The sequence below is a fragment of the Pleurodeles waltl genome, chromosome 1_1 (genome assembly GCF_031143425.1).
Source record: "Pleurodeles waltl isolate 20211129_DDA chromosome 1_1, aPleWal1.hap1.20221129, whole genome shotgun sequence".
In the NCBI taxonomy this organism is placed as follows: domain Eukaryota; kingdom Metazoa; phylum Chordata; class Amphibia; order Caudata; family Salamandridae; genus Pleurodeles; species Pleurodeles waltl.
Window position 1 is genome coordinate 496,212,554 of NC_090436.1, and position 72,089 is coordinate 496,284,642.

Sequence of the window (72,089 nt, forward strand, 5' to 3'; positions counted from 1 at the left end):
AAGCACCGCTCCGCTGGGCCCTTCAACTCCCACAGGCCCAGGACTCCAGCACAGGAGGGCCCTGAAAGCGGAAGGTCGGATGGCGACTGAGCGGAAATTATTGGCCAGATCTGGTTCCCTAGGAACACAAGACAAGCACAGCTGAACAGGGCCCTGCCAAGACAAGCACCGCTGAACAGGGCCCCGCCAAGACAAGCACTGCTGAACAGGGTCCCGCCGTGAGAAGCACCGCTGAACAGGGCCCCGCCAAGACAAGCACCGCTGAACAGGGCCCCGCCGTGAGAAGCACCGCTGAACAGGGCCCCGCCAAGACAAGCACCGCTGAACAGGGCCCCGCCAAGACAAGCACCGCTGAACAAGGCCCCGCCAAGACAAGCACCGCTGAACAGGGCCCCGCTGTGAGAAGCACCGCTGAACAGGGCCCCGCCGTGAGAAGCACCGCTGAACAGGGCCCCGCCAAGACAAGCACCGCTGAACAGGGCCCTGCCGTGAGAAGCACCGCTGAACAGGGCCCCGCCTTGAGAAGCACCGCTGAACAGGGCCCGCCGTGAGAAGCACCGCTAAACAGGGCCCCCCCAAGACAAGCACCGCCGAACAGGGCCCCGCTGTGGGAAGCACCGCTGAACAGGACCCCGCCGTGAGAAGCACCGCTGAACAGGGCCCAGCAAAGACAAGCACCGCTGAACAGGGCCCTTCATCTCAAGCACTGCTCCGCTGGGCACCGCCATCTCAGAACCGCTCCGCTGGGCCCTTCATCTCAAGCACCGCTCCGCTGGGCCCTTCCTGTCAAGCACCGCTCCGCTGGGCCCTTCAACTCAAGCACCGCTCCGATGGGCCCTTCCTGTCACGCACCGCTCCGCTGGGCCCTTCCTGTCAAGCACCGCTCCGCTGGGCCCTTCAACTCAAGCACCGCTCCGCTGGGCCCTTCCTGTCACGCACCGCTCCGCTGGGCCCTTCCTGTCAAGCACCGCTCCGCTGGGCCCTTCAACTCAAGCACCGCTCCGCTGGGCCCTTCATCTCAAGCACCGCTCCGCTGGGCCCTTCCTGTCAAGCACCGCTCCGCTGGGCCCTTCATCTCAAGCACCACTCCGCTGGGCCCTTCATCTCAAGCACCGTTCCGCTGGGCCCTTCTTGTCAAGCACCGCTCCGCTGGGCCCTTCATCTCAAGCACCGCTCCGCTGGGCCCTTCCTGTCAAGCACCGCTCTGATTGGCCCTTCCTGTCAAGCACCGCTCCGCTGGGCATCGCCGTCTCTGAACTGCTCCGCTGGGCCCTTCATCTCAAGCACCGCTGGCCCATTGGCAGGGCCGGATCTGTGTCGGGCAGGGATTCACGAAGCACTCTGGCCAACATGCCTCCTCCATAACCAGTGGAGTCTGTAATCCACCTGATGGACTGTGGCTTTGCACTCCCCAGGATGGTACAGTGGGCAATCCACCCACTGTAGAGACTTGAGAGACTGTGGCTTTGCACTGCCCAGGATGGTACAGTGGGCATGGAGGCCCCTCGTGGATCTGGCGTCGTGGACTCATGTGGCTGAGGTGCCCCCCCTTCCCTTCCCCCTGAGGTGCCTGTCGTTTTATTATCTGATGCCCCAGCAGTGTTCTCTCCAATGGAATCGGGTCTCGTGTATGGGCTTTGCCCATGTGTTTATGCACATTGGCCCACGAACAATGGAATGTTGCCAATATGTGCCGGACTTTTGGACTATGTATATATTGTTAATGTTGTAATATATTTATTTTATAGATTTCATATTTCACTTAAGTTCACATATACTATAATATACTTCAATTTTAATGATCTTTTTATTTTGTCTTTGCATTATTCCGGGGGGTTTGGGGGTGTCACTCTGACTTGTTGCTCTGCATTGGTGTGTAGGAATTTGGGGGGGGGGGTGTCGCGTATGTGTGTGCCCGTAACCTTTTCTCCTCCCCCCTCCCCTGTGTCGTAGGTGCAGTACTCACCGTTGTCTCCTGCGGCGGCGTTCGTGCTCCTGGTAGAGGAGCAGGTAGACAATAGCTGGTAGGATGTTTAATTCAGGTTCCATGCTGTCCAGATTCCTCGTGGAGTGTATAGAGGTGAGCGTTTTCCCGTTCGTGCTCTGTTTCCGCCGTGTTTTTATCGGCTGGGCTCCCGCCCTGGAAAAGGTGGTGGATTGGTGGGTCGTGATAGGGTGGGCGGTACATTGTCTGCCGCCTGTCTGTTGGCGGTGACCGCCGCGCTGTTTGTTTGTCCCGCCGTGGCGGTCGGAGTGTTAAAGTGGCGGGCTCTGTTGGCGGTTCCCGCCAGGGTCAGAATTCCATTTTTTTTACCGCCTGCCTGTTGGCGGGTTGGCCGCCGCTTTAACACCGACCGCCAGGGTTGGAATAACCCCCATAGTCATTCATTTATCAAAGGCACCAGGTATTAGGAATAACTTATGGAGTGTAACGCTCAAAAAGAGAATGCACATGAAAGAGCATTAGAACAAATGATGACATTACAATCCAATTGTAACTAAATTAAAAAAGTAGAGCATTCCTTCAAATGCTTTGTTGAAAATTCAACTGAATGACCATCTAGAGGTCTTTTCATAGTCTGTTGTCACTTTGCATGCTGAGGTCAGCAAAGTTCATACAATCTTAGTAATGAATCAAATGATATTTCAGTGATCCCATGTTCATGTGCCCACAAAGAACAATGAACGTTTGGTTTGGAGCTCAGAGATTTCAATTGTTTTTGATTCTGTTATTGAGGACAATGGGTACTTATGTCTGAAGTGTAATAATCCACCTAAATTAATTATTATCATAATATTTGAAGGACTTGGTATCTCATTAAGGTTATTGTGTTGTTCCCGTTAATGAAATATAAAATTAAAGATGACTTTTCATTCTTATTCCTAATGCTACATTTATTATCATGGAGCCACATTTTGATGTTGTGTTCATTTGTTCATATATATGAGATTTCCATTTCAGGCTGTATATGCAGTTATCTTTGTCCCATTTCGTGCAGTTTCTGATCTTTGACTTTTTTCCATTCACGGGGTATTTTGCTTCATCTCCTTTGATGGTACTGCTGCAAAGGTAGCAGTTTGAGCATTTTGTGACACTTTTCGATTGGGGTCAGGTGATATGTTGATTTTTGCATTTTATTTTCTTGTGTGTAATGTCCTCCAGTTTTACTTTTTACTTATTTGGTGCACGCACAGTTGCGGGGAAACAATTATGATTTTGAAGACATTTACCTCGCTATGAAGGACACGCACAGGTTGAAAATCATATAGGATCATGTTAAAGACGTGACTTAGAACCGAAGCTTTTTTTCACTGAGAAAAAGTAACTATATTGACCGCATACTAAGTGTGAACGAAGATATGGGATTTCTACAAAACATTTCACATTGACTGAAAACATCAATCATTTGAACTGATTGAAAAGTACACCGTACTTATTTTTGATGTGTATAATGTAACACAGAGCAAATATTTGTACTGTGACTCTAATTTGGACACTCCAGAAAAATTTCAACCAGAGATTTTGGGTAGTACATCACGACGTGAACCTAGCAGCAAATACACAGGAAACCAAACGGCTTCGAATTATGTGTGCTTTCAAAAGACTATTTAAGGTTGAATGCATTCTTCCTATGCGTGTTGCACCATTATCACTTACAAGGGCATGTCCCATGCATGGGCAGCCATAAGCATGATGTCTCTTTTTCACAACTATCTGGTTCTTTGGACACTGAGGGTAACATGTCGACCTGACCTACAAAGCATCTCAACATAACGGCTTGTGGCTGTACTGAAAACACTAAGGGCCAGATTTATAAGAAACTGGCACAACATGGTGCTGTGCCAAAAAGGTGTCCCTTCCTGCACATAAACAATCATCAATGGCATTTTGCTTATTCTATGTGTGCTGCAGAATGCTACGCTGTGAATATGTTGTATTTATCATACACGGCACCATGCCGCACAGACCATAGATGCGTCAACAGTGTGACGCAAAGTAGTTGCTCACAGCGCAATATGCTGTAATTCAGCTACTACTTACGACACCAAAAGTCTATCTGTGTTGCATAAAACACTTTTACGAGCCACAAATCATTGTGTAACGCAGAAGTGTTTTGCATCATTTGAACACTAGTAAAGAGACAACAGTGCCACAAAAGGTCCTAAAATCTGATGCAGGAAGCCTCCTACATCACTTTTAAAATCCGATTAAGGGCAACTCAATCTTTGATAAATATGATCCCAAGTTTTACAGAGTGTAGCAACATTTTTGCTGCTTGAAAAACCATTCTGCTTCCTCTTTCCTCCACAACTCTCCACACACCATCCCTGCTCCCTCAACACCCATCCCATGCACCAGCCCCGCAAAAGTTTTCTGCTTGCTCAAAGGGGGTGTCAAATGTATGTGGAAAAATACCCTGAAATTGTGAATTCCGCGTGTTGTTATGGCTGGAAAAATCATCCCTACACAGAGATTTCCCATCTCATGGGGTTTGCCTCATAACTGCAGAGTACTGGGGTGATATTACTACTATATTGCATGCAATTTCATTATGCGGTAAAATCACCTTAGTGCGTCCAATTCTTAATTAGAGATTAACTGACAAAGTGGCTTTTCTTTTAAAACTATCAAATTCTATATTGGGTGCCTATTATGTGTGTGAGGTTCTGTAGGCTTAGGAGTGGGTGAATATGAATATGACTAAAAGTGGATATATGGATGGATAAGTGGTGCATGGATGAATGAATAAGCAAGAACCTGGATGCGTAGATGGATAATTGAGTGCCTGTCTGCGTGAGGGCATTCATGGACCAATAGGTCAGTAAACACATGCTCAGATGACTAAATGAAACGATGAGTGCTTGAACTTAAGCATACGTGAGTGGGTGCATGGATGTAAAAAGTGAAAAATCTGTAAGTGCATAGATAAATGTATGGCAAGATGATGCGTGAATGCATATATCGCTGAGGTCAGGATAATGGACGTGGCAACTATCCTTTTGGATGCAAAACGCAGCACTGTTCTCGTCTGCTTCTCACTGTTTAATCCATGCACTCACTTGCTCTTTGAGCCATGCACAATTACAGATCTATTAATCACTCGTGCATTGTTACTCATCTATTTACCCATCTATCCATCAATTCATCCAACCATCACCATATCCTCCCAATTACTCATTTTTGCATTCACCCTTCCAAACAATCACAAAACTCACTAATACACGAAGAAGTATTTTCAGATAGAAAAAAGTCAATTTGAGTGGCATTTTGCTACTGAGAATCTGTTCAATTACAATGCAAGGCCCGTTGTGTGAGCTCTAGTAATCTGTATTCTTTGTATACATGTTCATGCTGGTTAGACCACGAATATTTCTGCATCATTTTTGAAGTATCACTAGCGCCGTTTTGATCATTTCTATGCTAAATTCTTGTACAAATAGCCCAAAATCATCTACTCTGTGCTCTTTTCCTGTCTACTTAGGCTCAGTTTCTTTGTGGAGTGATGTCTAAAGAAAAGAACATGTAAGAGTGGTGCTATAATTTCTGAACTTTTTTGTTTTATTCATCCTAAAGTTCAGGGCCAGATTTACAAAGATTTTGTGTTTGGTTTGTGTCACAAAAGTGGCACAAACTGACACAAAATATTTATTTGAAGTTTATTTTTCAGTGCAAAACTTGTTTTGCACTGGAAAGCAGCCTATAAGTAATACTAAGGTGCACCTAGCACTGCTTTGCATTACTTAGCATCAACAGGGAGCGTCATGGGTGTTCCCATGCGATCGCTCATGGTTATTGACACAAAACCCTATCTAATAGAAAAAGGAGACCAGCTTTGGCATTGAAAATAATGTTACTTCAACTTTGGCATTTGTGAGAGCAAATACTTCTATTACTCTTACCTTTTCCTGCTTTGCATGTGTGCTGCATTGTACATCACAGACACAAGGCAGGAAAAGTTTAGATGTCAGTCTAAGTAGGGTGTTTTGTTCTGGAAGGTTACTCTTCCAGTACAAAACCTATGCTAGATATTGCACACACTATCTAGTGTAAAAAAATGTGAGAGTGGCTCTGGCAGCCTGTTTGCATGCCAGCGCTGGTGGGAGAGCAAGACAACATCACATCTCTGTATTGATGGCACTTTCCTGCTCTCTCCTTCTTATGAAACACAACAACTTTGGTAACTGTACTGTGTTGTGATACATTTCAGAAAAAAAAACTCAGAATACCTAGAAACAGTGTTTGCAAACAATAGTCCACCTATTTTGCACAATGCTGTGAATAATTAACAATATCTAGTGCATTTTTTATGTGTTCAGGATTGTCTGTAGTCCAATTTGCAGCACTGTGGTAAATGACTCTGAGCTCTCACAAAGGTAACGTAAAAAAGCTCTACTTATTTTCCTGCCTGCTACTTTACTGATGCTCCTCATAGAAAGAACAACTTCTATAAGACTCTGACTCATCCTACTGTTAAAGGACCTATATCCAAAACACTTACCCCCTACACATAAAGCAGAATTTATGCAACAAAAAATATACATACATGACTATCCTGTATAACTAATAAGAGACAATGCTTCTAGATTTAGAAGACAACATACCTGCTCATTAGTAGTAATCTAATATTCAAAGTGCATGATATTTAGTTGAAAGATTGTTCTACTGCCCTTAGAGCAGGTAGCAGATGATTATCACTGTAATGTCTCTTAAACAGAGAACCTAATCTTTTTAATGGATATGCCATACTGATTGATGAAACATTTATAATATTTCCTGCGTGAGTGCTCTATTAATATTACATAGAAGTAGGGCTCTTCTGAATAGTTTCAGAAATCTTTAAGTAGTCAACCTTTGATCATCAGAAATTATTTTAAACAAAGACAACTTACAATGAGATTGCGTTGTTTAGATAAACATGATAGGGTGGATGTTTGCTGATAAAATAAACATTTAAACAAGCTTTGGCATAACATATAGGCCTCACTTTTTTAAATATACAATTACAGAGCAACTTATTCTACCGTTTTTCGACAATGTGAATGGTATTAGTTGGGCGGCACTTTCGGGTGACTGAGTGTCTGTTGCTCTCAACTGACCTAGAAATAAAATACCACAGAACAATACAACAAATACAATATTATAGATGATGGGAGGGTGGCTTCCTTGTTTAACAGGATGCATTTAGAGCATTGAGCTGTACCAATGTGGCAAATGGGAGTAAATCCACCTTTTCTTATTTTTCTGCCGTTTCTAGACACTAATTTGCTGGTTGTAGTTGTGCCCTCTTACACTGGTACTTATTTCCAGAGTGCTAGGGGTCTGGCCTAAAATGCGACAGACAAAATTGGTTTCGCCAAACAGGTCTATTTAACATTCCTGTACGGTCATGAAAATGGTGCAGAAAATACACAAATGGCACCTGGAGGAACCACTAGGCCCTGGCTAGGCCACATTTTAAAGCCACTGCAGCAACACATACTAATTAAAAGTGCTTATGCAATATAGAAAAGCATTTTTTACATGTTAACTTCACCCCTAAAGTGTGCCTTGGAAGCCCACAAACGAGAGTGCCCAAATCTAACAACGTGGCACACAGTGCATTTAAAATTGGTTCCCTCAATGTGACTGAAGACCTGAAAACTATTTTCACTGTGTTTGTTCATCTACAAATTCCATAAGACAGGTCGAGGTATGAATAAAGTATTAATCTTGGAGCGCTGCAAAGTTATTTTCCAACTAATTTTCTAAACTTACTTTTATCTGCCCGACCCAGAAGTGGCTTAAAACTGGTTCTGCCCTCATCACTCCTCCTGAGACCAGTTCTCATTCCTGGCTGTAGCTGATAGTTCTGCCTGCCAGAAGACCATTCCCTGGCATCTAGACAGAGGATGCAGATGTGTGTCACCAACTGGCCACCTAGCAGGCATTAACCATCTGTTGGGGATACAAGACTTCTGGGAAAGAAAAAGTAATTCTTAATACTTCATTCAACTTTCTGATCCCAGTTGGGGCTGACAATATATGCCCCCCTTCCTCCTAGTTCATTTGGTGCGAGCCCCAAGATGAGGGAGACCCAGTTCTGACCCAACCAGGTGGGTGAAGAGCAGGACTTTTGGGAATTTTTACAGTGAAGATAAAGTCGTGCAGAAGAAATTGAGCACAGGGTTAGAAACTAGCAATGACTTGATAGAGTAAATTATTTTATCACTGGCAAGTATACAGGAGAAGACTGACACCACTACCTCACCAGGACATTCCTGAGAAGATTTCAACTGAAGAAGAAGGCATTGATAGAAATATTAAAGACACTTGATGCAGAAAATGACTCAAGGACTCCTAACCACTGTTGAAGAAAAGAACTCAAACATTTCAGACTCCTGTTGGAAGAAGGCTCAACGATTCCTGCCTTTCGTTGGCACCAAGGGACTGATGCTGTTCTCCATGGTCCATGTGGGAGGCTTCCTGTTTGATTGCTTCTGGGGCAAAGAAATGGAGAATGACTGCTAATGCAAGAGAGTCTATCTGAGCATAGACCACTGGGCTCCACAGAAGCCCAATATTGAGTGAGTTCTAATACATAGAAGCCTGTCTTGAGGACTAAGCAGAAAAAACATTGCAAGCAGTTGAAGAAAAGTTAGACTAAGCGGATCATTATGACTTTGGCGGACAGTTTACACCATCCGCCAAAGTCCCAATGGGAAGGTTGCCGCCAGTGCGGCGGCTACCCGGTGGGCCCCATAACAAGTTTCCCACTTGGTCAGTGGATGGAAACAGAGTTTCTGACCACTGGCCCAGCAGGAAATGCACTACAGCATTGTCACCGGCTCGTAATCAAGCAGGTGGCAATGCTGTAGTGCATAGGGTGCTCCAGCACCCGTTGAGATGTTCACTGTCTGCAAACCAGAAAATGAACATTGCGATCGGGTTGACCAGGGAGGCCCCTGCACAGCCCATGCCAAGTGCATATCAAGTGCATGGGCAGTGCAGGGGCCCTCTGAGGCACCCTGCACCCCGTCTCCACCAGCCTTTACATGTAAAGGTCGGTGGAGAGGGGGGTCGTAATCCCCAGGGCAGAGCTACCCTCACGGATTAGGACTGTTAGCATGTCTGACCTTAACAAGTAAACTTACAAGGGGACACGAATAGGTCGATGAACCTTTTGACTCGCAATTAAGATGTTCTTACCATAGCTCCAGAACATAATCAATAATCAATACACAATAATTAATAATCAACATCAATAAATAACATCAATAATCAATAGAGTCAGTAATTGTCAGGCACCATGACCTTTCAGTCATGAATAACCACACCTTTAGTAAAAGTTAGAATATTTATTTCCCTATAGTAACCATGCTAAGTTCATGTAGGTTAATCTCAATATCAAATGAAACACATACAGGAACAATACTGGCTGTCCAAAGCGGCAGAAGAAACGTAATCTAATCAAAGCTTGAACTACAACACATTCTAAAGTTATGGTGCAAATCAATAACAAAGTCAACTGCGTCAAAGTAATTACATATATTAAGTTCAGCAGAGAAATTCATCAAGCATTAATCCCTATTAACATGATTTCATCAGTGAGGATCCTTAACTAACACCAGATTAGCATCAGCATGTTGGGCTTCATGCAAAACAATTAAGTAACACAAATTTAGAAAAACAACTAACTATGGCTCTATCAAAACAGTGCAGTTGGTACCTAGAATGGAAAAGAAAATGCATAATAATCAACAGCCTGGATCATAATACCTATCCTCATGGTGGATCAGCAAGCAGAGCCAGTCTTCGTCCTCAGGACATCAGTCGATCAGAAAGGCATCAGGAGTCAGCATCAAAGTTCAGAAAACACAAAGGCCCTCATTATGACATTGGCGGTAAATCCCACTTACCGCCATGCCGCCTACCACCAACATAACACAGCCGAGGCGGATAACCGCCAACCATGTTACGACACAGACATACCAATCCGTCTCTATACAGCCACAAACACAAGTCCGCCAGCCCAAAGGTCAGTGGTAAACTGGCAGTATCCAAACCCACACCGTTACGCCAACAGAACAACATCCACAACATTATGACCCATGAATCACCACGGCGGACATTCAATGGCGGTAAACCATTGGCGGCACGTACCGTTGCACTCAAAATACACACAACCTAACAAAACAACACTACATTGGTCAATTCAAACAACACACACCTGACACCTGTACACACACCACACCCACACACCAACACCACTATAAAACACCCACCCACACTACCCACAACCATTTACGACTACATACCATTGCCAACAGAGAGAGAGACAGCAAGAGCACCCACACAACTAGAGCCACATACCACCATCACATATACACCACCCACTCACCTCTCAACACACACCCGAACACATCACCCTACACACCCTCACCCACACCACTTACACCACACTCATGGCACCACAAGCACACCCCAGGTTCTCTGAGGAGGAGCTAAGGGTCATGGTGGAGGAAATCATTCGGTTAGAGCCTCAGCTAATTGGATCACAGGTGCAGCAGATATCCATTGCTAGGAAGATGGAGATATGGCGGAGGATCGTGGGCAGGGTCAATGCCGTGGGACAGCACCCCAGAACAAGGGGTGACATCAGGAAGAGGTGGAACGGCCTACGGGGAAAGGTGCGTTCCATTGCAGCAAGACACCAACTAGCTATACAGAGGATTGGGGGTGGACCCCCACCTCCTCCCCCACAACTAACAACATGGGAAGAGCAAGTCTTGGCAATCATGCATCCTGAGGGCCTGGCTAGGGTAGGAGGAGGACTAGACTCTAGTAAGTCAATTCTCTATTGCTGTCATCCCCCCTACCTGCATGCCATCACATACCCCACCCTCACCCTCACTCCCATCACTCCACCACCTCCCACACACCCCACCATCACAACCCACTCATCCCAATGCCAAGCCCTGCATGCAACACCAATATATGGACACATATCACCACAGCATGCACACTAGAGAGAATCACCTAGCCTACCAAATAATAACTCACACAAGACAAAGCTGCCAGGACAAATCCAACCAAAGAGGGCAACACACATGCACAATATGTCACTCACAAAAACTATAACACTGCATTTACATCCCCACAGGTAACCCAGCCAATGTCACAGGCGAAGAGGTGGCAGCAACATCCAGCCCCCCCACAGAAGAGGCCAACAGTGATGACAGCAGCTTTGGTCTCCTGGATCTGGGTGACCAACCTGCCCCATCAGGGACCTCCAGACAGTCGGTTACCCAGGCATACTTTCACACCATCACAGAGCCCCCCCCCCCCCTCAGGAAACACAACCACAGCACCCACCCAGCGGACCCATACTACTGTCCCCAGGACACATTGGTTAGCAGTGTGTCCACCACTACAGGGACCCCAGGCAACCCCACAAGCACAGGACAATCAGGGCCCTGTGGTCAGTTGCAGTGGGCACATGGTTCAGGGGACAGAGGCACAGGACATCAGGGAAGCTGGGAGGACTGCTGTGCACCAGGGGGAGGACAGGCCCAGGGAACTGACCCTCCAGGAGGCACTCACCGCGATCCTGGGAGCATACCAACATTCCCAGGATATGGTGGGCCAGATTCCGGACAAGTTGCAGGAGAATATGCGGCTGCAGGAGGGACAGTCCCTGGGGATCAGGGAGGACTTGAAGGCCATCAACACCACCCTGGTCTCGACTGCAGGGGTGCTGGCAGACATGGGCAACAGTATGAGGGAGGCAGTGGCACACCACCGGGCCCCTGACACTAGCCAAACCACTGAACAACCCTCCACCTCCACTGCTGCTAGTGGACAGGAGGCCCCGCCACAGGACTAACAGGCCACCTGCACCCCTCCCCCTGCAGAACAAGAACCACCCCGCAAACGTTCCCTGCGATCCAGGCAGAAGCCAGAGACCATTGTCAAGACCCCTGCCAGGAAATAAGACTCTCCTGATTGTCACCCTTCTGTCCCACTCTGTCACCCTGTCCATCTTGAACTGCCATTGCTCACCGTCCTATGCCCCCTTGGACAATGCACCTGTGCTACAAATAGACTGGACTCTACCCTGGACTTTCCTCCATCATCAACCCAGCCCATTGCACTACCCCCTCTTCTTCAGAGCACTGCAATAAACACACTTTGATAAAATACAATTATGGTGTATGTCAAATGTTTTCAAAATGTATTTGTTTCACCAGGTTCAAACATTGCAATTCAACTGTACAGTAATGTTTACATTGGAAAGACCTGTAATTGGCTGCACTGACCACACCAAGAACAATAGTGGGGCACCAACATCTGCAAAAAGAGATGCCAAAGGGTACAGTGAGGGGGCATAGAAGTAGGAATACACAGCCTGCCAGTGACAATGTCACACTTCAAACTGTCAATTATATGTGTATTAACACTGTCTTACCTGTGTCTCATTGGAAGTATTGACAAATAATTACACTTCTGTTGTCCTCATCCTCTGCCTCCTCATCTTCACTGTCCACAAGATCCACTGCTGCCACACGGCCATCTCCAGCCTCCTCCTCCTGCAGAAAAGGCACATGGCGAGGCAACGTTGTGTAACATACAGCATGCCACGATGATCTGGCAGACCTTCTTGGGTGAGTAGCACAGGGATGCACCTGTTAGATGGAGGCATCAGAACCTGGCCTTCAGGAGGCCGAAGGTCCTCTCTATAATCCTTCTTGTTCGCCCATGTGGCTCATTGTAACCTTCCTCTCCCCTTGTTCTGGCATTCCTCACAGGGGTCCGTAGCCATGAGAGTTTGGGGTAACCAGAGTCACCTGCAAATATCGAGGGACAACTGTTAGCCACACACTCACCCTTGGGGCCCACACCAAACCCATACACCAACATCCACTGGGTGGGAACCAGGGATCACCTATTAGCCACACCCTATGCCTCTGGAGTTGGCCCATCACATTTGGGATGCTGCTATTCCACAGAATAAAGGCATCATGCACCGACCCAGGATACTCTGCATTGACGTGGGCGGGGTACTGGTCCGCCAGGCACACCATCTGGAAATTCATGTAGTGAAAACTCTTTCGATTTCTGAACACTTGTTCAATTCACCGGGGGGAGACAAATGCAATATGTGTTCCATCTATTGCCCCAATGATGTTGGGGATATGTCCCATTGCATAGAAGTCAGCTTTCACTGTGGCCAAATCCTCCACCTGGGGGATCAGGGCAGACAAAACTCTGGTCAGCACTATTGAGAAGATTGGCTGTGACATTCCTACTTCCAAGCCCACTGACTCTTGGAAAGAGCCTCTTGCCAGGAAATGGATCACTGATAGGACTTGCACAAGAGGGGGGATACCGGTGGGATGACAGATAGCAGATATTAGGTCAGGCTCCAAATGGGAACACAGCTCTGTTATTGTGGCCCTGTCAAGTCTATAGGTGAGGATAATGTGCCTGTCCTCCATTGTTGCCTAGTCCACCAGTGGTCTGTACACGGGGGGATGACGCCATCTCCTATTCATCCACAGCAGTTGCACACTATGGGGCAAAAGAGTGAGCAGCTGGTCATTATCTCTACATTCCAACAACTACAGTTCAATGCATATTGTGATTGTTACATTATTTTGTAGGAGATGTCCATAATAGTACTGTGACGCAGGTAGGATCCATGGCCTGCACCCCCCTGAAATGGCGTCTGCCTGTCCTGTATGGAAGGACAGGTGGAAATGAGGTAATTTCTCTGACGTTGTGCGCCATTGCGGGAGGCAGTCGAGAACCGCCTCAACTCCTCATTGGTTATCATTGGGCCCTATGGGGTACAGTGGGCAATGGTGATATACGCCGGCGGTGACGGTATGCACTGCCGCAGACGTGACCGCCATTTTCTATCTGTGCACTCACTTGCTACCTGACCATCAACAGGAGAGGACCTACACTGCAAGTGCTGCTGTGACCTGTGTCTGGAACCAACCATGGCTATTGTTACTGTGGAAAGGGCCCCTGACTTCACCTCAGCGGAGTTGGAGCAACTGGTAGATGGGGTCCTACCCAAGTACCGACTGCTGTATGGGCATCCGGACCAACAGGTGAGTACACCCTGAATATGATGCCTGGGGCGTGGATGCATGGAGTGCTGTGTGTGAAGGCCTCATGTGGGGGGGGGTTGGTGGGTGATCCCTGGGCAGCATAGAGCATGTATGGTGGGCCATGTCTGTGCTAATGGGGACGGGAAGGTGCATGGTGGGACATGAGTGTAACAGGCAGGACGGTCGGACTAATACTTTTCTCTCTGTCTATTTCCCTGCAGGTCAGCGCCCATCAAAAGAAGGGTATATGGTGTGCCATCGCCAAGGACCTGTGGGCCCTGGGGGTCTACGGCAGGCGGAGCACCCACTGTCAGAAATGGTGTGAGGACCTGAGACGCTGGGCACGGAAGACGGCGGATGGCCTCCCAACGAGGAAGTGGTGCCCGTCGAACTCTGACCCCCCGGATGGCCCTCATACTTGCAGTGGCCTATCCAGAGCTAGATGAGCGCTTGGGGGCATCACAGCAGCCACAAGGGGGTGAGTACAGTGCCCTACATTACAACTTACGCCTGGTAGAGTGGTTTCTGGGTGGGACGGAGGGCGAGGGGAGCACCATGGCGGAGACTGGAGGGGACAGTTCAGACACATATTCCTCCTCCGATGGAAGCTCCCTGGTGGTGTTGAACACCTCTATGACCAGCCCAGCTACAGGTACAGCCGCAACCCCCGTACCAGCACTGCCCTCCCAGCAGCCCTTTAGCGAGTGTCCCGTGCCCACTCACCGAGAAGGGTGGGCATCTCCTTCGCTCCAGGCCCCTCAGGCCCTTCCCCTGTGAGCCCTGCTGCCCTGAGTGAGAGGCTATTGACCTCCTGTGATCCATCTCTGTTGGGCAGTCAACCATTGTGAATTCCATCCAGGGGCTGCCAGCCCAAAAGCAACAATCCAATGCATTTCTGGAGGGCATTCACACTGGCTTGGCAGCCCAACAGACATCAATCCAGGTTCTGGACCATCCTCTCTGATGGCAGCCATTGTCCCTGTTTCCACCCTCCCCCCCCTAACTTCCTCCACCCAATTCCATTCCACTCAACCCCAATCTATTCCAAGCACACAGGCAGACCAGCTGGCACCCAGGACAACACACATGTGGACATGGCAAGCACGAGCACCACACTTCATCCCACAGGCACTCACACAAACAACATCCAGAATTAGACATACCAACATCCACAATTTCCACTGTATCCTCCTCCTCTACGTCCTCCAACTCCCTCCCATTTGCATCTACACTCACACCTCTATGCACCACATCCTCATCCATTACCATCATCACCAGCACACCTGTCAGTACACACCCCTCACTGGCAGTCACCTCCCCCACATCCATACACATTTCCCCTCTGTCCTCTCCCACTGTGTCTGTGCCTCCTCCTCCCAGAGTACACAAACGCAGGCACTCAGACACCCAACAGCCATCCACCTCACAACAGCATCCAGCCCATGCACCTGCACCCAAATACAGCAGACTGACACCTCCTACCACCACCCCCTCTTCCTCCGCTCCCAAACCATCTCCCTCTTCCCACCCCAATGTCCCATAGAAGCTTTTCCTCGCCAACATTGACCAACATCTTCCCTAGCCCTCCCCCCGTCCCTCATGTCAGGCCAGGGTGGTCAGAGCCCAGGCAAGCACCTCATCCACCCAGTCCCCGGGCACAGTAGTGTCCCCAGCTACTCCGGCCACAACCAGCCCGACGGAAAGGGTGCCTGCCCCAAGTGCGTCAAGGAAGGGCAAGTAGGTGGCCCCAACTGCAGGAAGCAAGGGCTAGGAGGCAGCCCCAGCTGCAGGAAGGAAGAGCAAGGAGGCAGCCCCAGCTGCACGAAGGAAAGGCAAGGAGGCACCCCACCTGCAGGACAGAAGGGCAAGGAGGCAGCCCCAGCTGCAGGATGGAAGGACAAGGAGGCAGCCCCAGCTGCAGATAGGAAGGGCAAGGGGCCTGCAACAGCAGGCAGTAGAGACAAGGGGCCTGGTGCTGGGATTCAGTCGGAGCCCCCACCACCAACCACAGTGGTGCAGCCGTCCGAGCTGCAGGGGATGGGCTGGAGCCTCCCCCCACCACTGCCAGCACCGCCACTAGGACTGCCACCAGCAGCAGCAGCCCCAGTGGGCAGCCGTCCGAGGCTGCAGGGGACGGGCTTGAGCCTCCCCCCACCACTGCCAGCACCGCCACCAGCAGCAGCAACCCCAGTGAGCAGCCGTCTGAGGCTGCAGGAGATGGGCTGGAGCCTCTCTGCACCACTTACAGCTCCACCAGCAGCACCACCATTGCCACCACTGAGCAGCTGTCACCGCCGGCAGACGGTGTGTAGTCCTGCATCCATGGGCTGTTGTGCAGCCTGGCCCCTGCAAACCCTGTGGGTCTGACACCCAGGTGAAAGACTGTGACCTTGCACTCCCCAAGATCTACATCACAGGGCACAATGTCCCCTCCAGAACCAGTGGGGAAGCGTTGCACTCACCCCATCCTCCCCAGGATGAAGATCACAGGGCACAATGCCCCCTCCAGAACCAGTGGAGAAGCCATCCAGTCACCCCATCCTCCACAGGATGATGAAGATTACTGGGCACAATGCCCCCTCCAGAACAAGTGGAGAAGCCATCCACTCACCTCATCTTCTACAGGATGAAGATCACAGGGCACAATGCCCCCTCCAGAACCAATGGAAGAAGCCGTCCACTCACCCCATCCTCCCCAGGATGAAGTTCACAGGGCACAATGCCCCCTCCAGAACCAGTGGAAGAAGCCATCCACTCACCTCATCCTCCCCAGGATGAAAATCACAGGGCACAAGGCCCCCTCCAGAACCAGTGAAAGAAGCAATCCACTCACCCCATCCTCCCCAGGATGAAGATCACAGGACACAATGCCCCCTCCGGAACCAGTGGAAAAGCCATCCACTCACCCCATCCTCCCCAGGATGAAAATCACAGGGCACAAGGCCCCCTCCAGAACCAGTGAAAGAAGCAATCCACTCACCCCATCCTCCACAGGATGAAGATAACTGGGCACAATGCCCCCTCCAGAACCAGTGGAAGAAGCCATCCACTCACCCTATCCTCCAATGGATGAAGACCACTGGGCACAATGTCTCCTTCAGAGCCAGTGGGCAAGTCACCCACTTGATAGACTGAGGCCTTGCACTCCCCAGGATCAAGTAGAGGGCTTGTTGCCCCCTCCAGAGCCAGTGGGCAAGTCACCCACCTGAGAGACTGTGGCATTGCACTCCCCAGGATAAAGCACAGGGCTTGTTTCCCCCTCCAGAGCCAGTGGGCAAGTCTCCCACTTGAGAGACTGTGGCCTTGCACTCCCCAGGACAAGTCAGTGGGCAAGTCACCCACTTGAGAGACTGTGGCCTTGCACTCCCCAGGACAGAGCACAGGGCATGTTGCCCCCTCAAGCACCAGTGCCGTTGTACCATCTACCGACTGAGGTGCCCCCCATTCCCTGCCACCCTGAGGTGCCTGGCTATTTTTGACCTGATGCCCCTGCAGTGTTGTCTCCGTGTTGTTGCAGGAGTGAGGTGGGGCTTGGACTTTATGCTGTGCCCCTGTGGCCCACGAACATTGAGGACTGGGCAGTGTCCCTTGATTTGTAAATATATATATACTTGTTGATTTGGATGCACGTATTTATACTATTTTATCTTATTACACTCACTTTAATCAATTCCTTTTGTCCTTGCATTATTCCTGAGCGGTACGGGGTGAATATGTTATGTTAGTGCATCTGCTTGTGTGTATGGTGTTGGGGGTGGGGGTGGGGGTGTTGCGTGTTGCGTGTGTGTGTCACTCTCTTTTACTGCCACCTCTCCCATATGTGCTAGGCGGCAGTACTCACCGTAGTCATCTTCGCTGGCGCTGGTGTTCGTAGTGGAGCAGAAGATAGAAGATCATGGGGAACACATTCAACTCGGGCTCCATGGCGGCGTGGTTCTTCCTTGAGTCTCAAGAGGTGAGTCATTTCCCTTCTGTGCAGTGTTTCTGCCAGGCTTTTGATGTTGTTGGTACTGCCCCGGAAAAGGTGGCGGATTGGTGTGTCAGTATACAGTGGGCGGAACATTGTCTTCCACCTGGCTGTAGGCAGTTACCGCCATGGTGCCTGTTGCTTTCGCCCTCTCGGTCGGTGTGTTAAAGTGGCTGTCTGTCTCAGCGGTTTCCACTGTGGTCATAATTTCATAGTTATTACCGCCGGCCTGTTAGTGATATTACCGCCACAATTTCACCGACCGCCAGGGTTGTAATGAGGGCCAAAGTCTCTAAGCATTAAAGTTAAGCATGCCTCTTGTCAAGACGCATAAGAAATATTGACCTTTCGGCCAGCAAGAAAAATGGGCAATGGAACAATGGCAAAATGCAATATGCTTAAGGTAAAATGCAAGAGGAGAATGTCTGGCTAAAAATGCTGTTTTCTTCTTAGTGTAGTCCCGTTAAGTCAAAACTGCTAAAACTACCAAATCCCTATTGGTTAGTTGATCGTATGTTCACACTGTGTCCAATAGAACTAAAACTCCAAATCTATGAATTCTACAATTACTCTGTTCACATGTTGTTGATTGGTTTGTCTTGCAATGTCCTCATCATCCGGCTTGTCAGGTAACAATATTGTTGCAGCTTACACTCTAGTCAGTATCTTCATTGTTCCTGAGAAAGTCAGTCTCACACACATTACGTACAAAATATTACATTCACAGGAACATCATCTTCTAGCAGTCGGTTCTCATGAGAAAGCTTCTGTTATGAGCACATTTAAACAATACAATAGAAATCACAGTTTAACTCTCTAGGTCAGGCATTTTCTTAACCCCTTAGCTGCTGGGCCTTTCCCCCCCCAGTGCTGAGCCCTTTTTTGGCTATTTGGGGTAGTTCGCGCTTAGGGCTTCATAACTTTTTGTCCACATAAGCTAACCACGCCAAATTTGCGTCCTTTTTTTCCAACATCCTAGGGATTCTAATGGTATCCAGAGTTGGTGGTTTCCCCTGGAGGAGACTAAGAAAATAGCCAAAATACAGTGAAAAATTAGTTTTTTCCAAAAAAATGGGAAAAAAAGGGCTGCCGAAGAAGGCTTGTGGTTTTTTCCCTGAAAATGCCATCAACAAAGGGTTTCTGGTGCTGAAATCACTATCTTCCCACCTTTCAGGAACGGGCAGACTTGAATCAGAAAACCAAATTTTTCAACACAAATTTGGCATTTTACTGGGACACACCCCATTTCTAATATATTTGGTGCTTTCAGCCTCCTTCCAGTTAGTGACAGGAATGGGTGTGAAACCAATGCTGGATCCCGGAATGCTAAACATTTCTGAAAACTAAACAAAATTCTGAATTCAGCAAGGGGTCATTTGTGTAGATCCTACAAGGTTTTCCTACAGAAAATAACAGCTGAAATAAAAAAATATTGAAATTGAGCTGAAAACAACAGCCATTTTTCTTTATGTTTTACTCTGTAACTTTTTCCTGCGATGTCAGATTTCTGAAACCAATATACCGTTTTGTCTGCTGGACTCTTCTGGTTGCGGGGATTTAAAGGGCTTGTAGGTTCATCAAGAACCCTAGGTACCCAGAGCCAATAAATGAGCTGCACCCTGCAGTTGGTTTTCATTCTATACTGGGTATACAGCAATTCATTTGCTGAAATATGAAGAGTGAAAAAGAGGTATCAAGAAAACCTTTGCATTTCCAAAATGGGATCAAGATAAGGTTTTGAGGAGCAGTGGTTATTTGCACATCGCTGAATTCCGAGGTGCCCATACTAGCATGTGAATTGCAGGGCATTTCTCAAATAGACGTCTTTTTTACACACTCTCTTATATTTGGAAGGAAAAAATTTAGAGAAAGATAAGGGGCAATAACACTTGTTTTTCTATTCTGTGTTCCCCCAAGTCTCCCGATAAAAATGATGCCTCACTTGTGTGGGTAGGCCTAGTGCCCGCGACAGGAAATGCCCCAAAACACAACATGGACACATCCTATTTTTTTTATAGAAAACACAGCTGTTTTTTCCAAAGTGCCTACCTGTAGATTTTGGCCTCTAGCTCAGCCGGCACATAGGGAAACCTACCAAACCTGTGCATTTCTGAAAACTAGAGACCTAGGGGAATCCAAGGAGGGGTGACTTGCAGGGCTCGGACCAGGTTCTGTTACCCAGAATCCTTTGCAAACCTCAAAAAGTGGCTAAAAAAACAAGTTTTCCTCACATTTCGGTGCCAGAAAGTTCTGGAATCTGAGAGGAGCCACAAATTTCCTTCCACCCGGCGTTCCCCCAAGTCTCCCGATAAAAATGATACCTCACTTGTGTGGGTAGGCCTAGCGCCCGCGACAGGAAACGCCCCAAAGCGCAACGTGGACACATCCACATTTTTGGAAGAAAACAGAGGTGTTTTTTGAGAAGTGCCTACCTGTAGATTTTGGCCTCTAGCTCAGCCGGCACCTAGGGAAACCTACCAAACCTGTGCATTTCTGAAAACTAGAGACCTAGGGGAATCCAAGGAGGGGTGACTCGCGGGGCTCGGACCAGGTTCTGTTACCCAGAATCCTTTGCAAACCTCAAAAAGTGGCTAAAAAAACAAGTTTTCCTCACATTTCGGTGACAGAAAGTTCTGGAATCTGAGAGGAGCCACTAATTTCCTTCCACCCGGCGTTCCCCCAAGTCTCCCGATAAAAATGATACCTCACTTGTGTGGGTAGGCCTAGCGCCCGCGACAGGAAACGTCCCAAAGCGCAACGTGGACACATCCAAATTTTTGGAAGAAAACAGAGGTGTTTTTTGAGAAGTGCCTACCTGTAGATTTTGGCCTCTAGCTCAGCCGGCACCTAGGGAAACCTACCAAACCTGTGCATTTCTGAAAACTAGAGACCTAGGGCAATCCAAGGAGGGGTGACTCGCGGGGCTCGGACCAGGTTCTGTTACCCAGAATCCTGTGCAAACCTCAAAAAGTGGCTAAAAAAACAAGTTTTCCTCACATTTCGGTGACAGAAAGTTCTGGAATCTGAGAGGAGCCACAAATTTCCTTCCACCCGGCGTTCCCCTAAGTCTCCCGATAAAAATGATACCTCACTTGTGTGGGTAGGCCTAGCGCCCGCGACAGGAAACGTCCCAAAGCGCAACGTGGACACATCCAAATTTTTGGAAGAAAACAGAGGTGTTTTTTGAGAAGTGCCTACCTGTAGATTTTGGCCTCTAGCTCAGCCGGCACATAGGGAAACCTACCAAACCTGTGCATTTCTGAAAACTAGAGACCTAGGGGAATCCAAGGAGGGGTGACTCGCGGGGCTCGGACCAGGTTCTGTTACCCAGAATCCTTTGCAAACCTCAAAAAGTGGCTAAAAAAACAAATTTTCCTCACATTTCGGTGACAGAAAGTTCTGGAATCTGAGAGGAGCCACAAATTTTCTTCCACCCGGCGTTCCCCCAAGTCTCCCGATAAAAATGATACCTCACTTGTGTGGGTAGGCCTAGCGCCCGCGAGAGGAAACGCCCCAAAGCGCAACGTGGACACATCCAAATTTTTGGAAGAAAACAGAGGTGTTTTTTGAGAAGTGCCTACCTGTAGATTTTGGCCTCTAGCTCAGCCGGCACCTAGGGAAACCTACCAAACCTGTGCATTTCTGAAAACTAGAGACCTAGGGCAATCCAAGGAGGGGTGACTCGCGGGGCTCGGACCAGGTTCTGTTACCCAGAATCCTTTGCAAACCTCAAAAAGTGGCTAAAAAAACAAGTTTTCCTCACATTTCGGTGACAGAAAGTTCTGGAATCTGAGAGGAGCCACAAATTTCCTTCCACCCGGCGTTCCCCCAAGTCTCCCGATAAAAATGATACCTCACTTGTGTGGGTAGGCCTAGCGCCCGCGACAGGAAACGCCCCAAAGCGCAACGTGGACACATCCAAATTTTTGGAAGAAAACAGAGGTGTTTTTTGAGAAGTGCCTACCTGTAGCTTTTGGCCTCTAGCTCAGCCGGCACATAGGGAAACCTACCAAACCTGTGCATTTCTGAAAACTAGAGACCTAGGGGAATCCAAGGAGGGGTGACTCGCGGGGCTCAGACCAGGTTCTGTTACCCAGAATCCTTTGCAAACCTCAAAAAGTGGCTAAAAAAACTAGTTTTCCTCACATTTCGGTGACAGAAAGTTCTGGAATCTGAGAGGAGCCACAAATTTCCTTCCACCCGGCGTTCCCCTAAGTCTCCCGATAAAAATGATACCTCACTTGTGTGGTAGGCCTAGCGCCCGCGACAGGAAATGCCCCAAAACAGAACGTGGACACATCACATTTTTTCATAGAAAACAGTGCCTACCTGTGGATTTTGGCCTCTAGCTCAGCCGGCACCCGGGGAAACCTAGCAAACCAGCACATTTTTGAAAACTAGAAACCCAGGGGAATCCAAGATGAGGTGACTTGTGGGGCTCGGACCAGGTTCTGTTACCCAGAATCCTTTGCAAACCTCAAAATGTGGCTAAAATACCACGTTTTCCTCACATTTCGGTGACAGAAAGTTCTGGAATCTGAGAGGAGCCACAAATTTCCTTCCACCCAGCGTTCCCCCAAGTCTCCCGATAATTATGATACCTCACTTGTGTGGTTAGGCCTGGTGCCTGCGACAGGAATAGATCACACAACGGTCAATGTTGGTCCTTACGTGAGGCAGCTGTTGACCCTGGGGTGATCCATTCCTGACACAGGCACTAGGTGTAGGCACTCAAGTGGGGTAGTGTTTTTATCAGGACAGGTGAGGAGTCACTGGGTGGTAGGAATGTTGTGGCTCCCAGCATATTCCTGTAGTTTGTGTGACAGAAATGCGAGAAAAATAGAGTTTTTTTTCTACATTTCAGCTTTGCAGGGTATTCTGGGTAAGAAAACTTTGGGGAATCCACACAAGTCACACCTCTGTGGACTCCCCCGAATGCCTAGTTTCCAGAAATGTTTGGGTTTAGTGTGTTTCTCTATATGGCCGCCGAATCCAGGACCAAAAACACAGGTGCCTGCCTTTCAAAACCAGTTTGTTTTGCCATAGACAATTTTGATGTCTCCACAATATGATTTGGGTGGTGGAATTTGGGGCTGAACTAAATTGGTGAGCTCCCAAGAGAGCACTCTCTCTCTGCTTGCCGCCGCATTCACCTGCTCTCTGGGTTGGCCTAACCCACTATTACCCAGTTGCACGAACAGCTTGCGAAGGGACAGCAGGACTGTCCTCATCACCTCCCTCATAATGTACTGGAAGAGGAGTTTTCGAATGGGACTCCTCTGACTGAAAAATCACTCCCAGAGTCTGCGCCATTGTCCTATCCCTCAGATGCTGTCTCAGTATCTGATGTCTGTCTCTGATCCTATGTCAGAGCGGTCCTCTATAACCCGAGTGCAGGCAGCAGTCATCCATCAAGATGCCATCTCTGCTATTGGCTAAACTGTTGCTCTAAAACACTAGCCTACGTAGACAGTCACAAAATCGATGGTGTGTGTGAGATACGTGCAACAGTAGAGGCCACCTTACCTGCGCTTCTTCCCTCAATCAGCACGTACTTTCAAGACACTCAAAAAACACCTTGTCACATACCATTCGTCACAGTCTTTAGCACCTCCTGCGCCCAGTCCAACAATCATTATTGGTGCTCCCACTCCCTCCTCCTCGGATTCCCTCATTACCACCCAGCAAAAGTGCCCTTCATCTCTCCATAGACTTTACTAATGTACTCAGCTATTTACATAAAATACAGATGTGCTCTTTGCAGTAGGCATATAAACCTTCTGCGCTTCTTTATGGCACTAAAACTGCCACTAGACAAGTAGGACCCTTTTCCCCCCAGGGAAACCACACACATATTGACAAAAGTGATGTATATATGACAGCCAACCACCTGAAACTCAACTCAAGCAAAACCGAAATAATCCTCTTTGGCCCTCACCAAAAAAAACTGGGACCCCCCATGGTGGCCCACCACGCTAGGCCCTGCACCCACCCCTGCCAACTACGCACGCAACCTCAGCATCATCCTAGACTCCTCCCTCTCTATGACCCAACAAATCAACGCTCTTACCTCCTCATGCTTCAACAAACTCCGTATACTGAAAAACATTCAAATGGATCCCCACAGAGACCAGAAAAACTGTCACTCACGCACTCATCAGCAGCAGGCTTGATTACAGAAACGCCCTCTACGCCGGCACCACTCTAAAACTCAAGTGCAAACTACACGCATCCAGAACTCAGCAGCACGACTCATCCTCGACCTCCGCCGACACAAACACATCTCTCCACACCTCAAATCCCTCCACTGGCTCCCCATTGACAAAAGGATCACCTTCAAGATCCTCATCCTCGCACACAAATCACTCCACAACACAGGCCCTGCCTACCTCAACGAGAGTCACCTTCCACACCCCCACACGAAACGTCCGTTCAGCTGACCTCTCTCTCGCCTCTGTCCCCCGCATCAAACACACCACCACCGGGGGCAGATCCTTCTCCTACATTGCACCCAAAACATGGAACACACTCACAACCCACATTCGCAAGACCCAAAACCTACTTCTTTTCAGGAAGGGCCTCAAAACCTGGCTTTTTAAACAGTGAACCTCCTAGCCCCTTTCCCTCCCCCCGTCCCCCCCCCCAGCGCCTTGAGACCCTCACAGGTGAGTAGCGCGCTTTATAAATCTCTTTCATACAGATCTACCTATATATATATATATATATATATATATATATATATATATATATCTACATAGATATATCTATAGATATATCCATGTACCTAGATATATCTATCTACATAGATATATATATATAGATATATACATATATTTTTTTTTAGTTGTTGTATGGTTTCCTTGGGGGCCAAAATGGCCCCCAGGGAAACCCTACAACATCTAAAAAAAAAATTGCCCCCACAGGGGGTCACCCTGCCCACGGGCGACCCCCTGTCATTTCATTTTTTTTTTATTTAAAAAAAAAAAAAAAAAAAAAAAAATCCCCTGGGGCTGTGCTGCGATCGGGGGCCAGGAAACACTTTCAGGAAGGCCTCGTAAGAAAGGGGAGACTCTCCCCTTTCTTACGAGGCCTTCCCGAACGTGTAAAAGGCCGTTTTCCCCATGAAAGCAGGAAGCGGCCGCAAGGCTGCTTCCTGCTTTCATGGGGAAAACACCTTTGCAACGTCAGCGCGCCTCGCGGTGCGCTGACGTCACAAAGGGGCGGGTGGGGGGCCGGGGGAGACACGGTAGCTTCCGTGTCTCCCGGGGGGAGTAAAAAAAATAAAATAAAATCCTCGGGTGCGACGCACCCGAGGATTTATTAATGCCCTTCCTGGTGTCGGCCACTGGTCGTGACCCGCACCAGGGAGGGTGTGTGGGCGTCGGCCAGTGGCCGACGCCCGCACTTAAGAGGTTAAACACTAAGAAATACAGCTTTTACAATGAGGCCTGGCAAACTAGGCCATGACATTCGCTAAGTTAAGGCCTACAATTTATAAAGCTAAAGCTTATTGCTTAACCCTTTAATATGACATGTTACAACATTATTCTAACAGATGCTCAATATTTCATATTATTAAATCATTGATTAGTACATTCCTTTAACATTGGTGGCCATTCTTTGTAATCACATTTTCTGATGTGTGCATTATTTTCTACGTTATTATGTTTTCTACACAAACTTATTATTCAGAATACATAAATACTCATTAATATTTTTTTTATTAAAACACCTGCGCTAGCAGGACCGCCAGGACCCCCAGTCCGTCCGGTGGAGGGAAACTGGCAGTTTTGGCGGGCTAACCATGGCATGACCGCCATGGTCATAATGTGGTGGTCAGATGGCCATCAAAGCAGTCAGACCACTGCTTTGGCGGTGGTCAGAACCGCAAACCTCAATAATGAGGCCATAAGTCTTTTTTTCAGCTTCTAAGTGACTGGAAGAATGTACTGCACTGGCCCACTAGGTCACCCCCAAGGAAAGCAAGAAAACCAGGTTTATCCAGTTCTGAGCTATTTTCCTCATTCAAAGCATGTCCAGCGAGGTCTCATGATGAAGGTACCTACCTGTCTCCTGGAGCTCTGCCATGTTACACTTTTTAGCCTTGCCTTCAGGAGGATTTTCAGAACCCAAAAAAGTTACTACATTTGAAAGTAAATTATTGGACCAGGACACGGCAAAAAACCTATTCCAGCTACAAAGTAAACTTTGCAGCTGCAAAAGCTAGCTTGCGTCCACTTGGAGCTTTTGATGCCAAACTAGGGCATTCAGCAGGAGGCGAAAGACAACCTTACTTCATCGGACCTTTGCCAAACTAGGGCATTCAGCAGGAGGCGAAAGACAACCTTACTTCATCGGACCTTTGCTAGCCTCAACTGCCTTGCTGAAAGATTTTGACTTAAATAAATTTTGACCAGAACAACATACTTTGTGTACTTGTCCTGTGCCTTATCACGGTCAGCCTTAAATCATGCCTAGGTCCTAGTCACTCCTGAACTGTATTTTTGCCAATGCTATAGTTTTTCCAGAAGTTTATGGTCTTTAACATTTAAGCATTCATATCTTTTGTTCCCATTACCCTATTTTAATAATTTAGATGCCTTTTTACCCTTTACAATTTCGCCATTTGTTCTAAATTGTTTTGGGTATTTTATTGTGTTGTTTTCTTGACATTAAAATTATTGGCACTCATTCAGTTCTCTTGGGAATGCCTGCAGCTTGTGCTGTAGCTGTCAGGAGTTTAGCAGAGATTCTAGAATACCTCTGTTTTATTCTAACAAGATCATTTTTATTAAGTTGGTAGATTTCACCCTCTCCCAAATTAATAACCCACTTTCTGCCACCCACAAAGGAAAGTGATATAGAGAGGAGTCAGGGGATGATTGCATTGTTAGAAGGCATAAACATTAAACTAGTGCCTAATACGTCGTTTTTAACCATGGGCCAGTACTTTCATTGCACCTGAAAGAAAGCCCATAATCTCACACTTCTTTACTGTCTAATAAAACTGTAACTTCAACTAGTTTTCATAACATCAAATTGAAACATATGAACATGCATGAGTGATAAGTGAATAGCCTTAGTCTGTCTTGAAGACAAACAGTATCCACTTCCTAAACAATAAAACCTTGAACAAGCAATTAGAATTTCAAGTCAGTCAAGTATAAACATGAAAGAACACCCACTGACTCTGAATCACAAGCGACACATCATATTGGTTCTTCAGTCTAATAAAAAAAATTACTTGAGCCCATTACGGAAACCCAAATGGGACCCAAATGGTACGGTTTATTCATTCACAAAATGCCATACCGTGTCTTGGGATGGCCCATCAGCACAGTGGCAAACCATAACAAAAACAAGGAGAGCCAGTGGCAGAAGTGGGCAGACCCAAAGTCCATTCTCTCTTTACTACTTCTTAGATGTACATTTTAAAACAATGATATACATTTTATCAAGTTAAGGAGTACATAGCTGTGTAGTTAGGAGTACTAATTCTATACGTACCTTATATACTTATGGTGTATATATACATATATGCATGATCATTTGGTAGTTGATATTTCTGTTACAATATTTTTGTAGCACAATATTTATATGTATGACATTCTGATACACCACCACTGACAGTTCCTGTTTTAAGTAGCACAGATTGTCGTAGTTGGACTCTTGCTCTAGTCAAGACTGCTCGTTTAAGGATGACAGTACTTATCTTTGTAGGTGACTATGCCTATTCTACAAGTCGCAACTGTAGTCCCAACCCTTAATTAATATCAACAATCCCTCGAAAGTATAGAGAGGGAAAATCCCTAAGTGTGAACACCTACTGTTTGTTTGTCTTTCGTGGCCTAACTATAAACAAGGCAGCCATATTAGAGGAAATAAATAATTAAATGGGCTAAGACAGAGCAAGCTAAGTAGGTTAAAAGTCACTAGGTGACGGGGGCACGAGTTTACAAGCCTACGGCTAAGCTAACTCCTGCTATCCTGATAAAACAAACTAGGATTCACTACAACACGCAGGGAGCTGAAGTGTGTCCTGCATATCCTGATGAGCCTTCCTTTTTTGGAGTGGGAGGGAGGAGCTGACACCTGAACTTGAAAGGGCTGTGCCTGACCTCACACAATATAGTCTCCAACCCCCTAGTGTGTGTCTTGGGCAGGGCAAGGAAGAGGCAGGGTCTTGTGCACTACAAAGACTTTCCTTTGAAGTTTGCCTACTTCAGAGGCAGAAATTAGTATAGATATTGGATTACTGACCCCACAACTTTAGTACACTTCCGGCTCAATAGGAACGTCTGCCAAGGAGATGAGCTGAAAAGCTGTGAGAAGGAGTATTGCCTCTTTGCTTTGTGCGGTTTGCTTGGTTGGCCTGGAGTTGCAGCTTCTGCCTTGGAGAGAACAAAGACTGGCCTTTGCTTTGTATCCTGCTTGTGAAGATTCTCTAAGGGCTTGGACAGAACTTGCCTCCTGTTAAGAAGTCTCAGGGACATCAAGGACTTCATCTGCCAGCACCTGGGTTATATTGGTAAGACCCCCTGTCTGCCCCAATAGTGACATATCCAGTCCCTAAGCTCCTGGAAGGAAAAGCTGGAAGAAACAGATGCACTGGAGCCAAGCAGCAGAAAAATTGATGCAGAGCCTGCACCGAGCTGAAAAAGTGATGCAGGGCCAGTAAAAAACAACGCATCACCAGCTCAGCCCGCATTCATTGCTGCTGTGTATCCGGATTTTCCACACATTGTCCCTGGGCACCAACATCTTCAACATCACTGCACGGACCTGAGGCTACTCATCTGGAAATCAACACATCGCTTACCTGGTGGAGAAAGAATCGATGCACAACCTCACTTACGAGTAAGGAATTGGCGCGCCTTTGCGCCTTTATTTTTTATGCATACCAGGTACTTTGTGCTAAAACAACACATCCATTGATTTCTACAGTTTAAGACTCTTTTTACTTTAAAAAGTTGTATCTTTTCTTGTGTATGTCGGATTTGTATCACTTTTGTCTTGTTTGATTTAAATAAATATTGGTTATTTTTTAAAACTGGTGTGGAGTCATTTTACTGTGTTTTACTGGAGCCAGAGTGTATTACTGTGTGTGTGGGTTTGTTCAAATACTTTACACATTGCCTCTGAGATGAGCCTGACTGATTGTGCCAAGCTGCCAAGCTACCAAGGGGGTGAGCAGGGGTTATCTGAGCTGTGTATCTCCCTTACCCTTACCCTTACTAGAGTGAGGTCCGACTTGGACAGGAGTAAACTGACTGCCAACTAGAGACCCCATTTCTAACACCAATCTTTAAAAAAAAACTATAACACAGAGTTCAAGTGGGAATCTAAACTCCCTGTACAAAACTGCTTTTCTGCATCTATGTTAGATTTGTTACAAATGAAGAATGAAACCTTGCACTCTCTGTTGCAGTCCCTTCTAAGCTGGTCCCATGGTTGTTTAAATAATACTGCAGCTCACCACTCAGATTCCACCCAGAAAAGCCATGATACCTTGTCTCAAAGTTCAGTTAATGAAAGTATTTGCTTGAATTCTGATTTTTCTAACTCCTCTGATAGTTTGTTTTCTAGTGATAAATTATATTTAGGTGCTGCGTCTGAGATCTGTTCCTCTATTTTTTATCCTGCATCCGTCAGCATCAGGACCACTCCATTGATGCCCATGCAATTATCCTATCAAGTTTGGATCTTACCTTAAAAACCTTCTGGTGTCTAGATAACTGTCCAAAGAACACTTTCTGGTCCCCTACACCTCTGTCCTGTTGGACTTGGTCACCCAACTCGGGCTGGGGTTGCTGAACTAACTTTTACAAACTTTCCTAAAGTTTCCAAACTTTCTGTTGGCCAATGCTTGTTTGCAGTTGATATAAAAGTTATTTATTGCTTCCAAAATCTGAAACTCTGGAACCCTTCAGTGGATTCTGATGCTTATGATCTCTAAAAATCCATGAAAATATAATCTAGTTTTATAAATTGGTGTCTTGTTTCTTTCGTGTTTTCTGACATTCTTATTCTGGTTTTTGGTGCTGTTAAATGCTTTCACAATATTCCTTTGCTAAGCCTTACTGCTCACCACCACAACTACCCAGGGTTAAGCTTAAGGGTAAGTAAACATACCTGACTGGACCCAAGATGGTATTTGTGAGTGTACTGCACAGTAGAGCCTCCCAGCCTATCATATGGTACACCCAGATCCTCTCAGTGAACAACAGTGAAGTGGATGAGGGGTGGGTGAAGGGGAAGCAATGAAAGGCAGAGGTGGTTTAGCTGAGGGTAAGCAAACAAGAGAGAGCAAGCAAGAAACACTCATGCATTCTCATGGACTGCTAAATTAAGGATAGTTTCTTACCTGTAATCCTAGGTCTTTCTCAGGGGAATCTCTATTGAAATCATAAGCACTGAATTTTCCCACCCACGAATGAAAGCCCCAGAGCAGTTCTTTCAAAGTAAATTTTTTACAGTATTTTAGCCTTAATTCACATAACACAAAAGGTACATATGACAAAAATGTAAAATGTGCAGCAATAAAGCAGGCTATTGCCAATCACAATAATTTACTGTAAAGCAAAGATACTACTAATAATTAAAATTTACCATTTAAAAACATCCTTCACAAATGTTATACTTCCTTTAAAGTTGGTGATAGGAAAAGATAGGGCAATGTAACTGTATTGGCTGCAGCACTTAAACAATCATATAATACTGCTCCTTTAATGGCACCCTGATCTCTGCAGTCCCAGGAGGCCCTTCAGGTGACAGTTTACCCAGTTGTTTTGGCGTGGTAATTAACAGATGAGAGTTATCCTTGTTGAATCTCCTTCCTTGGGGAGAAAAGACAAACAAACTGTAGGTGCACATATTAGAAATTACCATCCCAAGCATGCGGCGTTATCTATTGTATGGGAACAACCTACATCAGGGGTCCAAGTAGATCTGTATAAATACATCACACTTTAGGCAGATAATCAGAGGGATTCCGACCAGAGGGTATCGCCACCATCGCTGATACCGATGCTGCAGTCATCTTGACGCTGACCCAGTCTTCGTGTCCCTACGGAGTCTGAGATAGAGACCTCATTCCAAGGTAACGAGGGTTGGGGGCTCCTCTCATGGACACGACTTTGGCAAATTAGGTTTAGCAAACCCAGCTCTCCTTTAGGTAGGAGGTTAGGCCTATTCACATTAGGGTAATAGGGCATATTCCATCTTATATATCTCTTTCATGTATTGCAAAATGGTGGGGGTCTTCATAACAATGACTCTCTTCTTCACAATACTTTTACTTGCTATATTCATTATCCTAATCATTGCAGTCCGTGCAACTTACCGCAAATTGCAGTTATGTTAAATAAAAAGCTATTATAACTATACTGCATCTGTGTCATTGCCTGTGTTTGTATGAGACATAATATATCTGTGAGAAAAGTGTAATCTCCGTTTAACCACGACAACCCTGAAATATCTTACTTTGAGTCCATGCGTAAGCGACTTGCCACAAATCACCTTTTACTATTGTGTTTCTGGTGAGGTGCTGCTAGTGAGCCGGTGAGGTTGGGACAACAGTTGCGACTTGTAGGAAAGACTCAGTCGCCTACAAACAAAAGTACTGTTATCTAAAACCAGCAGTCTTGCTCAGAGCAAGAGTCCAAACTACGACATGGCGCCACCAACGATGGTGTTTAGGCACTAATTTACGGATACCCTGACTATCACTATCTCACAGACAACAGGTACCCTAAGTACCATTAAACGGAGACGTCCGTGGTCTTTGGGAGAATCCTCCTCAGCTGAACAGGTAATACCTAATTAAGCTGTAGGTTGTTCGAGCTCGAACTCATTAAAAGGAAAAAAAACTTCCCCTATTTGGTGTTCGCTTTCTCTAAAGAACTCTGGCTAATACCATAGATATTCCTGCAAATGCTAGACATGCACTTACACAACAATTTTTAGCGCATGGTTTACAGACGAGGACGGGGATGTTACTCTGATAATAGAAGCAACTGAAGCATACCAAACAGAAACGTTTTACTGTTGGGTCACCTTTCCTGAGGCTGACCAAAGAACGCACACATTTCACACATATGAAATTGCTAACGTGCCTGTACGGTACGAAGCATACCAGTATCATGAAATATCGCTCACATATCAAGAGCATCAAAACTGGTTTGAAGGCGCCCTACCACATGTACTACGAAGAGTGAGGCTAGGTCCTTTAAGTAATGAGGGCCATACGTGGCCCATGTTTGCCACATATACACCTCACCCAGGCATAAAGAATATGCTGATTGCCGATTTACGAGTATTATATAATGAATTAGTGGCATTATATAGATGATTGGTTCAGTTCGTAATGCGAACATTGAACACAACACCAGCGCGTCCAGCACCGCCAGTAGCTGGTGGTCAATTGGCTACTGGGATTAATCCACAAACAGTGCATACTATTATGGGTAAAGTGCCCACGGAACAGGAAAAAATACCGTTCTGGATTGCCCAGAAAACTAATCAGCTGGAAGCTGTGTTTCCCCATACGGGACCACAGGAAAAACATAGACTGCTCACTATGTGCTTGCCGTTTGGGATGGTTCCCTCGGTGGATGACTGCGCCACATGTGGCACAGTCTTCGCTGCCGTTTATACTACCTCACATGGTACCCCGAGACTTGCCAATTTACCGGAAGTGTTAAAACAAATACAAAATGAACATGGGGCTGCACCGGCCCTGGATCTGGGGATGAAATTGATGCGTAACTTTGACGCCGTCTCCTCGATAATACTGATTAATATTAAAGGGGAAGCGGTGGCACTGGCGATACGCCAGCGTCTACGGGAAACTCCAAATTTGGAACAAGAGAGACAGCTACCGAAAATAATTTCCGATACCTATACTAGTATAGGATGGGATAGTTTGGGAGCCAAACCTAAAAAAACTGAATTACCGCGTACCACCCATAAGGAAGGTACGAAGCAGGCACAAGAGGGCACTAAAAAGCGCTGGGACAAACAAAAAGATTTCAAAGACAAAAGAAATAAGAGAGCTGATTCTCCACATCCGGAGTACTCCGAAAGGAGGTATTATCTTAGAAATAGGGAGAACATTAGGACTACAGACAGATATACTGATTCACGTCCCTCTCGTTCCTTTCAGGACGCACCGGATAAACATAGCGAGAGCGGGGGCCATCAAGATCGACGTCCGGAATACGTGAAAGAAAAGAAAGACTCACCACAGTCTGCCATTAAAAAAGAAGAAAAAACTCCTCAGCAAAAGCCGCAGTTTAAAAAGAAGAAAGTAGCAGCACTGACGGTTAAAAATGCCTGTAGTATTGAGAACACTGTTGAGGAACAAGAAGTGGGCCGTAACTCTGTTGGACAGCGCGGCAGAGGTCACGATATGTCGCCAGAGTCTGAAAGATCATCTGGATGCGACAGCAACTAGCGATTACATCGCGGTTGAAACGGCGGATGGCCGCATTCTTCCCCCCGATAAGGTTTATGATTTAACGATTCAAATAGAGGGAGACGTGAAACGCACTATTAGTGTGATATTTTGGGATGAACTTACTAGTGATATCCTATTGGCCGAGAGAGTCTGGCCACCTGAACACGTCCACAAGCTCCCGCATGGGGAAGATGTCATTTTGCCTTCTTTCTCCGATCTTGTTCCAGAAGCAGACAAAAATGCCTATGCTGCTGAATGGGCTTTAGCGCAGGCACCTGCACTATACCGTAATCATGTAGGTTGGGACAAGGATTCTCCTTGTCATGTTATTCCCGTTAGGTCTACACCCCAACCACAGCCACAATACCCTGTTAAACATGAGGCGAAAGCTCCGGTGACGGAGATACTGTCACAACTTGAGTACCAGGGAGTGATTGAGCCCTGTACATCGGCAATGAATAATCCACTATTCCCTGTTGCAAAGACAGATCATTCATATAGAATAGTGATTGATTATAGACACTTGAATAGTCATACACGCACATATGCTATACAAAACTCCCACAGCACAGCACTGATAAATAATATAGTGTGTAAAAAATATAAAACAACATTGGATATATCTAATGGATTTTTCTGCCAGAATGTAGCGCATGAGAGTAGGGACCTAAGTGCATTTTCATTTGGCTCCTAGAAACGCTTTTGTCGTTTACCTCAAGGCTATAAAAATAGCCCAGGCCTGTTTTCAGCCCGTGTAACGTCAATTTTGAACGAAATTAATTCCGATGCATTGTCCTATGTGGATGATATCTATCTCACTGATGACGCCCTCGACATTCATCTTGCGAGGGTCGATCGGATCGTTTTGGGGTTTGCAGACCTGGGGTATAAATTCAATTTAATGAAAAGTAAGATAGCCTTTCTTAGTGTGTTATTCCTGGGATATGAGCTGACAAACAAAGGGAAAAGCCTGGCCCCGCACTTTCTAGAAAAGTGTGCTCAACTACAGCCTCCCAACACACTTAAGAAATTACAGTCATTACTGGGTTTCTTCAATTTTGGCAGAACATACATTTTAGATTATGCAGAACGCATCAAGCCACTTTATGACTTAATACAGCTCAATTTTTCTAGCAGGCGATGGACGATTGAACACACATATCCTTAGGGATATGCAACGGGATATGCTCGATGCTAAACACTTACACACATGTGACAATAAAACAAATTTGGTCATCAGAATAATTGCTGGAGCACCTGTATTTACTCATGTCACCTTTAATGAGGATGACACAGTGCCGATAGCATATAAATCACATTTATTTTCCAATGCTGAAAAACGTTTTGCACCTACAGAAAAGATTCTGACAGCGGTTCAGATGGCCGTCATAAAGGAGAGGCCACTTGCCCAGGTGAAACGCATTATTGTTGTCTCCCCGGTGCCGGCCTTAGAGACGGTCACTAAAGCGAGCGTTCCAAACGCTAAGGCATTACATCCACGTTGGATTCAATGGGCAACGTCTCTGACCGCCACTGATTTCGATTATGTATTTGATCTCAGACTTCAGACGCAAGAGTTTCTCCAGTATGAACAGGAGTACCCAGCTCCTCTAAATATTTTGCCACTAGACAGTTATGATACTATCATTTATACTGACGGATCAGCACAACCGGCTGTAGGTACTAAACATCAATACTCGGCAGCTTGCGCAGCCGTGTGTGGGGTACTGGAAGTTTTCCACCCTCAAAATACCTACACGCAGACCTTAGGGGACTGCACAGCCCAGTTGGCTGAGCTTAAGGCTCTTCTTCTAGCACTCGAACATACTGAGGCGGGTAGCCAGACTTTGATAGTCTGTGATTCATATTACTGCGTCCAGTCATACAATGAATATCTCAATCACTGGAGACTGAACAGGTTTAGAGATTCTAAAGGGAACACCATTAAACACAAAATATTGTGGGGAAGGGTGGCTGATCTTAAGGATAAGCTGCCATGTGTCCATGTAGTTCATACATTAGGACACCAACGTGTAGGAGTACATGTTGCCGGCAATAATTTGGCTGATGAAGCAGCCAAGGCATCAGTAGCTACGGCTTCTGTGGCTGCAGTGACTCGTTCTCGGACGAGATTGGATAATGAAATACTGATTGCCGTTAAAGCTTCGTCTGCAGGCAAGACCCTTCCGAAAGGATACCCTACAAACTATACTTACCATATCAGTGCACAGAATGTTGCTTATACAACAATTCCTGGGGTTGGAGATCGAGTGATCCCCAATGAAGACCAGAGACTAGAGCTGATAACGGCCGCACATGAGGGTGTCGCTTCTGCACATGCTGGTATACAGGCCACAATAACAATTTTACAGCAGCGATACTGGTGGCCTGGTCTATGCAGACGGACTAAACAGTATGTCCTTTGTTGTGACATTTGTCAGCAGATTAAGGGTTCTAATATCAAACGCCCTCCGCAGACATCCCTCTTAGTGTCAGACAAGCCACTCCAGTGTGTGTACCTAGACCATTGTGGTCCCTTACAGCCTGATGGTGCATAAAAATACATTTTAGTGGCTGTGGATTCCTGTTCTAGATTCCTGTGGGTATGGCCACAGCGGTCGGCTGACGCTCGGACTGTTATGAAAGATTTGCTGATCTTTATCGGTACATATGCGGTTGCAGCATTCCATTCGGACCAGGGCCCTGCATTTGCCTCTAAGGCGTTTAGGGACACCATGGGGACGATAGGTGTTGAACTCCATTACTCCTCACCATACCATCCCGAGGGAAATTCGGTCGTGGAGAGGCGGAATCGTGATCTAAAGCAGTCCTTAACAGCTCGAGTATTAGGTTCAGCCGCAGTTGGTTGTACCACCTATATGGGGTCCAGAGAGCACTGAATAATCTGCCAAGACGGTCCTTGGGGGAAGTCTCCATATGAGGTTCTCTTTGGGATACCTATGTATGTCCCAGATCTTGATGCCCCTCGTATGGTGGCAGCAGACACACCATTTGACATGCAAGAACGTCTCACTGTTTTACAGGAGCTTCAGCAATTTCGTGATGATAAATCATCAAGTGCTGCCACCATAGGAATAAGGGGATTGGCGAAAACTTCGACTGGCTGGATTCCTAACGTTGGGGATCTGGTTTGTGAGAAGATCGCTGTGAAAAAGGAGTTCGGTCCATCATACAGAGCACCTGTACCAGTCTTGGGGATAAAAGGCACCAGGACTGTTACCACCGCTGTCTGGTTCTAAATCGAACAGATTCATCTCCATTGATGACATCAAATTACACCATGTGGCCGATTCTTCACAGTAGATCAGGAGGTCCCTTGGGTGGTTCCCGATCCCCTCTCACTACCCAACAGGACATCCATCTACATAGTAGGATGAACATCACTACTACTGACTATGCAACTATGTCAACTGCTGTTCCAGACACTTCCTCGACCGTGGGGAGGGCGGAAAATGAACTTTTGTTGGTTCCAGTCACGTCTTCGGTGACCCCCCCGCTTCAAGATTTGGCTGTATTTTACACGAACACTTCCACGACTAATGATGTTGTCTATCCAGGACATCCACGAGCGGTGGATCAGAATTCAGCGGGTGCTGTGTTTGCAGAGACATCCTCTGGCTATTTCATTGACATTGATGATTTTTCTTCGGATTCATCCTCAACTTTGTCTGACAAACTTTCAAAATGTAGAAAGCTGTATCGATGGCTTAAAAATAACTATTTGATCTACCCATGGAACTACCTATGGTTCTGTTTGACATTTATTGCATTATTTTTATGGATTGGTTTTGTGACTGTGTTCTTTTTGCTGATTAATGGTCACTATGTTCCTGATCGCTCCTCTGTGGAGCCTGTTGATGAAATTTTAACACCACATCATTCTTCACATAAGGTCCGACGAGATTTGTCCCCTGTAAATATCACAGCTATACCAATATACTGATGGGATTGTGTGGGACAAAGTTCCATTCAATATATACGGACCTACGGAGATAATTCAAATACCATACGGGTTCAAAATTTCAATGTCTGATGTTATTACACCTAATGTTGTCTCTGATGATTGGGATGTCCAAACAGTTAATTCCATGCTCGCTGAAATGAAGGACTATTCCGCTTTTGGAAGTGATGATGTTTATGATTATACAATGAATTATGGGGAAATGTTCTGCTATAACAATTGGGGACATCACTACCTACACCGTACAACTAGATATAGGCCTCTCTTAAACTACACACAGTGGGAACACTGTTCCACACCAGGGGTGGGGAATCCAAAGTATTACAGCGATAAATTTACATACTTTTCTGGGCATGATACAAGGAAAACAGAGTCGTATTATTTTAAAATACCTCCAGCACATATTGGTAAACTTTTGCTAGCAGATACAAAACTGATTTATTCAGATCCCTTTGTTTCCCGGCTCTTGCTAGAGGGTTACGAATATTGGAAAAACACTATTGATTTGAAAAGTGTATGGGGAACACAAGATTGGCAGATACAGGGTAGAGAGGTTTTGTTTGGGCATGCCTGATTCCTGTGCAAATGATTTTCTTAAATGACACTATAGAGCAGACATCCTGTCTAGGGTTAACAAAAATTTAAGACATGAACACACCCAGTATCCCTACTCCTACAAAATTTAAAGATTGGCAACACTTTCTTAATATCTCAGAAGACAGACTAGATGCAATGGTTAAGGCTGGTGCCTATAATTCTTCACTTTCTCGTCCCGGCGGGTGGTTGGTATGGCCCACTGACACTGATGAGTGTCAAAAGCGTTTCTTGAACTCTTCAAGGGGTTTTTCCATTCACAGGCCTGTCCCTCGTTTTCTATCAGGTCAACATACAGGTATAATTACGACATACAGTGTGGGTAAGCTGTGCCAGCAATGGGTGCAGACAAACACGTTAGCAGCGGTTAAGAAACACCTAAACACTCTTTCTGACAGTATAGACTTGCAGGATTTCCTGTTAGGTCCTAGAAAACAACGCTCGAAACGGTTTTTATATGCTATGTACAATGAAATTTGGAAACTTTCCCAGATTGAGGCTGCTGCACGTTTAAGGCAACTCGATAAAGAAAATTTGGAAAAAACATTAGCTGTTGTCGACAATGGCATGAACACGCTGTCCAACAGGATTTATACACTGTCAAATATAGTGTTGTCTGCTATTGATATCACTCAGACAGACTTGTCCCGGTTATATCATGGGCAAACGCAGCTACGTTCCATCATGCAGTTGGGTTGGACATTACAGACACTGAAAAGTGGCCACATTCCATGGAGGTACATGAATGGGAGTGAACTATTCACTGCTTTTAATTTTTCCAGGGAACAAGAGACAATGGCTAAAAGGGAGGCTAGTTTCACCCTGCTTCAAGTAGAAAAGTTAGATAAGTTGCCCTTCACAGTAGCAGAGAGTCCTTCAACTATCTGGCTCTTGCATGGCATTATTAATTTACCGATTTCAACGTTTCATTTCTCGAGCTGCCTGAAACATCTTGCTGTGGGACGATATGAGCGGCTAGGAGATAGCTTTATTAAGGAAGAGTGGGAGTTGCCCTTTGACTATAAATGTCTGAACGGTGAACAGGAGGTCTTTCTTAGCGGAAGTGAATGTGAGACTGCTGTTCGTTATTCCATGATATGCAAACAGGTGTCTCTTCACGGTCTTTGCAATGCGGGGGTCGCAAATTTGGTCTGTTTTCTGAAGGGTACTCCCGTCCCCTTGATTCGTACAGTGTTTCATGTACTTTCCAATGGAAGTTATTTTCTACTGAACGATCAAAGCTGTTGCGGCTTGCGACCTGGAATTGCCTACGCAATCTCAGTCACGAAGGTCGTTACGTGTTGTGGACATATTTTGTTTCCCCCCACACGAGAGATAAAAGTATCTGACATGTGGCCCCACATAGATACTATTAATATGAACTATGACAAGTTGAGTAGACTAAGGGCGCTATTGTTTCAGAAACAGGTCACCTTGACTTCCGCAAAAGAGACGTATGCTCTCCAGATTGCAAGATCATCAGCCGAGATACAATCCCTTTTAAATACCGATTTCAACAAACACTTTGGGGAGCTGGTGTCCAGAATATTCAATGCTTCAAGCACCACTGTGATTGTGCATTTCTTTAAGGCTATCGGGTCTGGTTTCGTGTCCATCTTCCAGACTGTCTTCGGAGTCATCCCATCAGCCATCCATTTTCTCTTTTCCAGTGTGTTTGGTGGCTTTCCGATTATTTTGGCTTTAATTGGCGGACTACTACTGCTGTTTCTTCTGATTCGCGGTGGTTGTTTCTTTCCAGCAACACAGAGCAATGGAGCCGCTCCCGTCAACTCCACTGTGCCGTGAGCGCATGGTTCGGACCTTCGGTACACCTTTGCTGGTGGAACTGGAGCTTGACTGGTCGTTGTCATTCTGTCCACTTCTCTGGTGTGTACAACCGGTCTTCCGCTGCATATGGTGTCTCTTTGGACATCTGCCTATGGTCTGTCTTGCTGTTGCACCAACATCTCCTGTGGACCACGAACTGCTGATGTCCCCGATGAGGGTTCATACAGGGTCATGCCCCTTGAGACTGAGGTTGCTCCGCGAGGCCACCTATGAGCCTTCCGTTATAAGATCTAACATGGATGAGGACATTGCAGCAAGTATTGATGCACCGGTGTATATGGCTCACTTCTGCTCTGTGGATCCGTTTGTCCGCCCTGCACTAGACTTCACTTCGGACGATGTGGACTCATTTTTGAGGTCCTTGACTGGTGACTTTGATGACATTCTTCAAGCTCCTGCGTATAACACATAATTTGATGAATTTGCTTACCATTCCCGATTCCAAATTATGCAATTATAATAAACATTTGCTGAACTTGTCATGGTTGATATTAACATCTCTGTATGTATTTTTAGACAGTTTTTTAACGTGTTTTTCACACACAGTGATTTTTATTATTAGCTTTTTTATTAGCTTGTTTTTTGCCTTTGGCCTTTAGTTCAGAAGCAGGTTTTTTAGCGTTTGGGTTCCTGTACCTTCATCATACCTGTTACGGCAATGGGGAGGGTGTAGTGAATCCTAGTTTGTTTTATCAGGATAGCAGGAGTTAGCTTAGCCGTAGGCTTGTAAACTCGTGCCCCCGTCACCTAGTGACTTTTAACCTACTTAGCTTGCTCTGTCTACCCCATTTAATTATTTATTTCCACTAAGATGGCTGCCTTGTTTATAGTTAGGCCACTTGTTATGAGTTTTATTATCAGTGTCACTGTGCCAAGGCGTCAAGTTTAAACACGAAAGACAAACAAACAGTAGGTGTTCACACTTAGGGATTTTCCCTCTCTATACTTTCGAGGGATTGTTGATATTAATTGCCGTCCGAAGCATGCCTGTTATCTATTGTTTTGGAATACACCTATGTCAGGGGACCTTGTAGATCTGTATAAATACATCACACTTTAGGCAGATAATCAGAGGGATTCCGACCAGAGGGCATCGCCACCATCGCTGATACCGATGCTGCAGTCGTCTTGACGCTGACCCAGTCTTCGTGTCCCTATGGAGTCTGAGATAGAGACCTCATTCCAAGGTAACGAGGGTTGGGGGCTCCTCTCATGGGCACAACTTTGGCAGATTAGGTTTAGCAAACCCAGCTCTCCTTTAGGTAGGAGGTTAGGCCTATTCACATTAGGGTAATAGGGCATATTCCATCTTATATATCTCTTTCATGTATTGCAAAATGGTGGGGGTCTTCATAACAATGACTCTCTTCTTCACAATACTTTTACTTGCTATATTCATTATCCTAATCATTGCAGTCCATGCAACTTATCGCAAATTGCAGTTATGTTAAATAAAAAGCTATTATAACTATACTGCATCTGTGTCATTGCCTGTGTTTGTATGAGACATAATATATCTGTGAGAAAAGGGTAATCTCCGTTTAACCACGACAACCCTGAGATATCTTACTTTGAGTCCATGCGTAAGCGACTGCCACAAATCACCTTTTACTATTGTGTTTCTGGTGAGGTGCTGCTAGTGAGCCGGTGAGGTTGGGACAACAGTTGCGACTTGTTGTAGGAAAGACTCAGTCGCCTACAAACAAAAGTACTGTTATCTAAAACCAGCAGTCTTGCTCAGAGCAAGAGTCCAAACTACGACAGTGTCACTATCTAGAGTGAATTTACAAACACCCCAACTGTCAGTATGACCCAGACATGTATTCAGCATCCAAGCAGAAGCACAGAATGGCTAAGCAAGAAAATGCCCAATTTCTAAAAGTTGCATTTTCAAACTGACAAGGTAAAACCCAACATTACCAAAAGATGTATTTTTAAATTGTGAGTTCAGAGATTCCGAACTCCACCCCTCTATCTGCTCCCAATGGGAAACTGCACTTAAATTATATCTCAAGGCAATCCCTATGTGAACCTATGGGAGAGAAAGACCTTGCAAAAGTGAAAAACAAATTTGACAGTATTTCACCAACAGGACATGTAATGCACATGAGTACATGTCCCACCTTTAAACGGCACTGCACCCTGCCCATGGGGCTACCTAGGGCCTACTTTAGGGGTGACTTACATGTGGTAAAGGGGAAGGTTTGGGCCTGGCAAGTGGGTACATTTGCCAGATCGAATTGGCAGTGCAAAACTGCACACACAGACACTGCAGTGGCAGGTCTGGGACATTTTTACAGGGCTACTCATGTGGGTGGCACAATCAGTGCTGCAGGCCCACTAGTAGCATTTGATTTACAGGCCCTGGGCACCTCTAGTGGACTTTACTAGAGACTTACTTGTAAATCAAGTATGCCAATCAGGGATAATGAATCATAATCACAATTTACACAGGAAGAACCTGTGCTTACACTTTAGCACTGATCAGCAGTGGTAACTTGCCTAGAGTACCAGAAATCAGCAAAAACGAAATCCAGCACACAGTAAAAAATGTAGGAAGCAGAGGCAAAAAGACAGGGGAAACCACGCCGAAGATGCCTGGTCTAACAGTTAGAAACATTTTCTTTTCTTGTTGCAATTCCAGAATCTTAGATTTATGTGGGAAAACAGGGCTGATTGCAGAGGCCCCCTAACTTTTTGCCCCCATTTTCCACTTTTTGCTGGTGTTTTCCTGACTCTGATAGTGCCCTGGGTACTGCTAACCAGTCCCAGGGCCTGTGCTCTGTGTAAAATGGATATGCAAATTAGTCTAATTATAATTGGCTAAGTTAACCTACCTTTAAGTCCCTAGTATATGGTAGGGCATGTAGGTTTAGGGACCACAGCATAGGTGGTGCACCCATAGGTGCACTGCTGAGGTGCCCAGTGTCATTTTAAAGGCAGGCCTGCCTTGCTGGCTGCTTTTAAATTAAAGTTATATGCAAATTCGACTTTGGAATTAAAAGTAGTTCCAAAGTCTTAAACTACCTTATTGTTACATATAAGTCACCCCTAAGGTGTGCCCTATGTGCCCCTAGGGCTGGGTGCCATGTAACTATAAGCAGGGACTTTATAAAAATAGTTTTATAAGCCCTGGTGAGGTAAAAACAGCCAAATTTGTTTCTCCCTCATTGTAGTAAATGGCCTTCAATGGGGAGACTTTATTTTAATTTTTAAAGTCTCCTTAAATGATGCATACCAAGAATTTGGTATAAAATTAATTGTTGTGATAAATCCCACAACTTCCAGTTGTTGGATTTAATATAACTTGTTCAGGTAAAGAGTTTTAAACTTTACCTGAAAAGTTGCCAATTTCAGCCCTGCATTGTTTTTGCTGCTGTGCTCTGATTGGCCAGCCTCTAGCAGCTTGGCCAAGCTGCCTTGATGAGGTGTGAAGTGGCCTGGCTTCACACAAAGGAATGTGCCTGTGGGAAGGAATCTCCCCTCAGCAGATGGTGAGGCAGGAAGGGGGAGGGCTGCCAAACTGGTCTTCAAAGGCAGAGAAGGACATTTGGAGCAACCAGCAACACCCCCACATCCTGCAACCCCAGACAACTAGGTGCCCCCTTGATTAGATTAGGAGAGGGCAGGAGAGGGGAGTGTTTATGATTTTTAGCCACACCGGTGGGTGGGCTCAGCCAGAGGTAACCTCCAAAAATCAGATTCAGCCATGATGGATTTTTAGAGAATGTTGCCTCCTGCGATTGATTTTTGCCACACTTCCCAGGAAGTGGTCATCACTGGGGGAAGGACCCTGCACCTGATTGGAGAACCAGGACCCCCCTGATTTTCACCCTGGAACAAGGATAAAACTGGCAGACCTGCACCCACACCTCAGTTCCCTACCACATCCAACAAGGAAGAACAACAGAAGAAGAAGGACTGCCCTTCTGGACCCTTGGCCTGCACCTGGAACCTGCACTCAGAAGGACTGCACCAGCTGCACACTTGGGCTTCACCACAAGAAGGACTATGCCTGGCTTCAACTGGTTCAAGGAGGGACTCTCTGTTTGCTACAGGTGAAAAATTGCTATCCAGAGGCCCCTGCACCGACTCCTGAAGAAAGCGACCAGCTGACCACTGCCCAGCGGCCAAAAAGGAGTTTGCACCAGGTGCATTCTGGGAGTTGTAGTCCGCACCCCCCAAGGACCAGCTCAGAACTTCTGGACCCTTGGGTGAGCTGTGGACCCCAAAAGAACCTTAAAAGGACATCTGGGAGAAGCCCCAGAAGTTTGGAGAAGTTTGGACAACTTTTGTAAAAAAGCTCCATAGAGGGACCGACCCGCTGTGGCAACTCTAGCCGGCTTGCCTCAACCGTGACCCAGCCTGATTTGCTGGTTCGTCCCGGTAAAGAAAATCTCCGAAAAAGAGACTAAGCCCGAAGGTAAAAAGTTGACTGTGACCTCCCAGCCAGCGTATCCGAGGAGGGCTCCATGGACGTCAGATCAAGATCCAGGTTTACCCCGGTCGAAGGATTTTCACCTCGAAAAAACGACTAAGTCCAAAGGTAAAAATCTCCACCGAGGATTCCAGCATTGCGTATCCGGAGAAGGGCTCCAGGAGGTCAGATTGGACTGGCAGGTTCGTCCCGCTGAAGAAAATCTTCGAAAAAAAGACTAAGGCGGTCATTCTGACCGTGGCGGTCGGCGGTCGCCGTCCGCCAAGCGGTTCCCGCCGAAAGACCGCGGCGGCCATTCCGGCTTTCCCGCTGGGCCGGTGGGCGACCGCCAGAAGACCGCCGGCCGGCCCAGCGGGACAGCCCCTTCAACAATGAAGCCGGCTCGGAATGGAGCCGGCGGAGTTGAAGGGGTGCGACGGGTGCAGTGGCACCCGTCGCGATTTTCACTGTCTGCACAGCAGACAGTGAAAATCTTTGTGGGGCCCTGTTAGGGGGCCCCTGCACTGCCCATGCCAGTGGCATGGGCACTGCAGGGGCCCCCAGGGGCCCCACGGCACCCGTTCCCACCATCCTGGTTCTGGCGGTGGACACCGCCAGAAACAGGCTGGCGGGAAGGGGGTCGGAATCCCCATGGCGGTGCTGCAAGCAGCGCCGCCATGGCGGTTTCCCTGGGCCAGCGGGAAACCGGCGGGAAACCGCCGGCTCCCCTTTTCTGACCGCGGCTTTACCGCCGTGGTCAGAATCGCCCAGGAAGCACCGCCAGCCTGTTGGCGGTGCTTCCGCCACACTCCGCCATGGCGGTCATGGACCGCCAAGGTCAGAATGACCCCCTAAGTGTGAAGGTAAAATTTTAACCGAGGCTTCCAGCGGCCTGTAGCCGAGCAGGGCTCCATCGCGGTCGGCCTTAAACTTTGACTTTGCCCCGGTCGAGGTGCAACCAGATGACCCGATTGGCGCTTTTTGTTTCTAGGCGCAAAAAAAAAAATAATAATAATCTTTAAAAATTCATATCTCTGGTTCCCCTTATCCGATTTTATTTGTTTTGGTGTCATTTTAAAGATAACAATATAATCTATGTTTATCAATTGGTTTTGGATTTTTAAACTGTTTCCTGTGTTTTATTTAAATACTGTTTTGTGATATTTGAATGCTTTACACTCTGTCTCCTAAGTTAAGCCTTGACGCTCGTTGCCAAGCTACCAAGGGTTGAGCTGGGGTTAATTTACTGAGACCTAACTGGACCTTAGTGGAGGTTAGTGGCCTATTGCTAAGTGTAGGTACCTACCTGCCCTTACCAATAACCCATTTTCAACAATTTGATTGGATCCTGTGAAGACTGTAGATCATTATCTACAAGGACATTGATGGGTTTTGCAACTTCACAACAAGCAACAGCATTAAAGCTTGGATTTTATTTACACTTGCTGCTAGCTGCCTGGGTTCTAGTACGTCTTTTCTGTCTTTTGGTAAACCGATATTTGTTTACCTTAAAAGTAGTTTTAAAGCTTGTCTCCTTAGTATCAGATACTGTGATTTTTACTGGATAACAAGACTGGGCTATATCATTCAAATGGCAAACAAAGAATTTGAAATGTATCTGCGCCTTCCTTGATTGTTGTGTGGTTGAATATTGTATTTTACAACCACTTTCAGCAGACATGCGAGAGTCAGAACTCTTTTTCAGCAAACTGAGTATGGGATTATTCTTATTTTGCCATGATGACGCAGTCATTGAATTTGGATCAGGACAGAAGATTAAGGCCCTCATTATGATTTTGGCAGTCTCAAAGCAAGATGCCAAAGCCATGGGCACCAGAACACCACCAGTGCTGGTGGTCTTCTGTCTGCCATAATATGGATACTGCTGGATTTCCACCACATTTAGGGTGGAAATCCAGGAGTAGCCATGCTGGCGGATGAGGTGCCTGGCGGTGCTACCACCTGCACTGCCAGCCATATTGTGACCATACAGACGGCTTGGCGGTGTCCTGCTGGTGGGGTGCTGCTGGCGGTAGCAGTGCCCCTTCCCGTTCCCTGCCGGAAGACCTCCTCGCTGGACAAGGTAAGTCAGGCATCCGTCAGGGGAGGGGGGTAGAGGTTGGGAGTATTATGTGTGAGTGTGTGGTGTCTGTATGTATGATTGTGTGTGTGTATGTGTCTGTTTGTGTTGTGGTGGATGCATGTGAGTGAATGCGTGTATGAATGTTACAGTGAGTTCGTGTCTGCATGTCAGTGGGTATGCGTGTGAGGATGTTTGAGGCAATGCGTGTATGGATGAGTGTGAATGAATGTGTGTATGGAAGTGGTGGTGCATGGGTGCATGCATTGTGCGTCTGGGTTATTGTGGGGCTGCTATGATTCTAGAGGGGGTGGGGGTTGGGAGGGTGCTGTGATTCTGGGGAGCGGGGGTTGAGTTGAGGGCTGTGATGCTGTTATTCCAGGGTGCGTGGGTCTTAGGTGATTGCTGGGGGGGTGGGCGAGCCTTATGTCAGTGACAGGGAAGAAATTCCCTGTCACCAGTAGCCCTACTGCCATGGTTTTCGTGGTGGTGGTACCACCATAGAAAGCATGACGGTAGGCCAGCTCTCAATATCGTAGGTGGTCATGTGTGGACCGCCGGAACAGGAGAGTGACAAACACATGCACGACACACACCAGACACGCACACACCATACACACAACCAGCTGCAGACGTGAACCAATGGCACACGGCATAATAACTGTACTGACACACAGTTCAGCAGTACTGACATTGTAATGGCAAGGCAACACCCACCAGATGAACCAATTTTCGAACAAAGATACATGAACAATTATCCAGAAAGGGCCAATGCCCAGTCCAAAGTACATAAGGCCCACATGACCACAGGGCACAGTCCAAACCCCAAGTTGATCCTCACAAACTTCGCTCAACAATGCAGGGGCAACATCTCAGAAGTGGACAGGCACCTCAGGGAGAAGGGGGATGGGAGACACCTCAGTTGAAGTCGGGAACTTGCCAACTGCTCCTGGAGGGGGCTCCATGCCCATTTCCCAATGCTGGGAAGTGCAAGGTCACAGTCTCTGAGGTGGGGAACTTGGCCACTGCTTCTGGTGGGGGATCCATGTCCATTTCCCAATGCTGGGGAGTGCAAAGTCACAGTCTCTGAGGTGGGGAACTTGCTCACTGCTTCTGGAGGAGGCTTCATGTACACCAGACCCTGGAGGGTGGCCTACATGCCCTCTGCTGGAGGTGAGGGCTGCATTGTCTCTGCTGGGCGAGGTGTCTCCTGGGCAGCCTCTGCTGCAGGTGGGGGCTGCATTGTCTCTGCTGGGGGAAGTGTCTCCTGGGCAGCCTTTGCTGGAGGTGAGGGCTGCATTGTCTCTGCTGGTGGAGGTGTTTCCTGGGCAGCCTCTGCTGGAGGTGAGGGCTGCATTGTCTCTGCTGGGGGAGGTGTCTCCTGGGCAGCTTCTGCTGGGGGAGAGGGCTGCTGTGTCCCAGCCAGAGGTTAGGGCTTCTTGCCTGTCACTGATGGTTAAGCGGGAACCTTTTCTGATGTTGGTGGTTGAGTGGGAATCTCTTCTGTCATTGGTGGTTGAGTGGGAACCTTTTCTGACATTGGTGATTGAGTGGTAACCTCTTCTCTCATTGGTGGTTGAGTGGAACCTTTTCTGACATTGGTGGTTGAGTGGGAACCTTTTCTGACATTGGTGGTGGAGTGGGATTATTCAGTTTCCTGGTTGGTGGAGGGGATCCTTTGCTTTCCTGGCTGGTGGAGTGTGATCCTTACTGGTCCTAGCTGGTTTAGTGGGATCCTTCCCTTTCCTGGTGGGTGGAGTAAAATCCTTCCCTTCCTGGCTGGTGGAGTGGGATTCTTCCCTTTCCTGGCTGGGGGAGTGGGATCCTTCCCTTTCCTGGCTGGTGGAGTGGGGTCCTTAACTGTCTTGCCTCCATGACTAGGAGGTTCCTCCACTGCCCCCGTGGACTGTTTGGCTGAAGTGCTGGGCTAGGTCATTGGGCCCTACTCTTACAGGCAGGATGGGAGTGAGGAGGAGGGAAGAGGTCAAGTTGAGCAAGGAAAAGCTTCTTAGGGACAGTGGGGTGGGATGAGGGATGGGAGTGGAGGTTGAGGGAGTGGTTGTTGGACAAGTATGTCTGCTGGGCTTGGGTGCATGGGCAGTGTGCTGATGTGAGGTGGATGGCTGTTGGGTGTCTGAGTGCCTGCGTTTGTGTCCTTTAGGAAGGGGGGACAGACAGGGTGGGAGAGGACACAGGGGTCGCGTGGATGGATGTTGTGGAGGTGTCTGCTAGTGAGGTGTATGTGCTTCTTGGTGTGGTGATGGTGGTGGCTGTTGAAGCAGTGCATGCAGGTGTGAGTGTGGATGTGACTGTGAGGGAGGTGGAGGAGGAGGAGGGGGGAAACAGTGGAGGCAGTGGATGTGGATGTGTGTGCAACTGTCTGTTGTTTGTGTGAGTGCTTGTTGACTGAAGTGGGGTGCCTTTGTTTGACTATGCCACTCTTGTGAGATGTCTTGTGTGCATGCTCGTCTGTATGTGTGCATGGAATGGGTTGGGGTTGAGGAGACTGGGACTGGGAAGTGGTAGTTGGAGGGGGGACGGTAGGAACAGGGACAATGGTTGCCATCAGAGAGAAGGCCAGAGCCTGAATCGATCTCTGCTCGGCCGACAATCCACCATGGATGCCCACCAAGAATGCATTGCATTGCTGCATCTGGGATGCCAACCCCTGGATGGCATTCACAGTGGTTGGCTGCCCTACAGAGATGGGTCTCAGGAGGTCAATAGCCTCCTCACTCAGGGCAGCAGGGCTCACTGGGCCAGGGCCTGAGATGCCCACCCTCCTGGGTGAGCGGGCACGGGCAACTCACTGAGGGGCTACTGGGAGGGGGGTGCTAGTATGGGGTGTGGAGGCTGTACCTGCAGCTGGGGTGATCACAGAGGTGTCTGCCACTACCAGGGTGCTTCCATCGGAGGATGTATCTGAGTCAGTGTTGTCACCTCCTGTCTCTGCTGTGGTGCTCCTCTCGCCCTCCGTTCCACTGGTTCCCTCGTTGTCAGTAGACTCTGCCTCCTGGGTTCTGTGGGATGCAGATCCCTCTGTCACCGGTACCCCTGCTCCTCCGCCAGATGATTCTAATGCACACATGGACAAAATGACTGAAGGAGAAAGGGGGGGAGAGAAAGGGAGCACTGGGTCAATTACAGCACCAACACCACAGTTGGAATGCACAGCACCGTCACACACAGGGATCAGGATTAAGCACTATGCATTGCACTGACATTAAATTGGCTAGATGCCACAGCAAGATGAGGGCCAAACACTGCCAACTGCACACCTCCTGGGATCCACAAAGCCCTGACTGACTTGGAATGCAAATGAGCTAGGTTACCTGCATTTTCCATACACCCATTACCCTTGAGCTAGATCACCCTGCAATGTCTGTCCTGGCATTAAGGGGAACCCACTAACTCACAACCATCACCCGGATCCCATGCCACCTACCAACTATTGTAGTAATGCCCACTGTACTCACCCCCTTGTGGCTACTGTGATGACCTCAAGCGCCCATCCGGCTCTGATTAGGCCACGCCAGTATGCGGGCCATCAGGGGGGTCAAGTTCCTCATTGGAAGGCCATCCCCAGCTGGGCCTCTGCGGTCTTTCGTGCCCAGCGTCTCAGGTCCTCCCACCGTTTCCTGCAGTGGGTGCTCCACCTGCTATAGACCCCCAGGGTCCACATGTCCCTGGCGATGGCACGCCACAATCCCTTTTTTTGATGGGCACTGTATGCAGAGGTAATACAGACAGGAGGACATCATTACACATACAATCCAGCCTGACATATGGCCCCCAAATCCGGTTTCCAAATCCATTGGCACACACAATGCCTGGCGCACACCATGTACTCTACCACCAGACATACCACCCCACATATGACACAATGCCTGCACACACATCTCCATGCAACCCTACCACATGCATTGTGCCCAAGGTGTACTCACCTGTTGGTCTGGAGGCCCATACAGCTGTCCATAGTGGGGCAGGACCCCATCCACCAAGCACTCCAGCTCCATCGAAGTGAAGGCAGGGGCCCTTTCCCCAGTCACACAGGCCCTGGTAGCTTCCAGACACAGGTCACAGCAGCACAGACAGTGTAGGTGTTTTCCTGTCGAAATTCAGGAATCAAGTGATGTTATACACAGAAAATGGTGGTCACGTCCATGGCAGTGTACACCGTCACCGCCGACGCTGATCCCCATTGGCCACTGTACTCCATAGAGCCCCATATTAGCCAATAGAGGAATTACAGCGCCCCAAGACAGCCTTCCGCCACGACGCCCAAAGTCAGCAGAGTTACCTCACTTCCACCTGTCCCTAGATACTGCTCAGGCAGTCACCATTTCATAGTGGTGGACTACATATAGATCTTCCATAACTACGTCAATTATGCAATTGCACATACATTGCCATTCCCACTGTCCCATCACATCAATGCTGTATGCACACTGAGGTGGTGGTTCCATTGTTCAAATTGTGACAGCCTACTCACTCTTGTGTACCTACCACTGCAGATGAATAGTAGGAGGAGACAAACCCCCATGTACAGACCCCTTGTAGACTTGGCTACACTGGGGGACAGGCACATTATACTCACCTATAGACTGGATAGGGCCACAATCACAGAGCTGTGTGCCCAATTGGAGCCTGACCTGATATCAGCCATCCGTCATCCAACTGGGATCCCCCCCTCTTGTGCAGGTTCTATCAGTGCTCCTTTTCCTGGCAACGGGTTCTTTCCTAGTGATGGTGGGCTTGGCAGCAGGAATGTTACAGCCAATGTTCTCAATTGTGCTGGAAAGGGTATTGTCTGCCTTGGTGAAGAACATGTGCAGCTACATTTCTTTCCCCCAGGTGGAAGATTTGGCCACTATGAAAGCGGTATTCTATGCAATGGGACATATTCCAAATATTATTGGGGCGATTGACGGTACACATATTGCGTTTGGCCCTCCCGCCAGAATGAACAGGTTTTTAGGAATCAGAAGAGTTTCCACTCACTCAATGTGCAAATGGTATGACTGGCGGAGCAGTACATTTCCCACGTTACTGCCAAGTATCCTGGTTCAGTGCATGACGCCTTCGTTCTGAGGAATAGCACCATCCCAAATGTGATGGACCAACTACAGAGGCACAAGGTGTGGCTAATAGGTGAGCCAGAGTCCCCATCCACTGTATGTCAGTGTATGCCTTCAAGTGTTATCCCCATAGCATTGTGTAAGACAAAACTTTGTCCCTCAATACTTGCAGGTGACTCTGGCTACCCAAACCTATTGTGGCTCCTGACCCCTGTGAGGAATGCCAGGACCCGGGCTGAGAACCGATATAATGATGCACATGGGCAGACCAGGAGAATAATCGAGAGGACCTTCGGCCTTCTGAAGGCCAGGTTGAAATGCCTGCATCTGACACGTGGATTTCTGTGCTACTCACCCGAGAAGATCTGCCAGATAGTAGTGGCATACTGCATGTTGCACAGCCTGGCCCTCAGACGACATGTGCCTTTTCTGCACGAGGAGGGGACTGGAGATGACCCTGAGACAGCAGTGGACTCTGAGGACAGTGAGGATGAGGAGGCAGAGGATGAGGATGAGGACAACAGAACATCAGTTATAAGACAATACTTCCAATGACACACTGGTGAGACAGTGGAACTGACTAATACTCTGACTATTGATGTTTTCTGTGTGTCATGAAGGCATTCACTTCCTTTGCATCTTGACTTACTGTCACGTATGGCTTGTCATTTTACAGATTTGGGTGATATGACAACAGTGTCCTGATGTGTTTACTGCAGACAGCTGTAGGTCATTATTTGTATGCTATCACATTTTCAACACATAAAACAGTGTCACTAAAGTTGTGTTCAAGGGCGTTTATTGTAGGGCAAATAATTGACTGAAAAGTGCAATTGTCTGGGATGATGGTAGAGGAAAGTTCAGGGTATTGTTCCAGTCGGTTTGTAGCACAGGTCCAGTGTCTAAGGGGCCATAGGAAGGGGAGCAAAGGCAGTTCAAAGTGGACAGGGTGACAGGGTGGGACACAAGGGGGACAATCAGGAAGGTCTAGTTTCCTGGTGGTGGTCTTGGTTTTGGAAAGTGTTGCTGGATTCTGTCTGGGTCATAGGGAACATTTGCGGGGTGGTTCACCTTCTGCAGGAGGAGGTGTGCTGGTGGCCTGTGGGTCCTGTGGCGTGGCCTCCTGCCCACTAGCTGCAGCACAAGTGGAGGGCTGGTCAATTGACTGGCTAGTGGTAGGGGCCCGCTGGTGTGCTGTTGATTCCCTCATGATGTTGCCATGTCTGCCAGCTGGTGGTGTTGAGAGCCTGCAAGTCCTCCCAGATCTCCTGATGGTGTTCCTCCTGCAGCCGCCTTGTTCTCCTGCATGTTAAGGATCTGGCACATCGTGTCCTGGGATTGTTGGTAGGCCCCTAGGATCTTGGTGTGTTCCTCCTGGAGAGTCAGTTCCCTGGGCCTGTCCTCCCCCTGGCGCACAGCGGTCCTCACAGTTTCCCTGTTCCCCTGTGCCTCTGTCCCTTGAACAGTGTGCCCACTGCCACTGACCCCAGGTCCCTTATTGTCTTGGGCATGAGGTGTGGACTGGGGTCCCTGTACAGGTGGGCACACTGCTGATTGACATGTCCTGGGGACAGAGGTGTGGGGACACTCGGTGGGTGTTGTGGTATTGGATACTGATGGTGGAGGCTCTGTGGTTGACTGGGAGGGGACTGGGATGACCGACTGACCGGTCCCTGATGGACCAGGTAGTTCATCCAGATCCAGACGTCCAGAGTTACTGTCATCACTGGGGGCATCTTCTGTTGAGGGACTGGTTTGGTGTGGCACCTCCTCTCCGCTGACATTGGCTGGGGCACCTGTGAGGATGTAAGTGATGTATTATACTGCATGTCTCTGACATACTGTACATCCCTATCTTCCCCTCTATTGTTGCTGTTGCCCTGCCACCTTTGTTTTTGTATGGTGATATATTGTGTGATTGTTAGTTCTTCATGCTGTGCATGCCTTTGTGATGGGTGTCCATGCAGGGCTGAGAGGGCTGTCCATGCATTGGTATAGCATGCAGGGCTTGGCATTGGGGTTAGTCATATGTGTAGGTGCAGTGTGTGGGATGGAGTGGAGTGATGGGAGTGATAGTGAGGGGGTGAGATGGCATGCAGGTATGGGGGTTGATAAGTAGTAAATGTGACTCACCAGTGTACAGTCCTCCGGCAACTCCATCTTCCTGGCAATGGATATTTGCTGTTATGTTATGTTGTGGATATTTATAGAGCGCATAGCTACCCTGAGGCCTCCCAGTGCTTTTAATAAAATCTCCAATGACTAACACAGATGTTAATACTACCAAGTTTTCAATAGCCGCCGAAATGATAGCTCGTCGCTAGTTAGCCGCGTAGAAAGAGGCAGGGAATTCCAGAGTTGGCAGCGAGATAGGCCATTGACTTTCCATCCCATTTGACTTTTTAATTGGAGGAATGACTGCCAGTCCTGCTGATGTAAGTTGTCTGGTTGGCCTACACAGGGTGGCCAAGGTACGCAGCAATGGAGGACCCTTGACATGAAGGGCTCTGTGAATGCAGCAGAGTGCCTTGAACTTTAGTCGTTGTTCAGTGGGGAGGCAGTGTAAGGCTAAAAGGGCAGGTTTAGCCGATTGATTTCTGGGGATGTTGTAGAGAAGGTGAGCCACCGTATTCTGGCCACCTGTAGTTTCTTTTTAGCATAATTTGGGGAGCCTAAAAACAGGGCGTTCCCATAGTCCAAATGTGAGATTATTAATGCTTGTACAATGAGTCTCTTTGCTATAAATGGGAGGACTTTAAAAACTTTTTCTGAGAAGTCTAAGTATCCCAAAACAAATAGAAGATATTTTCTTTGCCTGGTGGTCCATGGGGAGCCATGGATCAAGCCATACACCCAGACTCTTGATATGGTTCTTGGGCGATGGAAGATCTCCTACCGAGTGCAAGGTTGGTGTTACTTGAAGTAAATGTGAAGAATGGCCCATGGTCATAACCTCTGTTTTATCTCTATTCAGCTTAAGTTTAGACTTCGACATCCAGTTGAGTACTGCCCGTAGACACGGGGCCAGCTGAGAGTCGGAAGCATTGTGCGGAGAAGAAAAGGAGACAACCAGCTGAGTATCATCTGCGTAGGATATCAACGAGAGCCCGAATGGCTCCACTATCCTTGCTAGCTGAAGCATATAAATATTGAACAATGTGGGGCTTAAAGATGAGCCCTGAGGTAGTCCCCAGTGGCTCTTGAAGCTACTCGAGTAGAAAGATTGATCGAGAACCTGAAAGGATCTTGCATCTAAGAACTCTGTGAACCATTTCAGGGCAAGTCCTGTAATTCCAATTTCCCTCATTCTATCAAGTAGAGTAGTGTGGTCCACTGTGTCAAAGGCTGCACTGAGGTCAAGGAGCACGATTGCAGAGATCATTCCCTGGTCTAATAGCTTCCTGACCTCTTCTGTCATTGCTATCAGTGCAGACTCTGTACTGTGAGAGGGCCTAAAACCCATCTGGGATCGGTGAAGAATCTGATTGTCTTCCAAAAAAGAGGATAGGTGAGTATGAACATATTTTTCCAGAATCTTGGCCAAAGTTGGCAGCATTGAAATAGGACTATAGTTGTTCAATACTGATGGATCCAAGTTGGATTTTCTGAGCAGCGTCTTTATAATTGTATGCTTCCACTGTAATGGGAGGAAGCCGCTGGCCAGTGAGCGATTCAATATATCTGTCCAAATAGGGGCTATTATCGATGCTCCTTGAACTAGAATTGATGGGGTGCGGGATCCAACGGGGAACCAGATTTAAACTTGCTCAATAGAGTTTGGGTCATTTCTATAGAAAGGGGAGGGATCCTAGCTAGGTAGACTGTGTCCATAGTACATTGTCCACTCCCCTCCTGGGGGTTGTGTAACTGTGTGGGAAAAGCTGAATAGATATCTGAAATCTTTTGGGGAAAAAAAACCTAACTCATTACTGTGTTTAAAAGAGGCTTCAATATATTCTGTTTGGGCCTGATGTGATACGATTTCTTTTAGTATACTAAACATTTCTTTAGGGGAATTCACAGTCTGGTCTTTCTTCATCGCATAGTAGTTGCTTTGCTCCACTTTAATTTCCACATTAAATCATCTAATAGCTGTCCTATATTCTTTTTTGAGTGAAGTGTCATAAGATTTCCTCTATTTCCTTTCTGGGCGTTTACACTCTCTTTTTAATGATTGAAGATGGGGGAAAACCAGGGAGTTCTTTTTTCCATTTACTGGCCCGCCTTTCTATGCACAGAAGTGTAATGTCAAGGCTGTTGGTAATCTACCTATTAAATACTTCTAAAGAGTCGGACATATTTCGTTGAGGATTGGTTTGGAATTTTCTAAAGCACCAATCCATTCTGGGGCATTCAACAGATGCCATCGTCTGTATGGGTGAGATATAATTTGGGAGGGCTTGGCAAATTTTTGGGTAGTAAGATTTAGGGAGATTAACATATGGTCTGACCAGGCTAATGGAATAGGGGGTAGGGCCATTAGGTCGACTGTATTACTAAAAAAACAGATCTATGGTATGCCCTTTACTGTGAGTGGGGCCTCTGATCAGTTGAGTGAGATCTAATGCCTTCATATCAGTTAAAAGGCTTCTAGCAGCAGCATTGTGTGAGGCTTATTCATGGATATTGAAATCACCAAGAATAGTAAAATTGGGTCTGGTACAAATTAAGTCGGCAACTTTCTCGGGGAAAGCTTCTAAAAAGATTGTACTGGACCAGGAGGACGGCATCTAAAAGTCCCAGAAAAGGTGTAGTGGGGGTTTAAAAGAATGGAGAAAAGTAGTCTCTCACAGTCGGGGTGATGAAAAGGGCTGGATGAGACCCTGACTGTATCCTTAAAAACAACAGCAATTCCACCCCTTTCCCTGAAGGTCTATCTAATCTTGATATCAGCTAGTCGCTAGGCAAAGCTAGCGTCACATCTGGCCCTGCGCCATCATGGAGCTTAGGGCCAGATGTACAAACCGTTTTGCAGGGCGCAAACTGCGAAATTCGCAGTTTGCACCATGCAAAACGGGCATTGCAATGCACATTCCCATTTTGCGAGTCGGTACCAATTCACACCGCAATGCAGAATTGCTTTGTGACCGCGAACGTGATCGCAAAGCAATTCGCAGTTAGCACCCATGTCAAGTAGGTGCTAACTCATTCGCAAAAGGGAAGGGGTCCCCATGGGACCCTTTCGCCTTTGTGAATGTCGCCCAAAATATTTTTTCAAATGGTTTCATTTTTTCTTTTGTATTGCAACTCGTTTTACTTTAAGGAAAACGAGCTGCAATGCAAAAAAAAAAAATGCTTTATTAAAAAAGCAGTCACAGACATGGAGGTCTGCTGTCTCCAGCAGGCCACCATCCCTGTGAGTGCAGGGAATCTCAAGGGGATCACAAATTGCGACCCACCTCATTAATATTAATGAGGTGGGTCTTTGCGACCCCCTTGCAATTCGCAGAAGGTGTCTGAGACACCATTCTGCATATGAATTTGCGACTCAGAAATTGCGAGTCGCACCGACTCGCAATTTCCTATTTGCAAATTCAAAACTACCTACTTCTGGCCCTAAGTCTCTGTCATAAAAAGTACTGTGGGTCTCTGAGTTCTTAGAAAGAGATTGATATCTAGTTTATGAGCCACTAGGCATCTGCAGTTTACCAAGCACAGAGGGGGTTATTCTAACTTTGGAGGAGTGTTAATCCGTCCCAAAAGTGACGGTAAAGTGACGGATATACCACCAGCCGTATTACGAGTTCCATAGGATATAATGGACTCGTAATACGGCTGGTGGTAAATCCGTCACTTTTCCGTCACTTTTGGGACGGATTAACACCTCCTCCAAAGTTAGAATAACCCCCAGAGTGTTTACCGACAATTCCCGAGTCTAGACTGACTCAGGACTATTCTGTGGATCCACGTGAAGGTAACTTTGACTGTCTATAAATGGCAGGGTAGCTTTGTTGAGTTTCCCCAAATCCCTTCTAGTCTCGGTAGCAATTAGTCTACAGGAATAGAGGAATTCTGCGCCATAGACAATCCTGTTAATGCCAGAAATGGCAGGGGTAATGGCCCCTTGGCCCGGTCGGGCACGGACGGGCGCAGAAGGGCTTGCCTTGTGCGTGCCTGCTGCAAGCGTCCGCTGTGCGTCTGCCACATTACCGATCTTATGTAAGTACCTGTGCTCCAAACAGCTGTAGTTCTACTTTGACTATTTCCTCCACCATGACCCGCAACTCCTCATCTGTGCAACAGGGGTGCCTTTGTGGGGACATAGGTGTTGCGTGGTGTGTGTAAGTGTGTGGGTGTTGGGTACTGTGGTTGGGTGTGTGAAGTGGGGTGTGTGAGGGATGTATGGGTGTATGTGGTGTGTGTGTGTGTCTAGTTGTCTCAGTGGTCTTGGTTTCAGTCTGGTAGTAATAATTTATATTCGTAAAGGGTTGTGTGTAATGTGGGTGGGTGTTTTATAGTGCAGTGGGTGTGGTGTGTGTATGGATGTCAGGTATGTTTTTTTGGTATTGGCCAATGTTGTGTAGTTTAGGATATGGGTGTCCATTCTGAGCGCGCCTGTGTGTACCGCCAATGGTTTACTGCCATTGAAGTCCACCATGGTGATTCGTGGGTCATAATGTGGTGGGCATTGTTGTGTTGGCGGAACGGTATGGGTGTTGGTACTGCCACTTTAGCATTGACCTTTGGGCTGGTGGATTTGTGTATGTGGCAGTATTCTGTCAGATTGGTGTGAGTGTGTCATTATTTGGCGAACGGATGTTCACGTCCGTGGCGGTATATTGGGGGCCGTCACCATGGTGGTAAGCGGGATTTACTGCCAATGTCATAATGAGGGATCAAAATGCCTTTCATTGTCAGGCACTGGTGAACTGCCCTGGACAAAGATAAATGAATCACTGGTGGTTTTCTTTCTAAGACCTCTCATTGTAACACACAATCAAAACAATTTCACAGACAACAATTTAAATACAGAAAAAATAGTAACTAACTGATTGCAAGAAACCTCACAAGTGATCCTGGAAATGTGGGTTGGTCATTCTTTCGGGAACTGTAAGGGGTACTGTCTAGACTAGTGGCAGGGAAGACAAAGGAGGCAGAATACTGGGTACAGAGATTCCCAACATCACAAAGGGAGTCAGGGGAGAGAGGGGATCCAAAAGGGAAGCTCCTTCACAGCATCAGCACACACCATCACCACCACTGACACAACCAACAACACAACACCCTCCCGCACCAACAAACTACACACCTGGACCACCACCAATGATGAGGAAATCGGCAAAACCATGAACTCCATCCACTCAGGCTCCCCAACAGACCCTTGCCCCACCACATTTTCAACAAGGCCAGCCAAATCATCGCTCCCCAGCTCTGTGCCGTCATCAACAGTTCATTCGACACCGCAACCTTCCCAGACGTCTGGAAGCACGCCGAAGTCAAAGATCTTCTAAAAAAAACAAAGCAGACCCAGAAGACCTCACAAACTACTGTCCCATATCTCTTCTCCCCTTCCCTGCAAAGGTCGCTGAGAAGATAGTTAATGCTCAACTGTCTCACTTCTTAGAAGAAAACAACATACTCAACGCCTCCCAGTCTGGATTCCGCAAGAACCACAGCACTGAGACCGCCCTCATCGCCTGCACAGACGACATCAGGACCAGAGTGAACAAGGGCGCGACCGTCGCCATCATTCTCCTAGACCTCTCTGCAGCATTCGACACTGTATGCCACCAAACTCTCCACGCACGCCTTTTTGACACTGGAATTCGACACAAGGCCCTGGTCTGGCTCACCTCCTTCCTCGCCAAAAAAACCCAAAGAGTTCGCCTCCCTCCTTTCCGGTCTCCAGCCACCAAGATCATCTGTGGGGTCCTCCAAGGATCGTCTCTCAGCCCCACCCTCTTCAACATCCACATGGCCCCTCTCGCTAACATCCTCCGCCCCCACGGAATCACCATCATCTCATACGCAGACGACACCCAGCTCATCATCTCCCTCACCAGGAACCCAGCCACCGCCAAGATGAATCTGCACGCTGGACTACTCGACATCGCCCAATGAATGACAGCAAGCCACTTCAAACTAAACTCAAACAAAACAGAAATCATCATCCTTGGCCCCAACAAGACGGCATGGAATGACTCCTGATGGCCCACCACACTCGGACCACCCTCAACACCCACCGCCCACGCAAGCAACCTTGGCATCGTTGTAGACTCATCTATCTCCATGACCCAGCAAATCAACGCCATATCATCCTCCTGTTTCAACAACCTTGGCATGCTACACAAGACTTTCAAATGGATTCCTTTAGAAACAAGAAGAACAGTCACCCACGCCCTCATCAGCAGCAGACTGGACTACGGCAATGCCCTCTACGCAGGGACCACAGCCAAGCTTCGAAGAAAACTCCACAAACACATATCCACCCACCTCAGATCCCTACACTGGCTGCCCATCAACAAAAGGATCATTTTCAAAGTCCTCGTTCACGCTCACAAAGCCCTCCACGGCACTGGACCGGTCTACCTCAACGAACGAGTAATCTTCACATACCAACTCGACAGCTCTGCTCTGCCGACCTCGCCCTTGCTACAGGCCCCTGCATCCAGCGCACCACCTCCAGTGGCAGATCCTTCTCCCACCTCGCCGCCAAGACCTGGAACTCCCTCCCCACCAACCTACGCAAGACCCAGGACCTCCTAACCTTCCAAAAGCACCATAAAACATGGCTTTTTGAGAAGTAACCAGCAGCCCCCCCACAGCACCTTGAGACCTTAATGGGTGAGTAGTGCGCTTAAGAAATTATTTGATTGAGTGATTGATTGTTCAAGGGAATAAGAGAGATAAGGTTCAGAAAGAACAGGCATTCAAGAGGAGTTGTGGCACCCAGTATAACTAACATCCCAGGATGAACATGTGGTGAGGTCATAAAAGTAACTGAAAGACAGTACTTACAGTGTACAAGAAACACCATCTAGGTTTTTAGTTGAGCCCACGGATCCTGGCATTCAAACAGGAACACGCAAGGCGGTAATAGCAAGGGTGTAGAACTAAATACGACCACAATAGACAAGGAGCTAGCAAGTAGGAGTGCTTAACAGGAAAGAAGGGAAAACAAGGGCAAACATACAAGGAGACTAGAAGCAAGACAGCAGGACAAAAGCAATCTAGGAACTGGAACAAAGAAATTGAACTAAAGGTAAGGACTGGGAAAAGGAAAATACAGAACAAGAGGCTTCAAGGGAGCACAAGAAGTGCTGGTGCAGGTTTCAAGGAAACAAGGAAATACAGCAGGCAGAAATAGCTGAAGGAACAACGAATAGCTGTGACTCATGAATCAAGTAGCACTGCAGGGAGTGCTAGTTCAGGAACAAGGGTTAGCTAAGGCTCAGGAGTCAAGGTAGAAATGCAGGCAGTGCTAGTTCAGGGAACAAGGGATAGCAAAGGCTCAGAAACAGGAACAAGAAATAACTATGGATCTGAAACTTCAGGAAACAACAGTCAGTCTCCCCTGAAAACAATTACAATGACCAACACTGGGCTGAAGCGAGCTGAGGCTTAAAAGGGCTCAAAGTAATCCCATGCATCAGCTATGAGCAGGCTAGCAGCAGTCAGCCATAGGTGTTCTAAATGCCTTTACCTGTTCTTGGCCTGAAGGGATGTAGATGAAGCAGTGAGCATGGGTAGAGAGCAGGGTAGAGAATGCTCTCTTTTAGCCCTTTAAAAAAAAAAAAGAATTTGGTGAGAGGAACATTTGTTGTGGGTGGAGAGGGTGGGAAAGGGAGGTCAGACCATGGATTGAATTTGGACTAGTAGTTTGGACATTTAAGTTGTATTTGGACATTGGTTGGGTTATTTGTTTGGGAAGAGGGGGTGGGCCTGTTGTGGGTGGAAAGGGTGGGTTTTATAATCGTCAAAAGATAAAAGGGGAATAATGAATTGTATTTTATTTATGTCTCAAAGCTTTATTTCATTGTTTTCATTTCTAGTACTGTCATTTAGCATAGCCTGTTTTAACGAACAAATCTGTTGAAAATGTGTATGCCAGTTAGTTATACCCTTGTCCTACTGATCTCTAACTATATTGACCACTACCGGGTGATTGCAATTTCCTGTATTGCCTACAACAATCTAGATAAACAAAAACAACATCTAATTCACTTCACTCCATACTTCTCTTACTCAAATAGATGAAGGGAGGGCTACTGCCTCTTTCAGGCTTCTTACTACAGGGTTTCCCAAGGTGCCATCCTATAGTGACAGTAGGAGTAGCAGGCCAGGGCACTAGCAGGAAAGACATCACAAGCAAGGTTCCACTTTGAACCAAGGTGAACTCCAAATGTAGGATTGATCAAAGGATTATCCATCACACTTAATTAGATTGAAATAAAAAGTTAGTGGGTTATAATATTCATATCATATCATAACTTTAGACAGACTGAGACCAGACTACCTGTATTACACAACAAAGCAGATCTGATATGATAAGAAAAACTAGATATAGCAACTTCTTCTGAAAAATGGGGAGCTAGTATTTAATTAAAACTAAGCTTTGGAAATCCTTGAGTCAGAAGAAATGGACTCAGCAGTGGAGTTGACAAGGTTAAGCATTGATGCAACACAACACAAAGGGGGTCATTACGACCCTGGCGGCCGGCGGTATGTTGGCGGTAACACCGCCAACAGGCTGGCGGTTTTCCGCCAGCAATTATGTCCGTGGCGGAAAAGCCACGGTCATACCGCTGGCTCCTCCACTTTCCCGCCAGGTTTCCCCCTGGCGGGCATAATCCCCAGGGCAGCGGTGCAAGCACCGCTGGCCTGGGGATTATGAGTCCCCGACCGCCAGCCTGTCCGTGGCGGTAAACACCGCCATTGAAAGGCTGGCGGTAAGGGGACTGGGGGTGCATAGCCCCATCGCGCATTTCACTGCCCGAATTTCAGGCAGTGAAATGCGCGAGGGGTGCTACTGCACCCGCTGCACATCAGCATTGCCGCCGGCTCTATTACGAGCCGGCTGCAATGTTGATGTGACATTTCCGCTGGCCCAGCGGAAATGTCAAAATAGGGAGACAGGAATACCGCCGGCAATGGCGGTATTCTGTCTCCCGCGGCCTTGGCGGTCTTTTTGAAAGACTGCTGAGGTCGTAATGACCCCCAAAGTCTGAATGATGATGTTGAAAAATGATGCATGAGTGGGTAAATGGGGCCAGTGTGGGCTATTGATCAGGTGATAGAAAATCGCACAGTGAGTTTTTGTTGCTTTCACTACATCCCCTCAACAAGTGTGTGATCTTCTTATGTAGTAAAATTAAGTCACACCCTAATAAAAATCACACAAGCTGGAGGGAATATTGCTAGGGGTTCGATGAATGGATGGCAAAGGGGATTTGGGGAAAGGTGTAACAAAGACAAACACTACACAACAACAATATTCATCAGAATGCTGCACAGTACACCATCATCAATCTGTTTTGGCAAGGAAATGAAGGAATGAGCATGACACTGTTCAGTTAAATACATTGCAAACAGTCCTTCAGCCTCAGGCACCCAAGTTATTAGATATCTAAGTATTGTGTCATTTACGTTTGAAAAAAAATATATGGGGGAATGAATTGAACCCACCCTTTTCTAAAAAATATGATTGTTAAAATTTTTTTTATAATGTATTACCAAATTGGGCTGTCCATTTGCGTTTACCTGGAATGACCATCAATCTTGGGTGTCTGTCTGAACTGGTCCAGTAGGTAAGCAAGAGTGTTGAGATCAGCTTCCGCCTTTTGTTCGTGCAGGAAAGAAGAAGGCCTGTAGATTGAAAAACAGAAACTGTACTGTAGAGTAAAGGAGTAGGACAAAAGGAAGGTAAGCTTCATGAGGAGTCAGGAGTGTACCAAGAATAGGCCTGGGCGTGAAGTGCTGAAAAAAATCTGCTGAGTTCTGCAAGCAGCATAGTTTGGGTGAGTCACACTGTTCGTGCTGATTTTCAGCACTAGGATTTTCTCCTGTACTGTAAAATCAGCACGAACAACATAACGTGGAGCGAAAGAGGGTGCTAACTTCTTTCTGTCACTTGAGTAGATTTTCTACTGGAGAGGCAGCTTCCTCAATGTGAGTAGCACCTTTCTTAATCCAAGCAGTAAGCGACCTGCTGTGACGGCGCATTACCCGAAATCTTGCTCAGGCTCGCCAACTCCACTCTGCATAGCTTGGCCGAACTTTTTGAAGCTCCATACAGAGCTCGGGGTGGGGAAACTCCACAAACTTCGCTAGCAGACCGGAATTCTTCACCCACCCTTAACAAAGAAGACTCAGATGAAGAACAAGAACATAAGAGGAGTTTCACATTTGAGCCAGCAATGCAGCCCACATGCTCAGCAGCATTTCCCCTATCACTGCACCTCTCTCCAATCCACAGATCTGAGTACTAGGCCTCAGAGTCATCATCATCATAATTTCCCTTTGAGGTTGATAACTTCCTACTTCTGGCTGTTGAGGTAGTCCCATCCAGAGTCCTTCCATCCTCTTCCTGACTCTGAGTAACTCCATCCTGGTCTCCACTTGTGCAAGATAGACCTGTAGTGTACTGCTGTTGAAGAACAAGTAGAGAAACAGAATTGGAGTATTTTGTTGTGTAGCAGATTTGTGTTTGATCACTAAAGTGACTGGTCTAGGCTCTAAAGAACCAAAAAAGCCCTGCTGGTAAATTTTACTAAGTTTGAAAGGGCCAATCACCTTAGGGAAAAATGATTGCCCATCAGACCCTAAACACTGCAAATCATTGAAAACAAGTTTCCTAATTATTTGAACACCCTTCCTCACTGTCTGCCTCCACATAAATCACTCACAATCATTCAATATCTATCATCACTCATTGGTGCAATAGTTAGTATTAATCTCTTCCAATGCAAGCCTGATGGTAGGTACAGAATTGTATCTGCTCTTTAATGCAAGCAACACATTGGAATATTTGGCATTGGCACTGGCAGACTTGTAAATCAATGATCTTGTAGCTATATCTACATTTAATTGTGAGGCAAAGAAAGAAGTTTGATGACAAATAATTCACAAGTACTATGGTGGCATACTCAGTCAGGGAAGTAGAGCTCATCCTCAAACTCAGGTGTTTCACCGAGAAGTTGGTCAGCTAACACACTTGATTCTGACCAATCATTCTGATTCTGTCACTTTCAGGAAAGGTGTAATCATGTGGTATGAAATGCTGGCTCATTCTGATAATGGCCAATCTCTCCACGTTTTGAGGTGAGAGACTGATCCTTCTCACTGTGACAACTATACCAGATGCACTAAATACACACTCAGAAGACACTCTGACAACAAGACAAGCCGGATACTTTATTGCCAGCCTGATAGGCACTGGCGATTGGCGCATTTTTGCATACCAATACGCTAATGGGTTTGATTCACATAGACCTCTTTTGAGTCATCCAGATTCTCCTGGAACATTCTCTTAATGGTCATTGGTGCTGCCACTTGCTCAACCTCTTTTGCCTTTGCCTCTGCATTGGACTTAAGACTTGCCACTTTAAACAAAGCCAATGCAGAGGTTAGGGCCAATTCTTCTGTTCCTGTAGTTGTGTTTTTTGCCGGTGTTCTTGTTGCTGGTTTTGGCAGCTGTGAGACAAGATTTCCCTCATTGGAAGTTGAAGGTGGTACCCCAGAACATTTGTCCGGGAGTGGGACTCTAGCAATTTCCAGCCATTCTTCTTGCAGGTCTCTGGCTTGCTCAACAATCCAACTCTTATATTTGAAAACATCCCTTTCAGAACAAGGAATGAAAGTGGCCAGAATTTTTTGCACCTTGGATCAAGTAGTGGGGCGCAGGTGGACTCTTTGAATAACATAATGTAATTTTGTAGCCTTGCATTATAAGCCAAGTGAAGGATTAGGCTCTCAACCAAGGCATGCACTTCTACATTTTCGTTGACACTTGCAACTGTAAACCTTTCAGATGCCTTCTTTAGCTGGCCCTGTAGCTGATACAACAAGGGGATAGCTTGTCCTATCTTACTGTCCTCCTTGCTAACCTCCTGTGTGAAAACCCCAAAAGGGGAATAGCATCAGTGTCAGGCATGTCTCTCTACCTCATTTGTCTGCATCCATGGTCATCGCTTTCCCAATTGTGTACCCTCCTCTTTCAATGACATAGTCATTCATCCATGTGTATTGCTCAAACAGATGTTGCAACATGTAATACGTCGAGTTCCAACATGTTGGCACCTCCTGTATGAGGGCTTTAAGTGATACTCTGTTAGAACACTGAATGAGCCTCAACTGCTTTCAGGCTTTAAAAGAATGGCTGAAAAGAGTGCTTATTCTTTTGCACGTGGTGAGTATGTTGCTGACTATGTCTTCTTTTTTTAGAAAGTCCTGCGCCACCAGGTTGATGCAATGCACCAAACACAGGACCCTGAAATAGCCACGATCTGATATACCTGTGACTATAGTACTGCCATTGTCCATGGCAAAAAATCCAATTTTGAGACCTCTGGATCACAGCCATTCACACACCTTGTTGTTAAATTCATCCTAGATGTTTGCAGCTGTATATGATTTTTCCAAGACGAACATGGCTACTGATGCATGCTGCCTAACACCCTCAAAAGTAAAGCTAGGGCTTTACAAAAATAGGAGCTGGTGGTGGTACCTGTGCCACATCCTTTGGAAAAGGTTGAATAGGAGGGGTAATGTCGGACTCCTCTGTGCCAGCTTCCATAACAATGACTGGCTTGTCATCATCCTCCTCATTATCCCCTTCCATAATTCTAAGTCTTTCAGGAATTTTTCTTTCCCCTAGCCTCTCCTAGTATCTCTTGGGCTCTGACGGGGTCCAATCCATGTCCAAATCATCATCATCAGATGGGGTACTTGAAGAAGATGGTGGAGTAGTACCCGTCATTTTTTTTGCTGGAGATCTGGGAGCCAATGATTCTAAAGGAGGAGATTTTGCTTGGCAGAAACTCAACCTCCTGTTCTGTTCCAAGTTCAGGAAGATCTACTAATGCTAGCTGCAGCTGCTGTTGACTTTGCTCTGTTTTCTGAAATGATTGGGTACTACTTTGTGAAATGGAGAAATCTAATTCAATGTCACTGTTCGTCGGCTTTGCCATGACTGTAGTGGCAGCCTCACTGACAGACATGGACTTGGACTTAGGTTGGGGTGGTGCTGTTAATGCAGGAGTATGCTTCAAGGTTCATCCCTGGAGGCAGGCAGTGACAAGCACATGTCTCTGAAAATGTTTGTGGTCAGTACATCAGTGGTGGAAAGCTGTTTCTTCTCACTGCCTACTTTCTTGGAAGCACCTTTCTTTGGGGCCATCTTAAAGCTGTCAGTTAGCAGTAGTACAAAGCTGTACAAGTGGAAGAGATTAGAAGACTGACGTTATGTGTGTTTCGCCTTCCATTTGGCAATGCTGTGGGTGATGTCTTTGTCTCTCTTATGGACCTAAAATCAAACAAGCAAACAAAACACATTTAGTGAAGTGTGTCAGTGTTGAAGTTTGAATTGGTATAGACAACGACAATAGAATTTAGCATGGTTGGTTACTTAAATAACAATTAGCAATTATTTCTCAAACCACTGTCAAGTCAAACCACACCACCGTAACATAAAATTTAATTTCAGGATAACACAACATACAGATATAACTCTTTGGTCTATGTGCATCTCTTCTAAAGGAGACACCTGTGACAGACAGGAAGGTGCACGGGTAAATGGAATATTCATTAAAAAAATAAATGCTACAGTGTGCCTATGGCGGGCAAGGTGGTCCCGGGGAAAATGGAACAATCATTCAAAAATAAATGAGGCAGGTTTGTGTGTGTGCAGTGCACCTACTCTATGTCAGGCAGGGTCCAGGGGATATGGAATAATACCTAACAAAATGATTGATTCCAGGAAAAATGCTGCAAAATATTTAAAATTATATTAATTTGTTTTAATAAACATAAAATTAAAATAAAAAAGTAAAATAAAGAGAAAAGAAAATGAATTGCTGACGTTTGTACCAATGGAGTATGAGAAACTTATTCGGAGGCAAGTAGGTGCAGATGAAAAATGCAAAAAAATGCATTTAATATAGGAAGCACTGTTCATCCTAATCATATTCATTCATAATACACATACACTTCAGAGATCCTTAAGCATATTATTAAACTGAAGCCACATGCAAACCTATTGCAAAAGCGCACTGGCTGGCTGCACAAAATGGCTACCAGCCACACTGTCAAATAACAACAATGAGCAAGAAGGCATGGACAACAAAGAACACATGCAAGCCTGTGGCAAAAGCACACAGGATGGCTGCACAAAATAGCTGCCAGCCATATGGTCAAACAACAGAAGCAACCAAGGAGGCATGGAGGACAAAGAACACATACACACCTACGGCAAAAGTACAATTGCTGAGTACACAAAGTGGCCTCCAGCCACATAGTTAGACTAACAACAGCAAGCAAGGAGGAATGGAGAACAAAGAACATATACAGGCCTATGGACACATACTACACAAAATGGCCCCTGGCCACATGGCATGGAGAACAAAAATAAATTGAGGCCTATAGCAAACACACTCACAAACATACTAGCTAGATAAAGGAGGCATGGTAACACTGAGGAAAATACTACCATTAATTCATCAATGGCAAACACGAAAATTAACTGAGCTATAAAACGTTTACAAAAACGCACATCCTCCTATGGCATCAAATATTACCCCACATATACACTTTGTGCAGAAAAAAACCATAAAACATAAACAACAACCAACATTTTAAATGTAATCCAATGCCATTCCTGTCCTAAATTATGTTATAATTAAAACAACATATACCACAGAAACAGTTATTTTATGCACTGATGGCTAATACTAAACCTAGTGACTGGATAGCCCACTGTCAGACTGGGATACACAGTAAACAAAATGTAATATTACAGTTGTAACAAACATGGAGAAAGGTAAATGAAATGTGCAACATTTGCCCTTTACAAAAAAATGAAAAGTGAAATGTAAAAATAACTATGCCCCTACTGAAACTCTGGGCCACCCACCACAATGAAATAAAAAAATCAAATAACAGTACAAAGAAATACTGATGCATCCCCAAGCAAGCATAACAACACTTTTGCAATAATCTTCCAACCTACTTGTGTGATATAAGAAAAACAAAGTCCTTAAATCCAAAGGTATATATTCAGCAGACAAAGAGCGTGATATTTCCACCACAAAATCCAACTGACCAGGAGACAGACAAAGCACATGGAGGAGCTTGGTGAATAGGAACAGGAAGTTGGTGTCTCTGGGGCACTTCCTGTTGGGAAAAATGTAAATAAAACCAAAAGGCATCTCGCACCAAAAAACAATCTGAACGGTCTGTTGGAGTAGAAAATCCATTCGAAAACATCTTTTTAAATAGATTTAGCTGCTTCTTGAGGTGCACCCATCCATGGTCACTTGCGGCTGCGAGTGGCACTATAACGGGCCCGTCATGGCCTAAAGCCATGTGAGTGGGTGTGAAGTCTTGCATCCACTCGCTAACTTCCTGAGAATATTGTGGAGCTTTCGACTGATGGTCAAAAGCAATTATTGCAAGCAATAACTGTCAAACAAAATTCTGCCACACGCCGGATGCCAGAATTTTGGAAACTCTGCATTACTCTGAGTGGCCAAATTCTGCAAACTCTGTGAGTGGAGCAGATTTTACCACCCGGGCCTAATCACAAACTCTCCTCTTTATAACTCTATCCGGGTAGTATAACATTACCTAATCTACACCAGTCTATTGATATCACCAGGCATTCAACTGACACCACATAGCCCCCACTAATGATCAGACCTATGACAGAGTAACTGGAGTAAATGCATGCAATTTGTTTGTTAGAACACATGACCAATCTCAATAACCAACAATAACCATTAGATTAATTACTAACCTTCATTTCTGGAGCAGGATGCTACTCGCCGTAAAGCACTTACAATTTTGGCAGGGGTAGCAAGAACTATACAACTCCAATTACAATTACAATGCATCCCATCACACATACCATAAGTCAATTAATCTGACACCACTTAGTAATCAACTCTAATAACACAAATTTAAACAAGCATTTGCAATGCAAAGGGGCTTGCATTTCTCTGAGATGGAGCTATCAGCAGTTGTAAACTCCCAACCGGACTTTTCTTGCCTCATTAAATGGCAAAAAAACAAGCGCGATCGCGCTGCTAAACAAGCGAAATTGCACTGCGAAAAAAGAGAAAAAGTAGTCCACAAACCGGACGAAAGACAGCGAGCCTCGTATGTTTTCGGTACCTGGTCGCTGAGGAAGGCTTACCACTGGAAAAGGCATGACGTATGCATGCCTTCCACTAATTAAAGCAAGCAGATTTTAAAAGGCAAGCCCACGAACCAGTGAAAGACACTGACGTGACAAGGACGGGGCTCCGAGTCCTTTTCTAACTACAACAGATTCTCACAAGCGATACGCAGGCTCGACCCTAAAAATGACACTTTTTGCAGCACAAACTGAACATTGATTCCAAAACTCACACCCATATCACAAAATGCACATAAATGTAAAGTTCACTCCATGCAACACTACTCTCTACCAAAAATCATTACTAACCACTTTTACATTGACACACTAAAATATTTACATTAACATTCTACCATTGTAGGCCTTTAACATCACAAGACGTTGGATGAAATGACCTGCAGCCTTGACAGGGAAAAGCGCAATCACAGGGTGCCAGTCCCAAGTCACTCTGTAATTCACACGAAGATGCAGCCCTGGCATGAGAACCGTACATCCTTGCAAAACAACAAAACTGCAATACATGGAAAATACTGTACACTCTCTCACCATGCATTTGGCCAGCTTTAGTGTCCACATACCACTGCAACCCAAAACATTCTCATCAGTGACCACATATACATTTAATGAATCACTCAACACCCAAAATACAGTGAAACATCCTGCACATTATATTAAACCACACAATTTCAGTCCACTACTATGCACCCAATATTACTAAATAACAGTTATGCTGCCTTTACATACTTTTCATCTACAGTTGTGACAAAACTGAAGAAACATTGGGTAGGAAAGGTGCAATTTGCATATAATGAGCTGAATGACAAGGCCGGAGTATTTATCCCAGCTCTGTGCAAAAGAGGAGGCATCGCTATATTATTTTTTACAAAAGTATTGCAGGTGACGGTTTAAACAGTGTGATGGGATACAGGATGATACATCTTTTCCAAGATTAACATTCAGTTGACAACAATAATAATAAGTTCAGTATGGACACCCATAAGGCCTTTCTTTTCAATTAAATGTAGACCAATGTCAGAGTTTGAAAGACACAAGATACTAAAGGGTGGTGACTGGAACACAGCAGTTGACCCGATGCTAGACAAGTCATGTAGGCGAGATGCACATTTCACAGTGGATTGAGAACTATTTTAAAACTTACTGGAATAACCCACTCTTAAAGATATGAGATGATTCATTCCTTGAGACACAGACTACATATTTGTGCTCTGCATAGATGGTACGTGTTCTATCTATTGGCGTTTACCTCATGTCCGATTTGTTACTACCATATTTGATTGGCAGTACAATTATATACAGGAGTATTTCAGATTTCAGCCTGGTATTCCCTGAGACTAGATATAGGTTCAGTGGTCTCCCCCCATGCCAGTGGTGTATAAATACATTTGCATACAAACATCAAGAGGAAAAAGGTCAGCTATGCACACATCTGGCAGAATATCTGTAGCACACCAAGGCACAGTATCCTCAGAACAGAGATTGTGTACATCCAGTAAAGCCGACATTAGGAGATGAATGTCTAGTTTGTGGCATGGCAAACAAGAAAGAGGAGAGCTGACCAGGATACTTTAGAAGCGATGGTCCGAGACTTTATCGGTCGATAGAATGGCTCACCAACAACCACACTTTTACAAGACCTGACCGCGTCAAGAAATGAATTCGAAACACTTTTCTCTTCCCAAACAGAACGCACATTATATATACTAACAAGGAAACATTATCAACAAGCGGAAAATATGCCAGCAACATGTATATTAGCAATGTAACAAAAAGGAGGGACTTCTTATCCAGCCCATCGAGATTCAAGTTTGTCAAGAATTGCTATTGATGACGCAGAAAAAAGAAAGACTAATAAATATTCATATATCATGTAACAAAATCGTATAAAGTAGTGTGATTTTTAGCAAAGAAAAATAATGTACGTGGGAAATTGTGCCCACGGAGTAGTTCGCCATTATTATAAACGAGCTAAATTAATCATGAAGAATTGACAATGTAGTAATCCGTCATAATTGCAAATGTATTCTATGATTTTCTTGTTGAAACTTTTATATGCTTAGCTTAAATTTAGCAGTGGCTTTTGGCCTAGTTGCCTGGTCTCAAATTTAACTGCGTGGTTTTCACCCGCATTAACAAAGACATTATTTTATTTTAAGGCTGTATTTTTGCAGTAGAGATGACTAATACACTTATCTCAAGGTTTCGTGCTAGGCTGGTTTC